Source organism: Callorhinchus milii, unplaced genomic scaffold (assembly GCF_018977255.1).
Source record: "Callorhinchus milii isolate IMCB2004 unplaced genomic scaffold, IMCB_Cmil_1.0 Scaffold5, whole genome shotgun sequence".
Lineage (NCBI taxonomy): Eukaryota > Metazoa > Chordata > Chondrichthyes > Chimaeriformes > Callorhinchidae > Callorhinchus > Callorhinchus milii.
The window spans coordinates 11,441,610-11,513,698 of NW_024704746.1; the positions used below are offsets into that span (position 1 = coordinate 11,441,610).

Below are 72,089 nucleotides of genomic sequence, written 5' to 3' on the forward strand. Positions count from 1 at the left end.
TTATACTCCACATAAGCCTCCATCCTCCTAATCCCCTCTCTCCCACATTCTTCTATTCTTTCCTCCCTGGTATATCCATCAAGTATTTTGATGCTTTCTGCTTCTACCAGTCAACTTGCTCCCTCACCTTCTCATGATTCCAAGCAGCTGAGAGCTGAGGACCAGGAGCACCTGAGCGCAACTTTGCCAGCAGCGTTTTCTGGTTGAAACCAACAGAGAACGTGATATGCTGCACGTGTCCTGAACATGAATCGGAGTGAGGTGAAAGCGGGTTGCCTTTTTTTTAAATAAAAACTAATCTGGTATTAGCTTCTCCTATCTCCCAGATTTAAAGGCAATGATTTGACCTCTTAAACACATTTTATTCAATATCTTATATAATAAATACATTCACGCAAATTGAACGGGTTGGGAGGGGGATGATAAATATACAAATAAAAGTGCAATGGGGAAAAAAGTTCATACAATTTTTTTTGAGCATTGCATCAGACTTCAAAGTCTGGATAGAAATAAACATTTTTACCTTTTTTAAAATGAACACTTAAATACATGCACAGTAAAGCACTGTAATATTTGATCAGATGCATTTTTATAGTTTAGGATATTAAATATGGACCGCAGGGAGGGGGAAGTGGATGGAATCTTGGATGCGTTAAAAATACAACCATCTCAATTGACACAGATAAACCGGGATATGGAAGCCTGGCACAGTCTATCTGGGTAAAGTTTTCATGTCAGTTACTGCATTCTCTGCAATGGATGGAAGCTTAGAGCAACGGAGCACCATAAGGAAAGTTGATCCCAGCCTGACTGCAACAATAAATTACAACAGCAGAGCAAATATTTGTGATGTGGATCCTGCAGACAAGGGGACGTGAAGGGATGGAGCATGTGGTCTGTGCAGCCTGCCTAGCTGAATCTCCTTTGTGACTGGCTGTTGCTCTGGCTTTGGTTTAGCACGTCCAAGTAGACCTTTGATCTCAGGAACCTGGGGTAAGAGTCCCTTTCCATTAGGCTGTAGATTCGTTTCTGTGCGTCATTAAAGCAGCTCGGGGCAGGTTCCAGGACATTCTTCCTGGTCAGTTCTCGTGTCTGAAAATCAATGTTAACCTGTGAAAAGAAAAACATCTTTAAAAAGTTACAATGGGCACTGAGCACTTGTGCCTTTTTTTTAAATAAAAATGCCAAAAAGTTAAAGTATGTTTCTATCTATTCAAGGTTTGGTCCTTATCATGGTGTCTATCAGCAGAAATGTTTCTTGTAACTGAATATACGCTATGTCTTTACTTTGTATTTTTGTGTTCATCCCAAATCATGCAAATATTTAAGGCTCTGAATAAAACCTGGACCAATGGACAGGTTGCAAAAAATAGCCAAATGAAGAGTTACATTAACAAAATGCTTCACCAAAAAAAACCTTGAAATAAATAATACTTCTATATGAATACCAATTAAAAGATTCTTCTACCCTTTTTGTTTTGCTCCGTTTCGACATCATGTTGTATATGACATCATGTTTCCAGCACTTTGGGACATCCTCCCGACATGAAAGGTGCTCTATAAATGTAATTTTTTTTATTGTTGTTGTTGTTGTGTAAGTAGGAGTAAGTAGGAGTGGTTAGAGCACTCGCCTTGCAAGCGAGACACCTGGGTTCAATTCCAGGCAGGACGAAACCTTGGGCAAGTTTCCTTGCTCCACACGCCTAATAATAATCCCTCCAAAAAACAAAAACAATAATAAATTGGTCATTTTCAATCCACGACTGTTTGTGGGACACTGCTGTGAGCAATTGGCTGCCGCGTTTCGCCCACAAATATACAGTCAATTCACTTTACAGCATATTCTGTGAAGCGCTTTGAGATGTCTAGAAGACGTGAAAAGTGCTATATCAAATGCAAGGATTATTATTATAAGTAACAGAGTTACATTAGGTATAATGTAACTGATTGACTTTACTTCTTTCCATAACTTGTCCTACAAGATTGCAGCACAATAAAAACAGTGTCAAAGCCATGGTGCTTGGAAACAGACACTAAATACGCAAGAGATCACAGTAGAAAATAATATTGCAAATTGCATTCACGCTGACTATTCCTGCCAAGTTAATACAAGTGTGCGTTGATATCTCAACAAGATATGATTGTATTAATATGCCATCTCCTATAGAGTCAATGGGATGTTTGCTGCTCTTGATTTTCTTGAAACTTCTATCAACACTTCACACACTGATAAGACTTTAGAATGTACTGCATGATAGGACTATGCATATTTGTATGATAAATGAATGCTGCCTGTGTTTTCTCCTGAGGGAGATGAATGTTGGTGTTTTATATTGCATTTCAATGAGATGCATGCCATCATTGGTAAGCAAACAAGGAAATGATGCTGTTAAGGTGTACTGTGGTCCTTTAATGTACACGTGTGTTTACACTCATCAAACCTCTGGATAATGGACATTTTTATATAGGGGGTACTTTGCCCATTTTGATTTAGAATATGAGTTGAATTTCATCTGCTTTATACTTGTTTCAGAGTCATTCTTTTATTATGGTGTGCCTGTATCAAGGTTGAATTCTAATAGGAACTGTTTTGGTGCACTGTAGTTCTGCATCCAATAATCTTCTGCAGTCTGTCAATATTCTTCTGCTTGTATAGTGTCAGTTGCTATAAAATACTACTATTACTACTTTCATATGGCAAGAAAGGTGATTAGCAACGTGCAAACTCACAAACAGATTAGTGGGCCAGTGAGTTGCTTTTGAAGAGGTTTGTTAAAGTGTAAAATATAAATACGTCAGCATTTGGTACACATGAGTGTTCGCTGAATACCTGCCTCTTTTGGAGCTTGGACATCTATGAATTCAGAGTAGATCTTTTTTGCTTTGGAGGCCAGTTTTGTGGGTGACTTAGTTTTCTTGTAGTCCTCACAGGCCAGCCAGAACTCAATGTTCTCCTCACTGTATTCTGACCGCAGGAAAGCTCTGAAAGCAGCCAGGCCATCTGGAAGTGGAGGGGGAGTTGGAAAAAAGCCAAATGGTTACGCAATTTTTATAAAAAAATCCAAACAATTTCATGCATACGTATCTTAGTGACAGAAGTGTTTCATGTAAACCTCCACTATAATTGCTTATGAAGGGTATTTATTTTTGGTCAACTGAGTATCTGACACACGCGATGCCAAGTTTAAATGTCTCCAAACCAAACTAGTAAGAGCTTTGCATTGAGGGAAGACCTGTTAGAATGCCACTAGCTTCGCCTCCTGTGATCCTTCACGGCGGAAGCGATGTCAGCGGCGCTTCTTGCTCAGAGAGTGCATGCACGGGAAGTGATGCACAAATGACAGCAGGGGTTGTGAGGCTGGCACTGTTTTAATAGTTCCTTGCCTCAAGTGGTCCCTGTGCATGTATAGGAATTTGTTGCTTTTAGAGCAAAATTCCCAGTGTCAATGCCACTTTGGATGCTGGCTTCAAGTTCTGTAATAGGGAACACACAGCAACTATTTAAAATGTATGAGAACATGTATTTGTGGGAAAAGTGATGGAGCACATGACCAGCCTTTTTTCCCATGGCTTTCTCAAACAAAACCTCAGGCTGACCCTGTTTATGAGTCATATTGTGGGATTCTACAGTCCCAGCGAGCAGCACTTCCCATCTCTGCATATCACAAGCTGGCTGGCATGATGTGACTTCCTTCTCTTTACATGATCCAGCTGGTTCAAAATGCCTCGAAGCCAAAGGAGGGATATCCGTGCATACTCTGAAGCATTTGACCTACAGATCCTGCACAGTAATATTCTTTCACTAGTGTTGGTCTATAATTTGCAATTACTAAGCAATTTATTCTGAGATCCGTGCACTGCTAAAAAAAAAATACTTACACTGTCTGTTGCACTGCATATTCTTCACTTTCATTTGCATCTGGATTCAGAATTTCCTCCCGTATTGTAAAATATTGATCAGTATTGTCCCAAATACGCTGAGTATTAAACAGGTGGGCTCTTACCTATTCATATTACGTAATGGATTCCTGTGGATGTTATGTGGACAAGGAATTTATTTGCATGGTCTTGTCTGCTCTTGCAGTGTTTTCAGCCATTTCACAGACTGTATCATTGTATTTTCATGTACTTAATGCATGAAACCCTGACCGAGATTGTCCATCACAATTCTTGCCCGAAGAGAAGTTTGAAGAAAGTGTGAGTGGAAATGGAAAGTGTGTTTCAGCTCATTGACTATTTGGTTCATTTGGCCCAACAGCTTGGTTTGCTGACTCCCCTGATTATTGTAAGCTTTCCTGTAATGTTCACTGGACGCCAGACCCATCGTTTAACAAAAAATGAAACACCCTTTCATACTGTAAGGATCTTTAGCATTCTCATAATTCATTCAGTATTGATAGCTAATTAACTACTGCCATAGGAAAACAGGAGGAGGCCATTCAGGACATCAAACCTGGTCCACTACTTTATTAGATCTTTTAATCCCAATGCTTTGCCCTTTCACCATTTCCCTTAATGTCGTTGATATTTTTAACTGTTTCACAAGAATATCAGAGTCCTGTACTTACATTTGTGAGCCAGCAGAACGTTGAATGATTCAGTCCACTGCACGGCCTCCTCTGTGGACAGCCTTTTGAAGGCAGAAGAAAATATGAATCACCGTCTGATCGAGAGCTCACAGATGAACTTTACAATCCTGAACCCTTCACCCTGAGACAGTTCATAGCATCTGGAGTTATGTAGTCGTTTAAGCTTGTAGAACTGAACTCAGGTCAGTTCAATGTATAATTTGGCAGCAGAATGAGAAGCTCTTTCCTTACCACTAATTATGCCTTGTGACAGAAGTGTAATTAATAATAGACTTGTGGTCCTGTGGCTGCCTTGGCTAGAAGCTAATAATAATCCTTACATTTCTTACAGCTCTTTCACGTCAGGAGGACATCACAAAGTGTTTCACATTATACACTGTAAGGTGGGGTGATTGTATTTTGTGGGCGAAATGCATGGGTACAAATCTGTGCTGTCGCTGGACTTGATATTCTGGTCATTGTCTCTAGTTGCAAATCAGAATAGTCTCCTCACTGAGGATGTATGAACGTATGTCATCCTGTGAGGGTATGCACCCATTTATTTTCTTCTGCTTAATGCTATCTGGTGAGCTATGTCCATTTTAGAAACTTGCAGCAAGTATTCAGCCCATCATGTCTGTGCTGGCTCTATTAAGAGTAAACCTGCTCTTTCTCCATTCCCCATTTTGATCCAGCGAGGGGTAATTGCCACTCCCGATCTAGGCTAGTTACTCAGAGGCTTTTAAAAAAGACTGCGGTGGAGTCTCCAGTGATAATATGATGGAGGTCAGGAATTCAATGGCGTGGGCAACTAAGTTCTCCTACTTCAAGACTCTCTGCGTTAGAGCTCAGTGCACGACCACACTATCCCCAATATTGGTCTCAGCCTTAAGATAATTCTCTTAATGTTTAAATTGTGCAGAAGTTCATTATGCAAACCGCGTTTCTGCAATTCTTACTAGAAATCGTAGAAAGTAAAGCTGAAGTGAAGAATGTTCCAAAATTCGACATGATCTCAAATGTTAAGACTCAAAGCTAAAAACCTATCAGGGATTTTGAAGGAAGAGGAAACTATGTAGCCGTTAACTTTATTTTTAAAAAGAAAAAGTAAAACTTATCCAATCACCTTTCAAGTGGCACCATCGCAGCACATACTGTCTGCCAGGCAGATGGTTCCCACATTCTGTCTGCTGCTGAGAGGACTAATGATTGAATATCTCGTACATTTTCACCATCTGTCCATCTGCTTCTGCTCATGGGAGGGCAAACCAAGGCCTCTGTGTATTTTCCTGCCTTAATGGCTGAAAATAGTACGTTGGCCTCTTCAGCAGAGCAGAGAATCAAACTATTTCTGTTGCTGCATTTATTTAAAATGGTTGCACAGGGTAAGACTAGGTGGAGATTCAGGTCTCGTAGCTGCAGCATGAACTGAAACCCTGCAGGTCCCTTTGAGATGCATCGTGCCATTAACCTGCCTGTGCTGTGCTGATGCAGCACTCTATCTCGGGACTCTCACCTTCTAATAAAAACACCCACATTTGCCAAACAATGCTTTTGTTATGGAGGCCGAGTCCTTCGGATCACCTTTTGTCCTTTCGAGATTCATAACCTGAAAAAGAGTGATTACTCACTTCAGACATCTGATGGCTTTTTCATGTTTATTGGAGAGGAATGCGCTGAAGTCACTGTAGGAATCTGATTTCTGTGACAGGCAGCCTAGTCTGGTCTTCATTGCCCTAGCCCTGTGAAAAGACACAGAAATAACAACAATAATTTGGAGTTATTTATTATTATGGTAAAATTCCTTGCATTTGATATAGGGCCTTATCATGTCTTCGAGACGTCTCAAAGCACTTCACAGAATACACTGTATATTTTGTGGGCGAAACGCGGCAGCCAATTGTGCATACCGGTGTCCCACAAACAGTCATACATTTTTTTAGGGGATTATTACCCACAGAAAAGCAATCCACCAATCAACTAACAACCGGGTTCCTACATACTGCTGGTAAACAGAGGTGCGTGGAGTAAGGAAACTTCCCCAACATTTTGCCCTTCCCTGGAATGAAACCCAGATCCACTCGCTTTCGAGGCGAGTGCTCTAACCACAAAGATAGAGGACTCCACTGTGCTATTTAGCACCTTTCAGTTAGAGCAACATCTTGGAAGTAATTTAGAAAAGGAGGTGGGGTAGGAGGGAGGTGGCTGTAGGCACAGTTCAAGTGGTAGTTGTTTTTCGGTGGCTTTTGAAGATGGCTTAGCATGGAGAGAGAGGTTGGATGGTGGTAGATTCAGGGTTTGGCAGCTTGGGGTTGAGGCTATAGAGGTAAATTCTGGCTACCAGTTGAGCAAGGCTGAGACCTGTAAATTTAAAATATATATTTAGAAAAATCTGCAATACAAATATTCTCACTGTACCTCTCCATAAAACATAAGCGCATTCCATAATAATCCTTTATAATAATAATCCTTGTATTTGATATAACGCTTTATCACATCTTCGAGATGTCTCAAAGTGCTTCACAGAATATACTGTAAAATGAATTGACTGTATTTTGTGGCTGAAATGCAGCAACCAATTGCACACAGCAGTGACATATAACAGCCATGGATTGAGTGACCAAATTATTATTATTTTTTTAAGGGATTATTACCCCTGGAAAAGCTATCCGCTAATCGACTAACAAACGGGTTCCAACTTACTACTGGGGTATGTGGAGTAAGGAAACTTGCCCAAGGTTTCGCCCTGCTGGGAATCGAACTCAGGTTTGCTTGCGAGGCGAGTGCTCCATAGCCAGCATCTCTAGTGCTGCATTAAGGCGGTATCCATATCCTCTTTTTGACATGGTACAAACTAAATTGTGCATTTCAAATGGGGAGAGAGGGAGAAAATCGATCCCCATTGTGATATAGTGTTTGCCTTTTGGTGCGACATGGTGTGGCGATCACAGTAAGATTGGTTGCCTTGAATTCATTCTATCTATTGTGTTTAATAGGTGCAGATCAAATCGTATCAAAAGCGATCTCTCAAAATTTCGTGGGACATCATTTTGGGCTAAGCAATGGCGGTGGGGTGGGGTGGGGGTGGAAATGTAACCCATGTTAATTATCACATCACATATTTCACTCTCCACTTTGCCCCTCTCCCACTGATTTGTGTGACTTCACTGGGGTGTGTGTTGCTACACATAATACATCAATCGATTTAGTTAATCCATGCTCCGTTTTGTTGAGCTCCTCTATTCAGCATTACTATACCCAATGCTGCATTTAGAACCAAGTCTGCACTAGAAAGAATAACCAATTTCCAGGAATGTGCACTGAAGTCAGCAGCACACCAAGGGCCACAGATGACTTTGGTAAATTGATGGAGCTTTTGCTCGTCTTATATTTTACTGAGCTGCCTGGCTGCTCTGATGCACCGTTGCCTTAAATCAAATTTCTATATAACCTGTTATTTATAATGAGAAGATTATCAAACAAAACTTTGAAGAGATGTGCAAGGAAATGCTCTCAGAGATCTTATCTGTAAGATCTATCAGGCACATACTGGATATATTACAGAGCAGATGAAAAATAGCTGGAGGAATGGTCAAACATTGTCCCCGCCTGCACTGCATCATTTTAAGAACCTGATTTCAAATAAAACAAAGGTGCGGCTCCAGTATGTTTGAATTCACTTATCTTTTGTACCATCTCCACATTAATCCTTCAAAACATGCGTGCCTGCTGTCCTCACTCCCTTTCAAGTTGAAGAACAACCAGAAGAGAGGGCAGGAAGTGAGCCTGTTTTGAAGAAAGATTAAGAGGAGTTTTCTTGCATTTCTGGCTAAACACGACCAGGTTTTAGCTAGTATCAGGAGTGAGTGAACCGTCTCCTTTGGGTGAGACGTTAAAGTGAGGCCCTGTTCAGGTGGATGTTAAAGATCATATGACATTGTTCGAAGAGAGTTTCTCTCAAGGTCTTGGCCAACAATCCCCCAGAAAAAAATGGTCATTCCCTTCATGGCTGTTTCTAGGCCATTACTCTGTGCATATTGGTTTCCTTGTTTGCCTACAAATAGACAGTGACAACTCTTTACCGTAAAATACTGTGAAGGGCTCAGACATTTTGACCACGTGGATCAAAATGCAAAGATTGTGTCAAATACAAAGATCAACATTATTACACGCTGAATAATGATTTAATTATAGGCCATGTAGATTCAGAAATGAATTTTGCTGAAATGGAACAAAATAAGTTGACGGTAGAGCAAAATCTGAAGGCAGGAGAATTAAGGAGCTGCATGAGGAACATAATAACTTTGCAAGTTGCAAATTTATAATTTAGATGACAGCAGGCAGTGCTTTTGGGATATAATTTAGGGGAAAATATGACCGCGTGACATCCAAAAAGCGGATTGATTTGTTTTGCCTACGTTAGATTTATATTAAATCACCTCAAAGTACTTTCCAGCCAACAGAATCACAGAACCTGAGAGGCTGAATTGAAAATAAGAATGATGGGTTAAGTTCACCACACAGGCTGATTAAATAATGTAAAATCATTTCTTCTGAGCGCAGCTACAACCTCTGGCTTAAATGGCTCGGTGATAAACCACCTTATTTCTATTACACATCAGATTGAAATCATTGGTTCATTTGGCACCAATTGTTCCAGGTCCAGTCCAGTTCGTGGTTCTTGTTAAACATTTATCCCCTTCAATCCTTTAATCTCTAGGAGTTGCTTGTTTCTAAACATTCATCTCCTGCTTTTTCAAACCAACTACGGTTCTGTTTCTGCCCATGTTGGTAGATGTTGAATACTGGACGTTAGGGTCGGGGAGATATTTTTCCCATTCTATACTTGTTAGTTTAACTATTTTGTTACTTTTTATTGCAGTGAAATTAGCCGTATTTCGTAATCTGTTCAATCGGATAATAATAATCCTTGCATTTGATATAGCGCCTTATCACGTCTGCAAGACGTCTCAAAGTGCTTCACAGAATGTTTTGTGGGCAAAACGCGGCAGCCAACTGCACACATCGGTGTCCCACAAACAGTCGTGAATTGAGTGACCAAATTATTATGTTTTTTAAAAAAAAATTTAAGGGATTATTACCCCTGGAAAAGCGATCCACCAATCCACTAACAACTGGGTTCCTACTGGGTAAACAGAGGTGTGTGGAGTAAGGAAACTTGTCTAAGGTTTTGCCCTGCCTGGGAATCAAACCCAGGTCCTCTCATTTGCGAAGCGAATACTCTAATGAATACATTACAGGACTCCCCTAATTTTTTTTCCCTGTAAAGAGATCACTGCCCTATCAAATCTTTGCAGACAATAAAGTTACCAGTGACCTTTAGATCCAGTTAATTTACACTTAAGCACCGAGGTCCACATTTAGCGGAGCAGGACTGGTGACTTAACTGGGTGCTGCCGGGCAGCATCAATGCAAAACAAATTTGGTCACCAAACTGATATTTGGTAGTATAACAGAGATGTGAATTATAATTGGAACACAATTACGTGGGACCATATTTCCTACCTATCTCTTAGCAACACAATATAAATCGTTTGGTTCAAACATTTACCAGTTGGACCTTGCTAGATAATTTATTTGTATTTTTCAGATCTTCTATTATTGATGCAAAATCAGTGCTGAGACTCACTGAGAGACTGCAATATTTTAGTTAATAAATAAATGAATAATAATAAACCTTGCACTTGATATAGCGCATTATCAGGTCGTTGAGGGACTCAAAGCACTTCACAGAATATACTGTAAAGTGAATTGAGTGTATATTTTGTGGGCTAAACGCGGCAGCTATTTGTGCACATCAGTGTCCCACAAATAGTCATGGATTGAGTGACCAAATTATTATTTTATTTGACGGATTAGAGGCAGAGGCTCATTGACAGACTGCACACAGGGGCAGTGGCTTACTGAAGCAGGTCCCAAAAGTCATTAGAAATGGACACAATCTAATTATGTTGACCGCCCATCAATGAGCTGATAAAGCAGATTGAAAAGAAGCTTCTTATTCCCTACCCACCTTCTCTATGGGTGACCTGCATTTCAACACAAATAATAAACATTTAAAAGCTCTCTCGGAGACAATCTAGCTGTAATTAGACTGAAGAGACACTGGAGGTCATTCTGCTTTCTGAGCTGAGTGTTCTCTCCTTTGATGGTGCTATTGACTAACAAACAGCTGATTCCAGTCAGAGTAGAATGTAGGATCTGGAGTGTGGTTTCACATTCCTGCAGCGCGTCTTCTTCTCTCCCATCCCCCCCACCCACCCATTATTATTATTATTGTCAGAGGTGGCCTGATGACCTCAAATTTAATTTTTAGTCCACCTCCTTATAACAGAAGGTCCGGGTTTATGGATCCAAACCACTGGATTATGGGCTTGACATGTAGTGAGGACAGGTTTCCTCCTGAACTGCCTCATACTCCCGTAAATCCCCCTGGTACACCAGCCATTTCCATTCCCTCAAGGCACAAGTGCAAGCTGCCGAACGCGCCTGGACCAAACCCAAACTAACGGTCCATCAGCAGATTTGGCTTCACCACACCAAGATCTATCGCTGCGCTCTTGCCTCCACCAAATCCTCCTTCTACTCCAAGGTTATCTCGGAGGCAAAGGACAACCCCGGCTGCTCTTTTCCACCACTAACCATCTCCTCCGTCCACCTTCCCATACCTCGCCCATCCTCTCCTCAAACTCCAACTGTGAGGAGATGCTGGACTTCCTCGAATCTAAAATCGAGGGGATCACCTCAGCCCCATCCACAGCCACCCCCACATCACCTCTCCCTCATGACCCACTCCCCACCCATCCACCCCTATACTCCTTCGACCCTATCTCTCACGCTCCTCTCACTCGACTGTGCGCAAACTCAAACCCACCACCTGCTCCCTCAATCCCATCCCCACCTCTCTCCTCATCTCCCAGCTCCACCTTCTTGCCCCCCTCCTGTCCGATGTCATCAACCTCTCTCTGTTCACCGGTTCAGTTCCCACCACCCCTAGAAACGGCCGTCATCTCCCCCATCCTGAAAAAACCTTCCCTGGATCCATCCCTACTCTCCAGATACCGCTCCATCTCTAACCTCCCATTTCCTCTCCAAGGTCCTAGAACGAGTCATCGCGTCCCAACTCCGCTGCTTTCTCTCTCGCCATTTCCTCTTGAACCCCTCTAATCCGGCTTCCGCACTACCCACATCACGGAAACAGCCCTGGTCAAAGTCACTAATGACATTGTGAACATCTGTGATCAAGGCTCCCTCTGCCTCCTTGTTCTCCTTGACCTCTCTGCCGCCTTCGACACTGTCGACTACTCCATCCTCATACACTGCCTCCGCTTTACTCAATCTTCACAGATCTGCCCTTGCCTGGTTCGATTCCTATCTCTCTCACCGTCTCCATTTCGCTGCCTCTAACGGTTTCTCCTCCAGTCACTGCACTGTCACGTCTGGCATCCCCCAGGGCTCTGTCCTTGGCCCTCTCCTCTTTAATATCTACATGCTCCCCCTGGGTGACATCATCCGCAGACATAGGGGTCAACTTCCATATTTATGCAGATGACACCCCACTCTATCTTTCTGCCTCCACCCTCAACTCCAGGACCACTGCTGTCCTGACAGACTGTCTGTCAGACATCAAGTCCTGGATGAGGGCATATTTGCTACAGTTGAATGTGAAAAAGACTGAGGCCCTCCTGATTGGCTCGCGCCAGCGCCTCAGCACCTCAGGCTCTGGCAGCATCAACCTCCTTCATCACCTCCAGGCTCGACTATGCAAACGCCCTGCTTGTCGGCCTTCCCAACTCCTCCCTTCACAGGCTGCAGATAATCCAGAACTCTGCAGCCCGTGTCCTCTCCCGCACCAAACTCCGTGACCCCATCTCCCCCACTGCCCGACTCTATTGGCTTCTTCAGAGGATCCAGTTCAAGATCCTGGTCCTCACATACAAAGCCCTCCATGGCCTCGCCACACTGCCTCTGCGACCTCCTATCCCCTTTGTAATCCGCCCGCTCTGCCGGCTCCGGCCTGCTCCACGTCCCCCGACTCACCTGCCCCACCATTGGTGGGAGAACCTTCAGCCACTCTGCCCCCAACCTCTGGAATTTCATCCCCCAATCATTCCGCCTCACCCCCTCCTTAGCCTCCTTCAAGTCCCACCTCAAGACCCTCCTCTTCGACCATGCCATCGGTCACCCCCCTCCCCTCCCTTACCCCCCCAACTCCAGCTCGGGTCTGAAATGATGTACTCTGTCCAGTTCCTTCTTATCAAATATCAATGTGACACAGAAAGAAATGTCTCATCAATGAATTCTGAGCTTCCTCGTGTGTAAGTGCAGCAATGTGAGATATTAATAAATGCTGAAGCTTTTGCTGGACTGGGGCACATGAACTGGCTCTGCAAATGCCTCAGTTGTTACCTTACGTGAGTAAACAGCAGCTAGACTCAACAATAATTCTAAATTTAGGTCTAGGGATTAAATAAACTCAAACCATGTGAGTCAAGGAAATGCAATTCTGGTACAAAAACAGAGAGAGCTCGCAAAACTCAGCAGGTTAGCCAGCATCTATAGATAAAGGAAAGTGAGTCAACGTTTTGGGTCCATGACCCTTCGTCAGAACACCTTCAATGCACTTTGTCAATGCAATTCTGGTGTTCACTACAATTTAAGGGAAAAGTTCAGCAACGATTCACCAAATCAGACCTGAACCAAGATAGTCCAGCAACAGAAAAGTAGCCTAGAGTAGCTTTGACTCGCTCTTGTTACTCATTCTAATTATCTGGGTCATTTTTCGACAAAAAAAATTCTTAATTCGATAGCTATTTTCCTACAGTTGTTAAAAATTCTGCCCCGTCTTACATGTTACATCTCAAGATGATGAGATGTAAAATATAAGACAGGGGCAGAATTTCAACAACTGTAAAATTCGAGAAATGTAACACAAAAACTCAGAAAACCTTAAAACCCGAATCCACTCTGATTTAGAATTTGCAGAACTTTTCTGAAGAACACAAATGGACTATTGTAATTCGGATTCTAGATTATATAAGTGCTGTTGTTCCACTCAGGCAGCTTCAGAGTGCAGCACACTAAGATTCATTTATAAGAGATCTTATGATTGAAGTTAGAGATACAGACTCTAGCCCACAGTGATTGTATTTCAGATAGATCTACATTTTATTATTTAATTTTATGGTGACGCTATTAAAACCTTTCCCGTGATTACAGAGCTTGGCTGAAAGACCTCCCCTGTTCCTCTGTTCTTGTGATTTCTATAAACTGCACTAGATGCCAAATGCGAAGGGAATCTGTACTTCCTCACATCAAAAATAGACAACATCTGTTTGGCTGCTTCCTCTTTCACCACTCCCTGCCCTCCACTCCTCCACACTTGTCTTCCTGAACTCATATTACCTGTCCGACTGCTGCAACCACTGCTCCCTCTCTCTCTCCACTACTTTGCCCCATTTCTACCTCGTCCCTCAAAGCCCTCAGAAATCAGACGAAACCTACGACCTCCTCCTTCGACCCCCATCCCCATCCGGCTGACGACCTCCCAAATACCACTCCTTCTCCTCCCTACCGGTGGACATTGGCAACCTGTCTGTTTCCTCCAGCACTGAGGAGCTCTTGCCAGGCTCCACTGGCTCCTTGTTGCAGAACGGATCGATTTCGACATCCTCGCTCTCATTTTCAAAACTCTTCACTGCCTGGCACCTCCTTACCACTCCAATCTGCTCACACCCTGCTCCTCTATCTGCCACCTACGGTCAACTGGCACAAGTCTACAGCCTATCCCAGTGTTTGATAATTGGCAGAGGTGCTTACACCCACTTGCTTCAATATCTCGCTTTTCCTCTCTCTATTCAGCTTTAAATCACACCTGGAGACTTTCTCCTTTGACTGTGTCTTTGCTCCCCTCTGCCCTCCTCCACCCAATGCCCCCATTCCGGCTTGGTATTGAGCTGTGCTGTACAGGGCTCTGTGAAGCTACCCACCTGAAGGTTGTTGTTTGACTCAGAGCTATGACAAAATTTCAATTTTAGCACATAGACCTCATGTGACAAATTATTGTGACACCAAACAGCTTGATTCTGTCCAAGATATTGATCGAGTGCCTCCACACAAGTGTTGCAAACGCCCATGGTGCTTTTAAATCAAACCACAGATGACGTAAACAATACCATATAATGAATTGTATGATGTCTTTCTCCCTCACTTTCTTTCTCTCTCTCTCTCTGATACTAACTGGACACGAGTAAACTACTGTTTGTGTGTATTTTGTTCCAGTTGGAAATGCAGAACTGCTTGTAATTCAGTAAAATGTATTCTGTGACAATTTCGCTTCTGCCCACAAATATGCTGTCACTTCACTTTACAGTGAATCCTGTGAAGCGCTTTGAGATGTCCTCCCGACGCGAAAAGTGCTATATCAATAGTAACGATTATTATTTACCACAAAGCCTTACATTTAGTCACTGGCGGGAAAATGGGCCGAGTGAAACGTCTTCTACTGATGCTCGTGCACAGCTCAGCTTGGGTTCCCATTAAATGATCAGACTTTAACTGGATCTACTTTGAAGAGACTTCATTGATTGCAGATCTGTCCGAAACCAGGCTTGGATATTCAGCCATGAAAACGTTTTCGAGAGCTTGATAAATACTCACTGTGTCGGGTTTGCCTTTTTCTCAGCGGGTTTCTCTTTGTGTAGGCTACACTCAGGTAAGCTGTCTGTGTGAAGCTGGGGCAGGCTGAGCTGTGGAGAGAGAGAGAATGAGAGAATGAACAGGCTGTAAGTCAGGTTTTGTCTATGAATTTCCCACCAGTGTCTTTTTATATGTGTATACATTTTTATGCACCTTCCACCGTCCGGTGTGGAGGGCGCTATATAAATCCAGGTTGTTGTTGTTGTTGCTGTTTATCATTTAAAATCTTGTCCTGCCTGCAAAGTACACAAAGCTAGTCCAATTTACTGTAAAAATCCAGTGAAGAACTTTGAGACATCTTCCAGACTTGAAAGGCCCAATAATAAGGGAGGTATTCACCTCCTTCAAGAACACAATAATATTTGTCGTCCACGATAAATCCTTGAAAAGACTAGCGTAATTTCACAACATCACAAGATTGGTCTGAATAAAGAAAGCGTTCCGATCTTATCCTTCCAGAACATCCTTCCTACCATCCTCTCCATCACAGCATCATGCTGCTTTTTAAACGAGTCCAGTGTCCTGGCCTCTACTAATACAATACAATATTACCTTTCCTTGTCCCAGTCATTGATTGGCCTCTGAGTAACAAAAAACAAAAACTTCCTGGTGTCTGTCCTGAAATTACCCTTTACAATTCCAAACCAGTGAACTTGTTCTACTGTTGTCCCACAAACACACCGTCAATCCGCTTTACAATATATTCCGTGAAGCACTTTGAGACGTATCAATTACATGATAAGGCGCTATATCAAATGCAAGGATTATGTTTATTATTATTATTACTGTTTTGCTGGAAGGGACACCAAGGTCACATCATCAATTCTCAAGTGCCATTTATTTTTAAACTAACAAATGTCTATGCCATGGGATTTGTTGATGATAGCTAAGGCAGGAATAATTTGCATTGATAGTGTTTGTTGGATGAATTTAATTGACCTCAGTATTAAATAATTTGTTTTTCTCCACAAGCTTAGGGGATCTGTCTGAATTTGACATTGCCCCCCCCAACAAGTAACTTAATTTCCTAAGTAAGAACATTCTGCGTTTGGGGAGAAAAAACACACACATTTTATCTTTGAAAGCTATTATGCCCTTTGATGGTATTTATATCAGATTCAGATAAAGCACAGATTGGTGAGTTTAATTAGAAAAGCAACAGCAGTGGAAATGAATCTTCATCAGTCAGTTATTTTTCACGATATTGCTTTCTGAAACCACCAGTGGTTTAATAAAGTCACTCAAACGCAGCCCATGTAGCAAGTTCATATTTAGAGAGAGGGTTGTAAATAACATGCATTGGGTTTACGCTTTTACTACACTGTACCAGTCACCAAAATAAAGCATTCACAGTAATGCAGCATTCAGCAAAGCAAAGAGCTTGTAATCCCCATTGAATCCTCATTGACTTTAATTAACTAAAATTTAGAAACAGAAGCTCAGAATTAACGCAACAGCAGAGTCCTAAGCCGCAGGAGTGAAGCAGATCGGAGACCACAGGGAACAGCAAAACACCACAGAACCACAAGCCTAAGAATGACACCCAATGGGGTCTCCAAGCAAATTGTTATTTATTTATCTCGAATGTTTATTTAAAGTGATCTTCATAACAAATGTTGATAGAATTGTAACATTAGATCTATAGAGGTTTAGTAAGCCATAATTTAATTAGTCGAGTCAAATAATTAAACCATGCTGTCTTGTCCTTCGAACAATCTGATTATCCTCACTTAAGACAAGAGACCTGTGATTTCACATAGGCACATAAGGTTGTTAGTCGATTGGCGGATTGTTTTTCCTGGGGTAATGATTCCTTCAAAAAAAAATCTACAACTGTTTGTGGGACACTGCTGCCGCATTTCTCCCACAAAATATATAATAATAATAATAGTCAATTCACTTCACAGTATATTCTGTGAGCCCTTTGAGACGTCTCGAAGACGTGATCAGGCACTATATCAAATGCAAGGATTATTATTATAAGTCTAAACCCAGGAGAAATTTCTCCCTTATTGTATCATGGCCAACAATTCTCTTTGATTCACTCCATGGATGTTTGCAGGACCTTGATGTGCGCAAACAGACTGCAGTATTTACCCACAAATACAGTTCCTACATATGAAGTCATATCCATATGAAGTCTTTTGATACATTTCAATATTATAAACTGTCAAATGTGAGTATTTTTATGATTTGCACACAGCAAAGAAGCAATTGATAGCTATGGAATATTTGACTTGAACACTACTTTTAATGTTCCCATTACCCTTGAATAAAACAAACTTGGTTCATCTGAGAATTGATTGTTTAGCCTTCAGTGAAATGTAACATCCGATGGGCTCCCTTATAATATTTTGAATCCAATATTAGTTGTAACTTGTTACTTCAATGTTGGGTCACTAATAAATCTTGTCTAATCTTGTCCTGTTTTGTGATTCATTTTTCTTCATGATCCAAACCTGTATTATGAAATGTAAATGGTTTTGTGAAGAGCAACTGTTTAGATGGATGCCAGCCAGACCTTACCAGACAATATTTCTTTATAAGGTGGTAATGGACATATGATATAGGAACTTTACAGATTTTGCACTATGGAGTGTATATTCTTGTATAAACTTTGAAATGGCATTGAAACAGTCAATCCAAATCAATAATTTAGGATGCACCAGGATAGCAGAACAACAAGATATAAATTTAGAGTTGTAGTGGATAATTTCAGGACAGGTACCAGAAGGTTTTTCTTTAACTGAGGGTAATTAACAACTGGAACAGGGTTGCCAGGAAGGGCGGTTGAGACCAGGATACTGGACTCATTAAAAAATAGCTTAGTACTGTGATGGGGGATGGTAGGCTGGGTATGTTGGAGGGATAGGACCAAATATAATAATAATAATCCTTGAATTTGATATAGCAACTTTCATGTCAGGAGAATGTCACAGGATATACTGCAGAGTGCAGTGATTGTGTGTTAAGCGCCTTGGGGGCCCTCCTGGCGTGAAAGGCACTGTGAAAATTTGTTTTGTTTTGTAGGCAAACTTAATTCAACCAGCGGTCGCATGTATTTCTGAGCCTGTTGGTATCAGACAAAATAGCATGTTGAAGGCCTTAAAACCGGGATATATTTTACTTGCTCTGTTTCCTTTGATTTATTCTTGTGAGCCTTTAATCACCAAATAAACACACCTTGCTTCTCATTGTTTATATATAAATGAAAGGAAACAAATTCATTTCCCACCCTTGCCCTGTGTTTTAAATAAAATCTGGTTAGTCACTTTGTGTCTACCTATTGTATTTTACAGAGCATAGGATTTATGGGGATATTGCACTGACAGAGGTTCATTACTGGGATTATAATAACAACAAAAACAAAATTACATTTGTATAGCGCCTTTCACGTTGGGAGGACGTCCCAAAGAGCTGGACGTCCAGTGTTTTGGACCCAATCAGTGTTTTGGACCCAAGCTGGGGGTCGGAATCAGTGAGGGTGGAGGGCAGGGGAGGAAAGATTGTGATCGAAGGCATGGTCAAAAAGGAGGGTCTTGAGTTGGAGTCCTGTAGCTCAGTGATTAGAGCACTCGCCTCGCAAGCGAGAGACTCCTGGCACGGCGGAACCTTGGGCAAGTTTCCTTACTCCACATGTCCGATAATAATCCCTCAAGAGAAAAAAACAATAATAAATTGGTCACTTCAATCCACGACTGTTTGCGGGACACTGCTGTGCGCAATTGGTTGCCACGTTTCGCCCACAAATATACAGTCAATTCACTTTGCAGTATATTCTGTGAAGCACTTTGAGATGTCTAGAAGACGTGAAAAGTGTTATATCAAATGCAAGGATTATTATTATTATTCAAGGAGGCAAGGAAGGGGGCGAGACGGAGGGACTGCGGCTGGAGTTCCAGAGGGTGGGGACAGAATGGCTGAAGGGCCATCCGCCAATGGTGGGGCGGGCGAGGCAGGGGACATGAAGCAGGCCAGAGCCCGCTGAGTGGAGGAAGCTGGCAGGATGGCAGGTGGTTAGGAGGTCACAGAGGTAGGGGTGAGCAAGACCATGTGAAAGACTCATTCATAACTCCTGCACAACAGCGGGAATGTTCTATTTATTGTGTATCCGACACAAATGTTCAAAATGAAAATCTCCAGTAGGGTGGTCTTTCAAAGGGCCATGTTATTGAGTTGATCAAGTATTTGTGTAAGATGAATGGTTGCTGAGGCAATGAGTTTAAATAGGGTTAGTATAATATTTTCATTTGATATATTGCCTTTCACATTGGGAGGACATCTCAAAGTGCTTCACAAGATTTTAAAATGGAGCGGTTTGTATTTTTGCAGGCAAACAGTTCAGGAGTTTGTTTATTCAAGTGAGCTATTGGCATCTGCCTGTTTGTATGGCATGAACACATGTAGGGAGTGTGAGCACATGTTGTAACATTATTTGTTTTCACTGTCATGAAGCAGCCCTTGGAAGACAGACACCATGAAGATCGACATATCATGGAATTTATTAGATCATAGCTGATCCTGGCTGTTTCAGAAAGCAACAACTCCATTTTAATGCAAATTGAACAGATTTAAGGCTAATTGGATTATATCTCCACAATACACTGTTGATGTGATAAACCAAAACTACCAGGCTGTACTGTTCAATCTGCTGACCATCTGATAGAAAGAAAGCAGGTCATAGTGGTGAGATCAGTGGGCTTACAAAGTGTATTTGATGTGATCTTCCAAAGGTTTATGAAACACCTCTAATTTCACCTCACAGTGTGAATAGTCTATTTTTATCTCTGCTCATTAGGTGGTCTGTTAGACTCTCTTGGATGATAACATGCAGATTTCCATACTTGGTTAATTACATTTCCCCAAGAGGATTGTAGCACATCTCGCAGATGTACCAAGCTAACAAGCCTATTGGGACCATTAAAATCTGCATCCACTTTAATGCTTGGGGTAGTGTTGACGCTGCTTATCACCACTGAGTCGTGTCACATCTTGTACTAATGTAGCAGCTACGAACAAAGAAGAGGTGCCATGTTACAGCATAAAGCAAACAGATCCCAGAAATGTGCATAAAAGCTTCAGGATCAATGTATTCCTTTACATTGAGTCAAGAGCTGCAGTATTCTTCCAATGGCTTGTATCATATATTATAAATGACTGTCTGTCTGTAAGCATCTCAGCATTTAAATCAGCCCTACTAATGTTGAGCGCACAAAATGCGCAGGCAATCTGTGAGTCAGTCTGAGGCTCTGATGGTTTTATGGTAGTACTGCTGGCACTCTTGCGTAAACTTCTGTTCAAAACGTCTATTCTTAGCCAGACCTCATATTTCCAGAGCGGTTAAGAAATGTGCGATGGAATAAATCATCCCTTTTATCTGAGGCAGAGCTTAGCAGAACCACTCAGGCTGCTTGATTTTTAACAACGCTTGACTAGCAAAGCAGTGGCAATGCTGCTCTTCGAGATTAGCGTTCGAAAGAAACAAAAACACACAAAGTCACAACCTCTTTTGTATGCCAGTCAGAAAGTGAGCTGTCTAAATATTCCTCGCTTTGAGAAAGATGGCAGCTCTGCTTTACGAAGAAGCGAAAATATAATGCCTTTTAAGCTTTTTATTCCGTCTGTTGCTGAATTAATTGCCAGGGGCTGTTTTGAGAATTCCTTTTCATCACAGCTTCCCCCATCCTCCTATCGGTATCATTTTTATTTGTGTATATTTGTTTATTATTTTGGTTATCTGTTTTCTTTTCTCACACATTTCTTCCTATTTTCCAGCCTTTTTCCAGACGACTATAAAGGACTTTAAAATTGTTGTGGTTAGCAACCAAAATTGCCATTCCCTTTGTGATTCCTTTTGTAATACTTTAATGACAAAATATTTCAGCTCTTTCTTTGCCTTCTCTATCTGAAGTGCTGCTTCACAAAGCCTTGTTGTTCTGTCAATTCATAGAATTGAGGCCATTCGGCCCATCGTGTCTTTGCCGGCTATCCAATTTAATCCCACACCCCGTGTTCTCCCCATAGCCCTGCAAACTTGTCCTCCCCAATTGCTAGCAACCCTCCAATGCCCAAGCCAAAATCTTCCTCTGCAATCCCAGAATTTGCCAGCTGTTCAACCGTAGTGGCCAACAGCCTTCCAGATTAATTGGTCGTCCTCGTTTGTCAGGCCTTATTGGCTGCCACATTTGCCTTCAAATGAAGTCTCTATATTTAATAATAATACAACTTTATAGAAGAAGAGAAAGTTGTTTCTCTCCCAGTGTCCTGGCCATCAACACCACACCCCCCCAATAAAATAAATCATTCACTCATTCACAAAGGCTGTTTGTGGGACATCGCTGTGCAACTTGGCTGTTGCATTCGCCTGCAAAACACACAGTCACTGCACTTTACAATATATACTGTGAAGTGCTTTGGGATTTCCTCCCAACATGAAAGACACTGTACCAAATGCAAGGATTATTATTATTATTGTTATCATTATTGTTACTACTTGCATTTGATATTGTGACTTATCACATCATCCAGACATCTCTTCACCCTTGAAGCACTTTGAGACAATTCAACTTGATCAGGTACTGTATCCCGACTGCCTGTTCAGGTGGACGTTAAAGATCCCACGGCACCATTTGAAAAAAGAAGGGAGTTTCTCCCAGTTTCTTGGTCAACAATTTCATGGCTGTTTGTGGAACACTGTTGTGCGCAATTGTGCTGCCATGCTTGCCTATAAATACATAGTAAATCCTGTGAAGCGCTTTGAGATATCATTCTGATATGATAAGGTGTCTTACCAAATTCACGGATTATTGTTATTATTTTATTATTATCATTGTTATTATAAAAATGTGAATTATTTCTATCACTGCCAAGCCAAATCCTACCCTGACTGAGGCCTGACATTTCTCACGATCTTAGCCTTAACGTCATTGTCTTAAAATTTAAAACTGTGCAGAATTTTCTTAAATTCCTAAACTCAGCTATAATATGGAAGTCTGTTTTTGTCAGCACTTTCTAACATTGTGGAAAATGGGTTTCCAAATGTTGAACACTATGTTGAATTCTGAACCCTCCTTAATAAGGCTGACACATTTATGAAACTATTAGTTGATGCAATGGGAAGGAGGTAGTACAGGTAGTCTAGAAGGATGCTATTAAAGAACCAAAAGGCTCTTTTCATCTGACATCTTCATGTCATGCTTGGCTCAGTTGGTGACACGCCCTGCTCTAAATCAGAAAGTTGTGGGTTCAAGCCCCACGTCAAGACTCACAATCAAGGCTGACATTCCAGCACAATGCTGGGGTGGGGGTGGGTTGTCTGCATTATCTGCCTGCTCAAGTGGATGTTAAAAAGTGCTCAGTACTATTCAGATAGAGAAGGGAGTTTCTCTCAGTGTCCTGGCCAATAATCTCCGAGTTGGTCATTTATTTTATGATAATAATAATAATCCTTGCATTTGATATAGCGCTTTTCACGTCTTCCAGACATCTCAAAGCGCTTTGCAGAACACGCTGTAAAGTGAATTGAATGTATATTTTGTGGGTGAAACGCGACAGCCAATTGCGCACAGCAGTGTCTCAAAAACAGTCATGGATTCAAGTGACTACATTATTATTGCTTTTTTCTCTTGAGGGAATATTATCAGGCATGTGAAATAAGGAAACTTACCCAAGGTTTCATCCCGCCGGGAATCGAACCCAGGTCTATGGCTTTTACACTGCGCGCAAATTGGCTGCTCATGTTGACAACAAAATAGAGTCACTACACTTTACAGTAAAAATCTTGTGATCCTCTATGAGATATTTGATGATGTGGTAAGTGTTATTATATTTTAGAATTATTATCATCATCTTTTGATGTATTAAGTTTTATGGGACTAAGATGACTGAAGCATTAGGTTAGCAGCAACTGCTTTAATTTGTCCACTGTGCCAAATCGCACCATAAAACGTAGCAGAGTAGTAATTACAGCCATTAGTCCATGGCTCAGGGTGAGTCAGAAATGCCATAATTTTGAGTAAACTCGTCTGTTATTTCTGTTTTTTTGCGTTCTGTTATTTCTGCTTGACAGCAAAGAATCTGAAGCTTTTAAAAAGTTACGTTTGTGTCCTGGCTTGCTGTTGACTCACTTATAAATCTTTAATCCAGAATTTTAATGGTTGCCAGGAATGAAAGACTGCCAGGCTTAAATTTTTACTAGGTCACATATTATCAGAAGGTTTCTTGTACCCTAAACCATGTGCCAGTAACCCTGGTTCAGCATGTGATGGTTCAGCAAGCCCAACACTAACCAGTGCATCAAATTCAGAGCTCTGCACATTAAAGGACAACGACCTAGTCTATCAAAATGAGAGAGAGAGTTTGACTAGGCAGGAGGGGTTTTGTGAATCATTGTGATTTGTGGAGTCCTGTAGCTCATTGGTTAGAGCACTTGCCTCGCAAGCAAGAGAGCTGGGTTCAATTCCCGGCCGGGTGAAACGCTGGGCAAGTTTCCTTACTCCACATGCCTCAAAAATAAAATCAAGAATTGGTCACTCAATCCACGACTGTTTGTGGGACGCTGCTGTGCACAATTGGCTGCCCCATTTCGCCCACAAAATATACAGTCAATTTATTTTACAGTATATTTTGTGAAGTGCTTTGGTACGTCTCGAAAATGTGATAGGCGCTATATCATGCTAAGAATTATTATCATTATTTGTGTGGAGTTTCTGCCCTGAATCCTATCTGTTGGTGCAGCTGCAGCAGATGTTTGGTTCGTGCCTATGGTCCTAGCATCAACCTGGAGATCTGGCTTAAGTTCAAGCAACTGTGGAAGAGTTGTAGCTACGTAGGGGAGTGACTGACAGCTCCTCCATATCTTACTGAAGCTGACGAGGGGTGGCCCACTCTATAACAATAATAATAATCCTTGCATTTGTTATAGAGCCTTATCCCATCGTTGAGACGTCTCAAAGCGCTTCACAGAATATATTGTAAAGTAAATTGATTGTGAATTTTGTGAGCGAAACGTGGCAGGCAATTGCACACAGCAGTTGTTTCACAAACAGTCGTGGATTGAATAACAATTTGTTTTTACACTTTAAGCCAGCTCCGCTTCTTTGAATAAATTTAAACTGTAATGAGACTAGAAAGAGGAGATGGATTTTCTCCTCAGGCTTTCAAACACAGGCTATGATATTCCATCACTGAGTGAAGGTAAACTTTGCACAATGTTAATGTTGCCAATGGTAACAAGTGGGGCCAGCTTTTTCTTGGATGATTCCATTCTATAACAGCTTTTCCAAACACTTTTAACTTGTTTGCTGTGGTGTCAATCAGAGATGTGGTTACAAACCTAGAGTTGTGAGTAAAGGAACTGAAAGCCGCACAGACCTGACCATTTGCAGCACTGGCTCCAGCCTTCTGCATGTCCCCCGTGCCCTCCATTCCACCATTAGTGGTCGTGCTTTCAGCCACTACACCCCGAAACTCTGGAACACTCTTCCTCTATCCCTCCACCTTGTCCCTAACTTCCCCATTTTCAGATCGCACCTGAAGACCTAACTATTCAACTGTGCCAATGATCATCTCCCCCTCCCATCGGCTTGGTGTTGTTCTCCGCCTACTGTCAAGCACTCTGGGATGCTACTTTGCGTGAGGGGCACTATATAAATGCAAGTTGTTGTTGTTGTTTGTCCACTGCTGAGTAAGTTGATCTCAGTCTGGGCACCATTTAGGATGCTACTGTTTCCTTAGCAGGCTTTGAGGTGCAAATCAAACAAATCAGCCAAGATTTCAAGCCCTGATTTGTCTCCCAGAAATGATACAGGAGGTGAAGAATTGCACATGTATCAATTTCAGGTGCCCACTACTGCCCCTCTCCCCCCACCATCCCCACCCCCCAGAGGAGTTTATAAAGGAGCACGGACGAATAACAACAACAACGTGTATTGATCTAGCGTCCCTCACGCAGGGCAGCATCTCAGAGCGCTTGACAGTGGCGGATAAGTGGTAGGATGTCTATCTCTCATCCTGAGATAGACATCCTCACCCTCACCTACAAGGCCATTCACGGCCTTGCTCCCTCCTACCTCTCCGACCTACTATCCCCTTCCTACCTGCCCGTACCCTCCGTTCCTCTGGCTCCGGTCTGCTCCACATCCTCCGCCCCAACCGCCCTACCATCGGTGGCCGGGTCTTCAGCCTCTCAGCCCCTAGGCTGTGGAACTCCATCCTCCAGTGCCTTCGCCTTGTTTCCTCCCTTTCCTCCTTCAAGGCCGGTCTCAAAACCTTTCTCTTTGACCGTGCCTTCAGCTCCCCTCTCGACTCTCTACCCCTTCCTCGCTCCCTCCCTTCCCTCCTCTCACCCTGACCATTTCCCCCCTGCTCGGGTCCTGATCCAACTGTCCAGCGCCTTGGGACGTCCTCCCGACGTGAAAGGTGTTCTATAAATGGAATCTTGTTGTTGTTGTTGTTGTTGTTAAGCAGGGTTGACAGGTGTGTGTATATGTGTGGGGGTATTGGGGGGGTGGGGGTGGGGATTAAATAATAGAAAAAGAAAACTAGCAACAATTGAGGAGATACATTGCCATTCTACACCATTTCTCAATTTCAGCTTTGTAGAAATCAGCAGAAATGACTTGAAGTTTAGCATTTCCATGTATTCACTAAAACAGAAAAGAACGAATATTTATAAAGGCAGGAGTATAGATTATGGGCTAAGAGCAACCGTTACCCACCATGGCCAACAAAGCTTGAAAGAGCAATCTTAACCCCTCTTAACATTAGCCTCTTAACATGATCTGATCAGAGCTTTCCTTTTCCTCAGAACCTCCACACAGCGCAGGCAGGCACTGCTTTGTAATAAGTGGGATCGAAGGCTGGTTTGAAAAAGTCAGTAAATACTAGTGGAAGAATGGTGGGCAGATGTGTCAGCAATGATACACTCCATCACTCAGAAACGTCAGTCATTTATTCTCCTTTTGACACCGCTGGAACCAAAAATCGTTCAGAAGCCATAGACTGCAGCTCGAGGATTTATTCTAATCTACTCTGCCAAAGCAGAACCTTCAAAATATGGTCCAGTTTTGCATAATGACAAGACCTAGCTGTGAAGCATTCCCCACTCTCCCCCCTTGCTACTTCTCTTTGTGAATAAAAATAAAAAGTCTGTGTCAATCCATAAGCATTGTTTTTCTTTTGCAGGTATTCCTATTGATGCAGGAGCACAATTTGTCAATCTTTTCTCTCCAACGAACCCTAGTTACACAGGTGATTCTTTTATTTTGAAAAGTGACGACAAGTGGGCCTGTAACCTTTTTGAGGGATTCAGGGGCAAACCTAACCGAGGTTTACATTCCATCAACATTGAAGGCTGAAGTGTTGGGAAAAGCCCTCTGAAATGCAGGCCTGCATGATGGGTGCTGAATAAATCCAAGTTGTTGTTATTGTTGTTGTTAATCAGGCATGTGGGTGAACTCAACTAGTACTAAAAAGACAAAGCAGATGCTTACAGGACAGCATTTGTTGTACATGTTTGTAGATACGTTCAGCTCCTTAGACCCTGTGATATATGGTCCCTTTTAGGAACTCTAACAAGGTTTTACATTGAAGTAGTCTGTCCCTGGCTAGTTTATAATGTAATATAATAATACTAATAATGATAATCCTTGCCTTTGATACACGCCTTTCATTTCGGGAGGATGTCTTAAAGTGCTTCACACTTTTTACTGTAAAGTGAAGTGACTGTGCATTTTGCGGCCAAATATAGTTATGAAGAAGGGTGGAGATCATTTCCACAAGATACACTCACATTTGTTGATTTTACCTCTGGTGGGTACTGAGACGGGCAGCTGCTCTACTTAAAATATCTGTCATTGAGTAACAAAAATTGTACGCTTACACCACGTTTCGCCCCTTGCCAGCGAGCAAACCGCATGACGGAACACTCCTTGATTCCACTGAGTTCCACGGTTCTATGTTTGTAACATTTTCTTTTAAGCTGGTAGCCATTTAATTTGCCCCCGCACTGTATTTGGTAGCCCGCCACACGATCAAGCGCAGGTGGGTTGCTTTGGTTCTTGCTTTCCATCGCATCTGTCTAGTGCACGTCAATAATAATCCCTGCCAACAACAACAACAACTTTATATAGCGCCCTTCATGTTGGACGGCGTCTCGGAGAGCTTAGGTAAGAGCTGCCATGTACGACTGTGAGCTATTTCAACATGAATGCAAGTACAGGTGAGCATCTCTCTGTAGGGGGTTTTGCCCACAAAATATACAGTAAATCCACTTTACAATAAAGTCTGTGAAATTCTTTGAGACGTGATAAGGCAATAAATCAAATGCAAGCATTATTATTATACTATTATAATTATTATTTGTGTTTCTTTAGAAAAGCAAGTAGCCAAACATGCCACTGAAATTTGATAGCAAAAATCCTAATTTAATAGCCTGCTGTCTTTGAACTCCAGAGAATTGAAGTTTCACGTGACCAAAATCCGTGCATTCGAAGAAATGCCCTGTAACTCTGAAAGCTTTATTTTGTTTTTCATTTTTTGGGGTATAAATCAAACCTTTTTTTGGTTCATTAAAAAAAATGACACCACAACCCGTTCAATTTACTCGAGAATTCCCCCCAGACAAGTCTCATGTACTTGCAAAAAAAAAATTCACATTGATCCATTTGGTTTCTGCACAGAAACCCCAAGGACACAGAAGATGAACAACATTCAACATTCATCCACGTCACCTCAAAAGGTAACTGCTCTCAAGACGAACCGGCAGTTTTACAGGTTTGTTTAATGTCTGTGGATTGTATTACACAAACACAAAGAGGATACTTCTGCTGCTTGTATGTTAACACTTCAACGCATAGTCATGTAATGCAGCTCGTCCGTAATTTTCAGGAGTCTTACCTTTTTGCCACTTGTGAAGAGCGTAAATGAGCTTTTAAAATGGTTCTTCCTGTAGTTGGTAGTCTGCGCTGGAGCAGGAATGCTTTCTATAAAATCGTGGGCTATATCTTGGTGCATCAGCTTCTGTGAAGCCAGGGTTGCCTGCTTTGCCTTTTAGCCTCACAAGGGAACTGTCCGTATGCCAGCCTCACATCCTCACAAACCAAATCTATTGTTGGCTCGTGCAGTCTCTGAGGGCACAGGCTGTACCAAGCTCCTCCTGTGTCCTTGCTCAAGACGCTAATACATTCACAGCCACACAGCTCTTGCTTTTCATATAGAATTCATACAAAATTCATCTGGCACCGACTGGAGGGGGGAGAAGAGGAAGGGAGAGTTTTTTTTGCTTGTGTTAAGGTGGTTTGCCTTGCAGCTGAGAGATAAGAGAGACTGAATTGAAAAAGGTTTATGCTGAAAGCCATTTTTAGCATTTTGATTCTTAAGATAAAAGCAAAGTCTCACACTGATGAATGCATTAAGGGTCCTTTCATGTGAATATCCACATTCTTCAAGTTTTGGCAGGCAGCTTTAGATTTCTGAGGCATTATCTTGGATAGTATTTTAAACAATTTGATGGAAGATGTCTTAAAGCGACAGGCAATTGGATTGGAACATGCAGCAAAACCTGTTTCTTTTTAGCATTGCTCTCCCTATCTTATCATTAAATCTGAAAGCATTAAGCCATTTCTTTCTGTTCTTATTTCGGGGTGGGTTGACAGTTTTTTGCTCCTGTCCCAAAGGGGTTGACTTAAGTCAGGATTTCGGTTCAATGGGTGTCAGACAAGCTAAGACTAGGTAGAATTTCACGTTGTTCCTACACAAATGGAATCTGGGAGACTCGAGAAGCAAACTCCTAAACTTGTGGGCATTGCACCCCCAAATTGCAACTTAAAATATACCCCTGATTTGCACCCTTATAATGCACCTCATCAATAATAACAATAATAATAACAATCCTTGCATTTGACATAGCACTTTTAATGTTGGGAGGATGTTTCTGGATATACTGTAAAGTGTGGTGACTATTTTGTAAGCAAATACAACAGCCAGCTTGTGCACAGCAATGTTTCACAAATAGCCATGAAGTGAACGACCAATTCAATCCAATCCACTGAGTATTGGGCATGGATGCCACTGAGTTGAAATCTTCTGCCTCGACTGTTGTGCTGGGGTTGCAGTTATTTCTCAGCGCCTTATCTCCTACAATCCACAGTTAGACTGGACGCTTCACGAAATCTATCATAACATTCAATACTGGGCTCTTTTCCTGTTCCTGATCCTTCTTAGCAATCGGTGTACTTTCGCAAATTCTCAGACAATCCAGTCTCACTTTGCTTATTTATGCCCACCAATTTATAATAATAATCCTTGCATTTGATATCATGTCTTTGAGACGTCTCAAAGCGTTTCACAGAGTATACAGTAAAGTGAATCGACTGTATATATTGTGGCCAAAATATGGCAGCCAATTGCGTACTGCAGTGTCCCACAAACAGTTGTGGATTGAAGTGACCAATTTTTTTTTGAAGAAATTATTACCCCTGCCAATTGACTAACAACCAGGTTCCTATTTACTGCTAGGTAAACAGAGGTATGTGGAGTAAGGAAACTTGCCAAACATTTCGACCTGCTGGGAATCGAACCCAGATCTCTCGCTTGCAAAGTGAGTGCTCTAACGATTGAGCTACACCTGAGACACAAACCTGCTGCTAGATAGCAATTGCCTGTCCCAAAACCATGGAACTGGATCAAGACAAAAATCTCCTACAAATCAAAACTAAGAAAACATCCCATTGAAGGCTTGTATTTAAAAACTTGGGTCTCAAACACGACAAAGAGCCTTTCACCGGGAATACACACATGATTTCACAGATATTGCCAAGGACACAAATACCTAAGAATTACAATAAACAAAACTATCACAGGCACACAATTTCATAAACCATTACATAAAAGCAGACTTATGTAGCTGTGTGCATTGGAAATCATTTTCCCATCCTGGCTAAAAATTGTTAACCTAAATGTTATGCCCCAAAGGAAAGCAATAAGGCTCGCATGTGATGCCTGCCATTCCCTGAAACTGGAGTTGCTGAAAGCACAACAGGATCTTACAGAACCTGTTCTGTCAACTCGCACCCAAATTAGAATGTAATATTTTACTGCTGAATAGAATATCCAACTGCTTCAGACATAGAAATGATTTTTTGGGGGTATTTTCAACAGCTGTCAATGTTGCTAGTGTCAGTCTGGCTCAGTTGGTAGCATTCTTGCCTCTGAGTCAGAAGGTTGTGGGTTCATATCCCATGTCAGCAATTGGCAACCTGTTGTAGTCTAGACTAATACTCCAATGCAGTATTGGGGGAGTGCTGCATTGCTGGAGGTGCCATCCTTTGGATGAGACTTTAAATCGAGATCGCGTCTGCCTGTTTAGGGAGACGTTAAAGATTCCACATTAATCGAAAAGAAAGGGGAGTTTCTCCTGTTGCCTTGGAACAACAACACCCCAAATAAAATGAATCACTTTCTAACTGTTTGTGTACAAATTGGCTGCCCTATCTGCCTATAAAATACACAGTCATGTAGAGTATCCTGTGAAACACACTACATCTTTTGCGAGGATTAGTATTATTATTTGCTGGTGAATTTGATCCATCTGACATGTATATAAAAATAGAGAAGTGAGAGTCTGACATCTCTGTGTCTGGGGAGAATGGAGTCCAAGTGCATTCAGCCAAAACATCAGGCAGGTCCATGTTTATCTTCCCAAGCTAAAATAGTTATCTTTGCTTTCTGTATTAAGACATATCTATCTTTAGTAGAGAACAGATTCCTTAGACAAAAACAACAGTTCAGCTCTTAAAGAACTACAGCAATGTTGCTCCACATGATCTTGTGTTTCAATATGTTTTAATGATGGTTAATTTGAGACACTTTGATAGTCCACCTTATGCTACATTAAATGCACGGAATTCAATTACATTTTTGAGCCTGATAGAATATTTGGGGGTGGGGGGAGTATGATCCATGACTTACGTGTAGTGCGAACAGAAATCACAGCAACAACTTGCATTTAAATAGCTCGCTTCACGCATGATGGCATGTCTGTTCATTTAACAGTAGTGTAGTTTGATGAAGGAAGGTCTACAGGTGCGATCTGAAGATGGGCAAAGAGGTTTTGAGGCGGGATTGAAGCAGGGAGATCTGTAATAAGAGCACCGCAATAAAGAACCCAATTTAGCAGAGTGGCTACTCTACAGAAGCCCCCTTCCACCGCCCCACCACTGTCCCATCTCGTCCCATCCCTGTCTAGAACAGATTCTATTGCTCTTAAAAAAAGATTTACCCCCCACTCCCTTCATGAAAACAGTTCCCCATCCATTTTCAAACACATTTAAACAATGAAAGGAAAACTTTAGAATAAGACATAAATTGGCTTGATTCTCATGTGTTCAAGGACTTTGTTTAAAACAGCATTGTTTATAAGTGATTCTTTCATTTTCCTGATAGCGGCCAGTCTTTATGTTTGCAGAAGAGGCGTAGAAATCATAGTCTTTCATCAGCTAACCTTGGCTCACAGCAGAAGGGGCAGGGACATTTAGAGCAACAGCACAAGTTTCCTTGTGTATTTCTGGAAATGTGAACAAAGGGCCTTTGAACAGGATCCCCGACCCAGAAACTGATTTGTTTTTGATTGCTATTGGTTGCTTTAACACCATGGCATGACTTGCTAATTCTATTTAGTAAAGTACACATGCACCAACAGATCACAAGGAGATACAGATGAGGAATATATTGAAGCCCCATTTGATCTCTTCCTTCCAAAATACCCATCCTACTATCTTCCCATTATAGCATCAAACTGTTTCTTAAATGAGTCAAGTGGCCTGGCCCCTCAACTCCATCCACCCTTCATGGCAATCCACTCCAGCAGTTAATTGCTCTTTGTATACGGAAATACTTCCCGGTGCCTATTCTAAACTCATTCAAAGCCCATGAAATTAAATGAATAAAAATAATAATAATCATAAATTGGTCACTCAATGCACTTTTTGTGGGACACTCCTGTGCGCAATTGACTGCCGTGTTTCGCCCACAAAATATACAGTTAATTCACTCAACAGTATATTCTGTGAAGTGCTTTGAGAGACATCTCGAAGACGTGATAAGGCACTATATCAAATGCAAGGATTATTATTATATTATGTGATGCTAATAGCCACGCTGAACAACTTTAGAAAAACAGCAGTAAAATATGACTGCTGCACTGTTAGGTATTTCGAACTTCGGTTTTTTGGCCACTAAATCTCTGGAGCAAGACTGAATGGAGACCATCAATAAAAAGCTAAACAAGATAATGACCTTTACTGCCGTGACTGCTAAACGCATCATTCAAGTCTACTTCAGCCATGACATTAAAGCCTCTGTTGACATTGCTTCTTGGTATCATCCAGGGTTGAAAGTTTGAGCCTTTAGACCTTCTCATGCAGATATAATTTATCTGTATGTCCTAACCTCTTGTTCATACAATTCTATAGTACCACAGAAGGAAATATTCCAAATATGGGCCTCAGTTTATTCGATACTTTTCATGGCAAATTGCCTTCACTCTTTAGCACAGACAATGTTTTAGAAATTTGGTATTTGCACATTTTCTATCAAGAAATCTGTAAAGACATACTGCAAGTTAGTCACCACAATGGCAAATTGATCCTTTGCCATCACTTACAGTTCTGGAATAGGATGACTTATGTTATGCAAACCAAACTTGACTTATATCACTCTGGCACTGTAGTGTTACTGCGCATTTCCCATTGCACCATGGTGGCATTTCCAATTCCCACACTCCCTCTTTCATGAGCATTGTGAACTGCTGCTAGTTAGCATTGAATATGCAAACAGCTTTGTGCAGTACTTATGTTCACAGTGAAATTAAACTGACTGTAATCAAAACCAATTTCCCTTTGCCCCTTACCAACTGTCCAAGAGCAAGAGAAGACCAGCGTTTATACCAACAGAATACACAGTCACACTTTACAGTAAAACTAGGTAAAACTGGTCAGTCACTTTGTGGCTGTTTGTGAGATTTTGCTGTGGGATGCTATTCTGCATGAGGGGCACTATATACATGCAAGTTATTGTTGTTGCTGTGCACAAATTGGCTGCCACCTACAAAAACAGTCACTATACTTTACAGTAAAATCCTGTAAAGCGCTATGAAACTTCCTCCTGCTGATGGGAACGGCATTATATCAAATGCAAAGATTATTCTTGTACTATTATTGTACTTAGTATAAAACATTTAGATAGTACTTGAATACTTAACTACCATTTTCATCCTAGCTGTATGTTATGGCTTGGAGGCAGTGAAAGGTGAAAAGGCCAATCCTGTAGTTTCCTACATTTACACGTTGTGGGAAGGGGGGGGGAGAGGAGGAGGGGAGCTGACAGCTGATGCACTAATAATCCGATGCAGCTCTTAATCACAGCGAAGAGGGATTTTTTCGTTAGCAGCAGCATTGAACCCTTTGTGTGCTGCACAAAGACTGCTCTCAAATCAAAACAGGAAGCTCAGTCACTGGTTCGGTTTTCTTTGCAACTTTTCAGCATATGACAATAATTATCTTAGACAATCGGCTGAAACTTTCTTTGAAAAGTACGGTGCTGCATTAAGCAAGTTATTGCCACAAATTTGAAATTATATATAATGCATTATAAACGAATATGGTATTTCATTGAGTTCACAGACTACATTTAATAGTGAAAACCTATTCCACAAAATGTCCGCAGGATGTTTTTTAATTGAACTTTTTATTGATAAACCTGTTCGTAATGCAGTCAGTGTAACCATACAAGGAAACCGTCTAACTGTGCAATAACTACAGTATTAATAGGTGGGAAAACACAGTTTTTTAAAAGTCCCCTGAGTCACAGACAAATGTGTAATGAACTAACTCTCCTTTCCTGCTACATGAAGTGTTCCCCTGTCTACTTGTAGGTTAGGAAAGCCAGCAAGTTTGTAAATGACTTGATGCCTCCAAAATACCCAGCCACTATACTTTACAGAGAATCCTGCAAACCTTATTAATAATAATAATAGTAATAAGATTGGGTCTAAAGGGTGAGATTCACAAAATGATCAATAAAGAGATGTTTCTAGATGTGTGGATGTTCTGGAACTCTGTTCTGACATCAATAACAGCCCCAACAACTGTGGAGCTCTAAAGGTTGGACACATCTGGAATTTGCTACTTATTAATCCTTGTGTGAATCCTGCACTTTAGAGCTCACTACAGGAAGGGATTTGGGCGAACCCAGCACTGACATGGATTTAATGAGGTCTGAGAGGGCTACTCATTGTCAAATAGTAAAGAGCACTGGCTGGTAATGTCATCTCATGTGAACAGCAGGAATGATGAAGAATTACACAGCAGTCTATCAAAAATTGCCTGAAGAGCATAGAAATCAAAATAATAGCCAATATGGTTTGATTGGCAATGGTCTCACACATCTACTGGAATTTTTTTTGTTGATGAGGAGGGTAAGCAAATTTGCGCAATATATCTGAATGTTGGAATATAAGAAAATAAAGTAGTCAATGTATAATTTAATGCAATCCACTGCCTTAGTTTTTTTTTCCCTACAGGGGAAGTAGATGTGATTAATATTTAGTTGACATCATTGATTTCGATTTTTTCCACAATGTGTTGATAAACTGGTAAATCTTAAAAAGCTTTTTTTTAAAAAAAATGAAGGCACATGTTGTTGAAGAATTCAACGCTGACAGGCAATGATAAGTGGACACGGTGCCTTGTCTACATCTGATGTGAAATTCTTCTTGTTCCATATGCTCTGAGTTGTGTTTATCGTGAACTAGTGGGGAATGTGATCTTCGTCTGTCACTGATTTTAATTATTCGCTTGTTCCTGCAACGTGAGCTTGCTGCTCAGAGACTCTGGGTAGAATTGTGCTTGTGCAGAATTCCCCTCCTTTCACCTTCGTAGCAAGTGTTGCTCTCAAACCAATGTTCTTAGTTACGGTGGCACCACATTCCGTTATTTTATGTATAAACAAAGGCTATTCCTAAGTCGGTCTGGCCAGCAATTTTAATACATACAACAAGCAGTGATTAATGAGTTACTAGTAAAATAATAGCCTTTATAATATTTGGTATCAAAATGGCAGTTCGATTGATTGCAGTCATCTGAGCATTATTATCCTCCTATGTGGGGAGGTAAACGGGGTCTCAGGGGATTGAATTTTTAAAAATGTTTGCATCTGATATGATACCTTTCATGTTGGGAGAACATCTCAAAGTGCCACAGGATTTGCTCTAAATTGTAGTGACTGCATATTTGATGAAAAATCAGAATCCAGTCGACCTTCTCCAGTAGTCTCAGTCGTGCAATATCTGAACCAGGCTAAGACTGCATTACTCCAAGATACTGTTGGTAATAGGTTAGCCAGCTTGGCTGATTGTAAGGACTTGGGGCTGGGAGCCTTCCCACTCACCTGCTGTTAGCCTTGCCCCTAAAAGGTAGAGTAGCCCTAGTGAGGTAAGCTATGAGAAACCTGCCAGATTGTTAAACTCCAGCAGCACCCCAAGGAACACACTGAGGTCCCCAAGCCTTGCTTCTTGCCAACCTGTGCTTTGCAATTTCCAGGATTAGTTGAGCAGGGTGCAACCCTCTTGGGAGAATCAAACTCCATTTCCAGACAAACGGAAATTTCCATGGATTTTTCAGTGCTTTGATTTAGAGACTCTCTTGAGCAAGGTGCTTGGTTCCTATGATTCCCTGTGTATCAGATCCCCTGCTGACCAAGGAATACTGATCGCAACGCTCCTTTAAGTCTGTGAAATTTTCTGTTAAATCCCCCGCTTGGTTCTTCCCAACCTACAGCCAACTCAATGTCACTACTATATTTATGGTCACAGGGGAGCCTTTGTTTACAAAGTCGTTTTGGATGAGAAAATTTGCTGTTATTATCACTGAAATCTGTACAGAATTCCAAGAGAATAAATACTAGTTATAGCAAGCAGTCGTATCATTGGTATCTCGTAGAGAGGTTGAAGGACACATGTGTGTAGCATTTACCATTCGTGTAAAGGGTTGTGAGTCAGAATATCTGCTTGTGTTAATGGGAGCGTACATATTGTTTTACCCTCCTGGGGCTTGATATCTAATAATACTTAGCAGTTTATCGGCTGGTGTAGAATTACACCGGCCGATAAGCATGTGCTGGATGAGATTTGCGGACAGAAGGAAGACAAACATTCATTGCAGTCAGGGGCCCCTAGTGTATTATTCTGTGCTGCCTTATTTTACTGATTGTTGTCGAGCTGATCTCACTTGGCTGAATCTTAATGGAATGGAGCTAAATCACAAGCTCCCTGTTTATTCAAGCTCTGAATCCACGCATCCTTGAGAAATCACTAATTTAATGCTGTTCGCAGGCTCCTGTTTGAGACGTCCTTGAGGTGCAATGGATGATCCCAGGCTATTTAGTCCCGCGCTTTATTTGCTACGTTGGGAGTCTGGTTTGCTCTGGCATCAGCAAACACTGTTACCTTAACTCACAATTGTTCCAAACGCCTCCCCACCCAAATTGCTAGTGTTGAACCAAGGCGTGATGTTAGAAGGGGAAAGCTCCATCACAGGGGAGCTGCAGGCAGATGTGAGTCAGGCACCAAGGCCATCCACTTTCATCATGTTAGCCGAGAGAAGGCAAGATGACAAACCTACTAACCTCAGGAAGAACGATTGCAATGGAGCTGACCTTGCCAGTGATGAACATAAACTCTCTGTTATTCACTTCCACCTCCAATCTGAGCTCCTTAAAAGGCATTGGGATCCTGCTTTTGTAACTGTTGTTGCCGTCACTTGGCTTATTGAGCAACTTTGTGAGGGTAAATCCATGATACATGACTGAAAATCCTGTGGGATTTTCAGTCTGATGTCATGGGTTTATCCCCACTCACCCCCTGCGATGATGGGATATGAGGGAACGGTGTGGGTTCAATGAGTTCACAGAACTCCTAGTTTCTGCGAAATATAAGTAAAAGGTTTTTGCTACAAAATTCGAATGGAAGTCAGAGAACAAAGCCTGCCTTAAAATTAAGAATACAATACTCTACAAATTACAATTACACACCGCGTTCGACTTTTATGTCAGGAGGAAGTCTCAAAATGTTTAACCATACCAGACGGGCACCTGAGCTGAAGGGGGGAGCTGAGTGGGGTGGGGACGGGAGGGGAAAGATGACTAAAAGACGGTCAAAGAGGTACGCCTTGAGATGGTATTGCAGAATTCTTCTAAAAAAAATTTAAATTTGGTCTTAATTTGGAAGCGATCTTATTAAGAACTGCAGGGATATCGCTTCTAAATTTGAACTGAATTTAAAAATGATCCACAAATCTGCACTTTGAAACAAAACAAGATTATTTGAATTTTCAGGCCTCAGGAGCGGAGAGGAGAGGAGAAAATTGATAGGGAGAGCAACAAAAAGAGGGTGAAAGTCTGAATGCATCAAACTTTATTACGAAGCAGTTCTTCACCTCAAAATGCCTATAAATGGGCTCACAGTTACTGTATTTAATGTTCCACTTGGAAATTTAAAATCCCCTGTGCATTTGCATGAGGTTATGCCAATAATAATAATAATTTTGTCACTCAATCCCCGACTGTTTGTGGGACACTGCTGTGCACAATCGCGTTTTGCCCACAAAATGGGCAGTCAATTCACATTACAGTATATTCTGTGGAGTGCTTTGAGACGTTTCGAAGCCCTGAAAAGGCGCTATTTCAAACGCAAGGATTATTATTATATGCTGCTATAAGCATGGCTAATTATTTATTAATAGTCAGGAACCTAGGTGTCTGGTTCGACCCTCAACTGTCTCTTCTCCCCCATATTCAAGCCATGAGCCGCTCTGCCTTCCCTCACCTCCGTAATATCGCCCGACTCTACTACTACCTCACCCCTCAGGCCGCTGAAACTCTTGTTCATGCCTTCATCACCTCCAGGCTCGATTATGCAAACGCGCTGCTTGTCGGCCTTCTCAACTCCTCCCTCCACAGGCTGCAGATAATCCAGAACTCTGCAGCCCGTGTCCTCTCCCGCACCAAACACTGTGACCCCATCTCCCCCACTCTCACCCGACTCCATTGGCTTCCTATCCTTCAGAGGATCCAGTTCAAGATCCTGGTCCTCACATACAATGCCCTCCATGGCCTCGCCCCACCCTATCTCTGCAACCTCCTAACCCCCTACCATCCTGCCCGTTCCCTCTGCTCAGCCCGCTCTGGCCTGCTCCACGTCCCCCAATCCACCCGCCCCATCATTGGCGGGAGAGCCTTCAGCCACTCTGCCCCCAACCTCTGGAATTCTATCCCCCAGTCACTCCGCCTCGCCCCCTCCTTAGCCTCCTTCAAGTCCCACCTCAAGACCCTCCTCTTCGACCATGCTATCAGCCACAAGCCTTCCCCTCCCCTCTCTTACCCCTCCAACCTCAGTTCGGGTCTGAAATGCTGTACTCTGTCCAGCGCCTTGGGACGTTCTCCCGACGTGAAAAGCGCTATACAAATGTAATGTTGTTGTTGTTGTTGATAACCTCACTCTTAAGAGTTGCTCAATATTTACAGCTCCGACTCCAGAGAACTATCTCACTATCTCATGGAATAATGGAGCTGTAACACTGTAACCAAGCACAGACAAACATTTAACCCAACAATCTTTCAATCGCAATCTCCAGTCCCTACTTATACTTTTGTACTGTCATCTAAGACGGACACAACCTGCTACAACGTGACCCTTTGAAAAGATCGTTCTGCTTCTTTTTGTTCCCTTTAACACAAAGAATGTTCTGGCCCAAGTGTGTTCACTGCGTGTTCTCATCCATTCACATATGAACTGAGTTTAGCTGCTTATCTGGTACCAGTGGTCTCCGAGTAGTGAATGAAATATCAGTGAGGAGAGTGCTGGACATTCAGATCTAAGGCAGATCACGTTAGCCTAGGTTAATCCACACAAACAGGCCTTGATTGAGATTGGGAGTTGAGCTTACAGGAGAGAAGTAAACCCTAGCATTGGCTCCGAGAGACCAATGACCTCCTTTAATGCTGTTCTTCACTTGATTTTATGCTGAAGGCTTTGCTTGCTAGCCACAGTGCAATCAATGTAATCTGAATCAGCAGTCAGCTCACGGCCTCATAGTCTTCAATACAACATGCATTGCCGAAGGCTCCCTCTCTGATGGAGAAGCCAAACAAAATGCACACTGTATAACATGCTCTTTGCTTAACTCCCTAGAGAGATGATCTAACCTCTTTATTCACTTCGCTTCACAGATCAGATCTACCTCAACACTTCATACACATGGTGTTGACCTCTTCTCCCCCCCCGCCCAAACAGTACTGATGTTTGCTCCCCACCGGCTATCTGTCTCCTTTCTGCCTCTCTGTCTTAAATCCTCATGCTCATGTTTGCCAAGAAATATTCTGCTTGAATTAGATTTCTATAAGTTACTTATATAAAGTCTGTATCTTGACCCATTTAATCAGTCGTTCTTCAACTGAATTCAACTAAATTAATTCATGCAAAATCCTAGCGTTGTGAGAACAATGTCCAGTAAAGTAGGACAGACAGGATATGCTGAAGTTAGGAGGGCTGAATAATGAAAACGTGAATAACTCTAGGACATCTGATGCTTAGACTACAATTACATATTGAAACATGTCTGAATCAGAATTCTGTTCTGAAGTCCCATCACAGAGGATACAGTTCAAGATCCTGGTCCTCACCTTCAAAGCCCTCTGTGGCCTTGTTCCCTCCTACCTCTGCGACCTCCTAACCGCCTACCATCCTGCCCGCTCCCTCTGCTCAGCAGGTTCCGGCTTGCTTTATGTGTCCCACCTCGCCTGCCTCACCATTGACGGGCAGGCCTTCTGCCGCTCTGCCCCCACCTTCTAGAACTCCATCCCACATTCCCCTCCGCCTCGCCCCCTCCCTTACCTCATTCAAGATCCATCTCAAGACCCTCCTCTTCACCCGTGCTTTTGATCACCCTGCTTCCCCCCCTGCCCTTCACCCTCCCCAATCCCAACCCCCAGCTCAGGTCTGAAACACTGACTGTCCAGTGCCTTGGGCATGTCCTCCTGACATGTCAAATAGAGAAGGCAACTTTGCCCCAGTGTCCTGGCTAGCAACCTCTCAGATAAAAATTGGTCATTCACTTTGAGGCTGCTTGTAGGACGATTGGTTGCTGCGTTCACCTACATAAACACCAGTCACTACACTTTGCAGTAAATCCTGTGAAGTGCATTGAGACGTCCTCCAATGTGAAAGCTGCTGTATCTAATGGAAGGTTAATATTATTTATTATTATAGACATTGCTGTCGCTCTCTGTCTGTGGCTCTAATTCTGTTTTGTTCCTCTATCCTCATCTCTCCCTTTTCTTCCTCCTACTTTACCCTTCTCATTCATTCCCAATTGTGTGACCTCTCTCTGTTTTCATGCAAACTAGTAAACAACAACAAACAATTAAAGGAAAAGAGGAAGTCACATAGGAAGCTATGCAAAGGAAGTGAGCAACAAAACAGCAGAGATTAGAGTCTCTGAATTCCCAATGAATTAGCTTTCATGAGGACTTGGGAACAAAATATACTGTACTCAATTCACCCACCCCAACATGGCTAGATCAACTTGACTTGAAATGGGGACTTGCCCACATTAAGCCCTCTGATCGAAGCACACTGGTTTGTATTATTAAAATTCAGTAGAAAGACCTTTGTCATCACCTCTGCTAAAAGCCAATTATGTTTGATTGTGAGTGAAAATAGGAATTAAAGAAAACTAATTATAATCTGAGCATAATAGGTGTTCACACTGTTAAACCCATTGCCCTCTCACAGCCCGGTGGATTTCAGCTTTCTCCTGTTATCACAAGTACTTTGGGATGAATTTCAAGGTAAAATGAATGCGTAACATAACATGTAGAAGCAGGAGTAGGCCATTCGGCCCTTCGAGCCTGCCCCGCCATTCAATCATGGCTGATCTTCTAATCTAACTCCAGCTAATAACCTAACCCTGCCTTATCCCCATATCCCTTAATTCCTTTTGCAATAAGATGCATAATAATAATCCTTGCATTTGGTAAATCGCCTTTCACATAAGGAGGATGCCTCAAAGCGCTTCACAGGATATACTAGAAAGTGTAGTGGTTGTGTATTTGTAGGTGAATGCAATAGTCCATTTGTGCACAGCAGTGTTTTACAAACAGCCAATGACAAATGTCCAATATTAATTCGGGGGATTGTTCGATATGACACCAAGAGAAACTCCCTCGTCCCGTGGCACTGCTTGAAAAGACAACCAACAATACCCCAGATAAATGTGGGGCATCGCTCTGCGCATATTAGATGCCGTGATCGACTGCAAACTACACGGTCACTACACTTACAGTAAATAATGTGAAGCGCTTCAGGATGTCCTCTTGATGTGAAAGAATGCAAGGATGCAAATGCGAGGATTATAATTATTATACGGCAATTACTATTTCAGGTCTGCCACATACAGAATGTGGGACACACCTCCACCTAGTGGTCAGGAACCTGGCATGAGGTACCACTGCATTTAGAAAACAGAAGAGTGTTCAACTGCAGGGCGAAACGCTGCACAAGTTTCCTTACTCCACATGCCTCTGCTTTCTTAGCAGTAAGTAGGAACACAGTTGTTAGTCGATCGGCAGATTACTTTTCCGGGGGTAATAATTCCTTCAAAGTAAATGTTAAAAATAAATTTGGTCAGTCAATCCACGACTGTTTGTGGGACACTGCTGTGCGCATTTGGCTGCCGTGTTTTGCCCACAAAATACACAGTCACCACACTTTGCGGTGTATTCTGTGAAGTGCTTTGAGACGTCTTGAAGACGTGATAGGGCACTGTATCAAAATGCAAGGATCATTATTCATCCTTCCTAAATTGAAGAGTCAAAGTGTTTGGAGACTGGGCATTAAGGAATGATGATCATTGCCTGTGGAACTATAACCTGAGTCTGAGCCACTGTTGCCAGGGAGGAGGTTAAGGGCAGAACATTGAGTTGGGAAGAATCCAAACCTTCTGTCCTGTTTCCCCACCGAATTGTTTTGCCTTCACATTTCAGTAGCTTTATAAATGAGTCAAATGCAAGCGTTCACATTCTCCTCTGTTTGGGGAATGTGAATGTGAATTCTGGAGCAATCAATGAGGAACATGGTTGCAAAATGCTTTCTCTCCAATGCTTTGAAGGGAGACAAATTACATCAATGCTGGCTGATCTTTGTCCCTTTTCTGTTTATCTCTGTGTTCAAGGCTGGGAAGGCAAACGTAAATATCTAGGCGAGAGGAGGGGAGTTAACGGGTCTCCATTCAATGCCAAACAATATCCTTAAAATAAAAGCTTCACATTTTCCAATAAGAAAAAGATAAAATCTCCAGCTGGGAAATGACGTAAAAACAACAGTGTTGAAATCCAGCTACTCTGCTGTCATCCCATGTCATCACCTCACATGTGCCTCTGTAACTTTCTGATTCAAAAGAAAACGAAAGATTCAGGGGTAAGTTTATAGAAAACTCTCCCCCGCGCGCATGGAAATACGACAAAATGAATCACCACTAATTTCAATGCCAAATGACACGCTTCAAAAACCAGGAGGGAAATCTAAGCACAAATTTTTTTTTTTTTACAAGGTGTTCTCAGAGGAATGTGCGTCTACGCCCGCTTTGCCTCTTCGATCAATGTGCCTTTTCATCTGTCCTTTGCCTAAAGCCGGTAGCTACTCTTTTTTGTGTTGCGCTGCCACACATTTTCACCACCCCCAAGAAATCTAACTGAAATAATGGACAGAAGCAGGCAATCAATAAGGTGGCTCATAAATCCCTGCAATGCGTTTCCAGATCAAGGAGCACGTCATAGCTCCTGAGTGACAAAGAATAATGTGTCTTGAGAAGGGTTTTGTTGTGGATAAAAGCAGCTGGGTGCTAGTTGGGTGTTTCTGTTACTTATCTCGTATTCGATTTATACTATAATACATAATAATAAACCTTGTATTTGAAATAGCGCCATATTATGTATGAATGTATTGTAAAGTGAATTGACTGTATTTTGTGGGCAAAATACGGTAGCCAAACATTTGTGGATTGAGTGACCCAATTTTTTTGAATGGATTATTACCCGCCAAAAAGCAATCCGCCAATTGATTAACAAGCAGGTTCCTACTTATTGCTAGGTAAACAGAGGGAGTAAGAAAACTTTTTCACCCTGCCCAGCAATCAAACCTGGGTCCTCTTACTTGCGAGGTGAATGGCCCAATCAACACACTATAGGACTCCACAATACTGGAAGGTTGTACTTAGAAAATTGTAAACAATTGTTGTGTTGGTAATATAGGGGCTTGTTGACATCACATAGTTCGCACCAACTATATCATGCTAACTATATCAACTGCTTAAAGCAACCCTGTGTCACATCTCCCTATACCACATGCAATATATCACACTGCCTCCAGCACACAGTCTACATTTCATCAGCCTATAACCACATGGATTATATTGCACCTCCCATAGTTGAACCAGTATGACAACAGGTGAAAAGTTAACATTCTTAGAGTATTGACTATAGTCCATGAAACTCACAAATGTTGCTGCAGAGTTTATGTTCATGTTACCGCTGTTGTGTGCGAAGCTCAGGGACTTTTAACTGCCTGCTGAACTCCTGATTCCTGACTTGCTGCCAACCATCGATCATTCTATATATAAAACTGAATAAACGTGCCATGATTTGAAACACATCAAAGTTCACTGCGTTCACAAAGTTTAAAGGTCTCTATGGATTACTGCTGCCCTGTGACCATGTGTAGGGCTTAATCTGCTAAAGTAGAATGTTGGAGCGGAGACACCAATAACTCGGTGCCTCATCTTAAACAATTACCAGACAAGACTCCACATTTAACCTCCTTCTATAATCTCATTGATTTATTGATCAAACACAGCAGACCTCACATGAAGCCGCTGCTCAGAGGTTAAGTTTGTTGATACAATTGGAGAGGAAACTTGCTGTCAATTCAGGCTCTGTATGTGACTGACGTGATCCATCACTAATAATAATAATCCTTGAATTTTTATTTAGCGCCTGATCACGTCGTCGAGATGTCTCAAAGCGCTTCACAGGATATACTGGACAGTATTTGACAGTATATTTTGTGGGTGAAATGTGGTAGCCAGTTTGCACACAAACAGGCATAAAGTAAGTGAACGATTTGGGGGAGAGGGCGGGATTATTGGCCAGGACACCGGGAGAGAGAAAGTCCCTTCTTTTTAAATAGCATCGCAGGATCTTTAATGTCCACCTAAACAGCAGATAGGACCTCAGTTTAATGTCTCATCCAAGAGCTCAGTGGTTAGAGAACTAGCCTCGCAAGCGAGAGACCTGGGTTCAATTCCCAGCAGGGCAAAACATTGGGCAAGTTTCCTTACTCCACACGCCTCTGTTTACCTACCAGTAAGTAGGAACCCAGTTGTTAGTTGATTGGTAGATCGCTTTTTCCGGGGGTAATAATTCCTAATAATAATAGTAATAATAAATTGGTCACTTCAATCCATGACTGTTTGTGGGACACTGCTGAACGCAATTGGTTGCCACTTTTCGCCCACAAAATATACAGTCAATTCACTTTACAGTATATTCTGTGAGACGCTTTGAGACATCTTGAAGACGTGATAAGACACTATATCAAATGCAAGTATTATTATTATATCCAACAATGCAACGCATTCCCAGCACTACAATGGAATGACAGTTTAGTCTATGTGATTCTAAGTCCCTAAATGGGGCTTGAACCCACAACCTTCTGACTCAGACATAAGAGTGCTACCATTGAGCCAGCCTGATACTAATGTTATCCAAATGGTCAAAGCGAAATATGGGTGAATGCTCTATTTGAAAGCTTTTTTCAAATGCTGAGAATCAATGTGCGAAGCTCGGAGTGTACAGAATATATTAGAAAGTATTTCTAATTTTTTTTGTGGGCAAAACTTGTCCCAGCATCAATCAGTCAGTGCTTTAGGAAAAAGGAAACAACAAAATACATTGAATTCAAAGTAATTTGAAATTATACAGGCCTTTCATCACATTACCCACCCCTATGTTGAATTATACAATTGTAATTTTCGTACCTGTGGGATAGATGCACAATTCAAAGCTGTATTTTGTTTGATTCAGAATAGGTCTAAGTGTGTTATCATCAACCTTAAATAACACAGCCTTATAAACTATCATCTAATGAACTTATTGTTACTAATGAATTCATTGTAGTATTTATGGCGATAACAAAAAATGTGCTTACCACCATCTGGTGGGTATGTGGGAAATGACAGTCTTCAATGCCCTTTAATTGAGTTTATTATAATAATAATAATCCTTGCATTTGATATAGGGTGTGAACACCAAAATATCAATAGTCCTCACAAGTAATTACTGTTAAGTACATTGACCGTGTATTTGTAGGCGAATGCAGTGGCCAATTTGCGCAATGCAGGTCCCACAAACAGCCATGGAGGATAGCTGACAAGGACACAGGGAACAACACTCCATTCTCTTTCTAACAGTGTCATCTTCAATATCTGCCAAAACACTTGGGGGATCACTTTTCCGGGGGTAATAATTACTTCAAAAAAAAAATTTTTTCTTGACAATCAACGGTTTCTGGGACACTGTTGTGTGCAATTGGCTGCCGTGTTTCGCCCACAACATATATATTAAATTCACTTTAAAGTATATTATGTGAAGCACTTTGAGATGTCTCGAAGACGTGATAAGATGCTGTATCAAATGCAAGGATTATTATTATTATTATTATTATTATTAAAATAGGCCCATCAAACACGTATCAGGTTGAATTAGGGTGTCAGTAAACAGACAAAAAACAGCCCAAGAGCCCCTGAACCTTCGACCGCATTGCTATGGAAATCTCAAAAGCTGCTGAATCAGATTTACAGCAAAACTTAAGCGTGACTCAACACCATTGATATTGTCAGGTGTCAGTTTCAATTTCTTGACTTGTGGAGAAACTTCCTTTTTTTTACGAGAAGTTGCTGCCAACTCAATTAAAGACTGGGTTACCTGAGGGCGAATGTTCCACTCTGACACATTTACGTGCCAGTTCACTGTTCATCTCCCTGCTGGAAACTGTCCTTTATTTCTGTTTCAAAATTAATACCAGAAATGTTCTCGTAACAACAATTTACCGTGAGATCTCAGTCCGGATGTTCTTTCACAGCCATTATTCTAACTCGCTCTAAGGCCCACTGTTCAATTCTAAACTGTTTCGGTGCTTTTATCTTTATTGCAATTTGCAGTGTTTGTAGGGAACTTCCACCAGAGATGGAGGAATGATTATTCCTCCAGTACCCACGCATGCTAATTTACAATCATACAATGCAGGAAGAGGCCATTCAGCCCATCAAGCTTACACTGGTGCTGGTTCCCCCAATGGAACCATTTACTTGAATCACAATTGCCTGTTTTTTTCATGTGGACTATTACATTGTTCCTCTACACCCATCTATTCAATTGCCTTTTAAGTTTGCTGTTGGAGGTGATGCACGACCCTTCCCCAATGGGATAGGGATGATCACAGGGTTACCCCTCCACCCCCACGTTGCTCATTTGCACCTTCTAGTGGAAGATTCCGGAAACAACGTTGACGGAAACGTCAACTAAACTGATCACCCACTCAGACACAGAATAGTACAGGGTTGTGCGGGGGAAAACCTGAGTGTGATTTCTGCAAACTCATCTGCGGGTTGCGGTCAATAAATAAATATTATTTTGCTTAATTAAGAACCCAATCTTCATGAGTCACTTCCAGTGGTTCTGACAAAAGCAAATTCTGTCATCTCAGCAGGCAGTGTGAGTGCAATCAGATATTGAAAATTAAAAGCAAGGTTACTGCCATAGTCAGTGTCATTTTATGATATGCCAACAGAGTAGAACAGTACAGTTATGGTCACCGTGACATAAGGCATTACCCGCGCCATAGAGCAAAGAAATGAGCATGAGTCCCAGTTATTAGAGGAATGAGCTATGAGCAATAGTTAGGCAAGCTAGGGCTCTTCAGTCTTGAAAGGGTGACAAAAGACTGGACTCACTTAAGCAATGGCTGGGTGTCATGAATGGGTAGGGCTAATATTCATGGAATCCTACAGCAAGGAATGAGGCCATTCGACCAATCGTGCCTGTACCGGCTCTTTGAAAGAGCTATCCAATTAGTCCCACTCCCCCACTCTTTCCCCGTAGCCTTGCAATTTTTTTCCTTTTCAAGTAAATATCCAATTCTGGTTTAAAAGTTATTATTGAGTCTGCTTCCACCACCCTTTCAGGCAGTGCATTCCAGATCGTAACAACTCGCTGCGTAAAAACGTGTCTCTTGATCTCCCCTCTGGTTCTTTTGCTACATCCTGCAAGGATGAGGTTAAATGGGTGGAAGGAAATTTCTGCCAACTCTGTCACCTCTCGAGCTGCAATAGTTTATTTAAAATCAACGCAAAGGTGTGTCATACATGGGTGTGACTGGTACTGTGATGCGTTACAGCTAATTTCTACGTCAATCCTATCTATACTTTGCTTTCCCTTCACTGCGTACGAGGGTGACATCAGAAAATGCGAGTGCCTTCGTTGGTCGGCAATGTGACGAGAATCAACCGCAGTAAATTCTAATATAATGAACCCGTTCCAGAATGTATTGAAAACTTTAAAATGAATTACCCCCAAAGGAAATACAAAGCACAACGTCCATGATGTGTGTGTTTACTGGTGTTGCTTTGATTCATAAATCACTCCTTTTTTTTTAATGTTCTTTACATTTGTAACCAAAACTCGGTCACAGTGGCTGGTTTCTTAGAGTTAAAGGAGTATTTTGCAGGTTTGAGAGTCTTTTCTTATAAACCACCCACGGACCATCTTAGATGTTATTTATTTTACCTTGCTTTGATCAAGACAGGTTTAGTGGAGTCAGGTAGAACTCTAGCCTTTGGATCAGAGGGTTGTGGGTTCAAGCCCCAGAATGGAATTTCAGATTCACACTTTTTGGTGAGGTGCTGTCCCTCAGATAAGATGTTAAACAGTGGTGCTGTTTGCTTATTCAGGTGGAACCTAAAGATTCCATAACACTATTTGAAGAGAGAAGGGAGTTTCCTCCCATATCCTAGCCAGGAACCAGTGGCTGCATGGCTACTTATAGGACTTTGCTATGCACAAAGTGATTCCAGCATTTACCTACAAATACAGTCACTACACTTCATGGAACCTTTATGAAGCACTCTGAGACGTTCTACGTGTGATATCAACTACAAGCTTTATAATTAAGATATTCAGCATTTTTTTTGGCTGACTATTCATTAGCAACTACCCTGGAGTATTCTGTATACACTAATCTAATTGCATTTAATAGACTTGGGATGGAAGAACTTGCCCCAGTTCAGATACTGGAATTGTTACAAATTGTATCCAGGCTGGAAAGTGGGTGCTGAAGAGGTGAAGGTACCGCGGGAAAGAAGAAAGAGCATCTTGATATCTAACAAAATGTTTTGAGTGAAAAACAGATTTAGATTGATCTGGAAAGCAGCCAAAGTGCAACCCTTGTTTTCCTCTAGAAACTGGAAGAATTCTGAATCTTTATTTACCTGATTTACCTAGGAGAATTTATGCTCCTGGCTTTTTAGATTTACAGACACATAATAATAATAATAATAATAATAATAATAATAATAATAATAATAATAATAATAATAATAATAATAATAATAATAATAATAATAATAATAATAATAATAATAATAATAATAATCCTTACATTTGTTATAGTGCCTTTCACATTGGGATGAAGTGAGTGGTGAGATTACAGCTCTCATCAGCTTCTGCTGGTTAGCTCTGTAAAGTGAATCTGTAATGGAGAGCAGTAGGGAGGAAGGAGATGCTGGAGAAATGATCATATAAGAGAGAGAGAAGCTGGGAGAAATAATGTGATTAACCACTATCACATTGGCAGGCCCAGTAGGGGAATGACCACATGTGCAGCTGAACTTCACACAGCTCTATCAGAGCCCCAGAAAAATTGAGTTTTACTACTGTAAATCCGACTGTCTGGTATAAACCACAGTCTACTGACCATAATGTTAAGTTGTCCCAACCCTTGTGAGCAATTTTAGTGATGGGACTGTGCAAAGCTTTGACAGGCATTTCTCCCATTCAAAACTCTTCAACACACATTATTTGAGGAATGCCACAGAAGTGGAAGTCTATTGACATCTTTGATTTTCTCGAATTGGCTTCTAGTTTCCTCCCAGGCCATGCCTGGGTGGGGTGCTTTTTTTGTGTGGAGAAATTGCCTTGAAATTTGCATTGGGAACATGAATTTACAATTTATACCACTGTTTTGAATCAGCAGACGTTACGCGATTTTAAACTGACAAATATTTCTTCCATCTCACTCCAAAAAGCTGTGCAAACTGATTTGTAGCAATGGAAAGTAGCACTTTGGAAATGAGTGCAGCAAAAGAAAGGAGTGGCTTGAGATCCTGCTGCCAAAGGTTAGTACAACCTGTGTTTTTGTATAAAGCATTCTATTAATCAGACAAGCCTACTTGATCACATATTAACCAAAACCATATACTTGCCAAGTATTGCAGCCTGGGATGGGGGGTGGGGGGTAGAAACTAGGAACTTATTAAAGATGGAGAAGTTTCAATTATCTGCCTGCTCACTCATACAATGTACATTACTGACCAAAGCCTAAGCCTTTGCTCTGTGCCTAACAATGCCCAATGTGAACTCTTGTGACTTCATTGCAGAAGAACAAACTACTTGTTTTAAGAACCAAGCACCAGAAAACCAGGAATCAATAATCTATCAAATTGAGCTGATAATAATCCTTGCATTTGATATAGTGCCTTTCATATTGGGATGACATCCCGAAGCGCTTCACAGGTTATACTGTAAAGTGCAGTGACTGTGGTTTTTTTATGTGCGCGAATGTGACAGTATTGCTACTGAACCGAACTTGCAAGTCTGGTAAAGTTTTATTTCACAAAACCAGTTGGCAAACAATCACATATCGGCCCTGTCTGGCTTCCACCAGCTGAATGATAGCGTTAGCTCCTGCTGCAACTCCTTAGCTATCCGCACCCCAGGTAAAATGATCACTGAGATGATTCTTTGAGAGAAGATAGCAATAATTTTGACAGAGGCCGGTTACATTATTTTAATGTTCATTATTATACCGTTCGCAGGTTCTTTCTTTCATCTGGGTCATCAGCAGGAAGCATGGAATGATATACTGCAATGTTAACCCACCAGCTAACAGACAGACAAAGGATTAAGACACTATGTAATAGATAGTGATGGAGCTGAATTAAGAAATGTCTGAGTTACCACATGCTGTTTAGACTTTCACGCAAAACATTTGTTAATATAGGTACAAATGCTCTGTAATAGCTGTTTAACTTGCTTAAGATCTTAGATCGGGTTCAGGTTGTTGTCTTATGTTAATTAGCCAAGGATTTAATGGGTACAAAGTCACCACACGGCTGCAGGCTCACAAATCCCTCCTTCGTCACAAAGGTGCGTCACATGGATAAGTCAACTCAAATTGGGACAAATTAAGCAGGAGAGTAACCCTTTGTGGTGAAATATCTTTTTTTAAATGATGAGAACCTCAGAACATTCATCTCTTATGTGCCATTTTATCAAAGGTGCAGTACTCCAAGATGCTATCCTGCCTAAAGGACGCTGTATAAATGCAAGTAATTGTTATATCAAAGGCTTTGCTAAAATCGAAATCTACAGTAGTTCCTTTTATCCGCCTGTTCTGTAACTTCCTCAAATTGGCCACTACTTAAATTCCAAATTTAAATGCAATCAGCTATAGGATTTATCTAAGTTCTTAAAAACTTTGCTGATTCAATATTTTTTTCAAAAATCTACAATCTATTTTTCAGTCACTTGGACGTTTGTCTGTTGGGAACACAGCGCTGTACTTGAATGATGTTGTGGTAGCACAGGCCAGAACTGAAAATTCATGTAAATTGCAAATGTAGCCCAAGCCCTGCATTCACTGGAGAGCAGACAGTTAAGCACTGGTGTGTCGTATATGCATCATTTGCTATCTTATCCCATCTCATTGTAGTGCACAATTCTATGGAAAGCTCATGGAGTACACAATGTACAAACCCAAACAGAAGTCCTCAGGGCTCATTGTAACATTTGGTAAAGTGGCCAAATATATTAATGAAATAACATTACCAACTCTGAGGTATTGATAAGACCTGGATTGCCTGATGTTTCCCAGCACTTTTCATAGCTGCACTCAATCACTCCACTCAATCAATGTTAACCATCGACAGAGATAGAAGGGGTGCAGACTTCCTGCTCAGCCTTGTATTTTACCTGTATTCTATTTTGTTTGTATTGCTACCTGCTCAGTAATGAGAGCTGTGTGAAGCTTTTTTTTTATTTGTGTTCAAAATATTACATTCACATTCATCAAACTGTTTCTAAATGAATCCGCAGTATTCCAGGCCACTGCTGGTGACAGCATAGCCAGTCTGGCTCATTAGCAGGACCTGGAAGAGTAAACCAGTCACTGGGAACCCTCAAGTCAAAGCTAAAAAGGGTAGAATGCTCTTAGCTGGACAAGCAGTGGGAAAGATTGCCAGAATAGTAATATTAATGGCAAGCTATGCTGTTTTAGCTGGTTAGGCTCCAGCAGTACCGCAATGCACACTCTAGGGTCCCCAAGCTTTGACTCTTGCCAACTTGCGCCTAATACTTTTCAGAATTAGGGAAGCAGGATGGGTCCCTTCAGGGAGAGAGTGTGCATTCCATTCCAACAATCTATCTCTGGGATTTCCATGTCTAAGTGGGATGCATAGAAATCTCAGCTTGGTTTGGATACTCTTAAGCACGATGATGGGTTTTCATATGTGTCAGACACCCGGCTGAATAAAAAAAATTGCTGGAAGGTCCTGGCGATAAAGTGTCTCATTGGCACTCGAGATCTTAGCCCAGATGATAATTCCCCACATGGGGAATTGCAGCTGCAAAGCCAGGTCTCGCCACTCAGCAGTGACACCAGGTCCTGGGCTGACTCCTGTTGCTCCTTTTGTATTGCCCCACAGTTGGACTATCTGCTTCATTCAAGTGTGAGCCCATACACTTCTTCACCATGTTTGTCAATGCTCATTATCTGGCATGCAGGAGGCCTGCTGTTAAATATTAGTAACTATTTCTAAAAGTTTTTTGACTGCTTTAATGTATTCTCTCCCCTCCCATCAGAGGCAACTTCAAAATGTTGCTTCGCTGAATATAGCTAAAGCAGTAATAGAAACAAATAACTGCTCCAGTCCTGAATATTTTTGCTGGTTACAGTCTTTCAAGTGAGTGAAATGAAACAGCCAGGATGTGAACCACCAATTTTATCTGGGGAAACTGTTGGCAAGGACACCGTGTGAAACTCCCTTCTCTTTTACCATAGTGACATGGTATCTTTAAATATCCACATGTAGATGCAGATAGGACTTCAGTTTAGCATCTCATCTGAAGATAATCTGGTACCTCCAACAATGCGGCACATCCCCAGCCAGCACTGGACTAGAATGTCAGGAAAGACTATATGAGTTCGAAGTCATGATGTAGGGCTTGGAACTACAACCTTCTGACTCAGAGGTGAGAGTGCTACCAATTGAGCCAGAATGACGCAAGAGATAGGAAAATCAGATAGGACTTCCACTCTTGATCATTAGCCAGAGTACTGCTGGAAGGTGCAAACATGAGCAATGGGTAAAAACAGCATCAGACTCACCTGTGATGGCCTCTGTTGTCAGATACTCACTACAAAGGTTCACACATAAATAATGGCCTCTTGGCTGTGGATCTCCCAGTGTCCTGGCCAACAATCCCCCGAATACAATCGGTCACTCACTCCATGGCTGTTTGTGGGTCATTGCTGTGCGCAAATTGGCTGCCGTGTTCGCCTAGAAAATGCACACAACCACAACACTTTACAGTATGTCCTATGAAATGCTTTGAAACATCTCGACAACGTGCTAAGGCACTATAACAAATGCAAGGATTATTAAGGATTATCATTATTTCTCCAGTAGAAGGAAAAAGGAGTCAAATCCCTGAGACGGGAGAGGATGGGACAAGAAAAATTGATAGAGGGGATAAAAAACTGTATTTTGTGTGAGGTTACAACAGCGTTTTCTTATTTTCAATTAAATTGCAGGTCAGTTATTTGGAAGTTATTTAATAATCACGTAATGACATGTCTTTATTAGCACACTCGTTATCTGATCACTTCTGTGACAGAGTCACAGATACCCCGAATAGATGCCGAATGATCCATTCCGATGTTAATTAATTTCAGCAGTTTTTCAGTTCCTTTTGAGAATCCCCCAGCAGATAGCTCTCTCAGCAGAAAAGTATGAGCAGAGCTGGGGAAAGAGTAAGAATGCACCAGATGCGATAAGCTGGGAGCTTTGCTCCAAATTGCTGTTGTGTTGAAGTTACATCCTGTCATGAGTCATCTCCGAGCCCTGGAAATTGTTAATAAATGCGCAGGAGTATGGTATCTGATAAGAGTTTAGCTGTGAGATATGTGCCCTTTTGCTTTGGAAGAATGTTCACTTTAATGAAGCATGAGGTGATAGGTGTTTTAATGCTCAGTAAATCACAGATTAGTCAGTGGAAATCTTATAACAGATAAAGTCTGGCAGCAAATGCCGTCAAACACACAGTAAGACACGCAGGTAAACATTAGAAAATCAGATGGTATCGATCCCTGAAGGAGAATTATTATACTAGTTAAGACAATAATGAACAGTAATCCCCTGTACGTAGGAATTTGTACGATTTAATTTAAAGATATTAAAGATATTTAATCAGGGTAAATTATTGAGAGTGTACAACCATACTGGGAGAGAACTGTCTAAAGTTATAAGTGGGATTCTTCCCACCCAGGTCTTGCAAGCCAAAATCCCTAATGAATTGGCTCATCCTAGCAGCAGGAACCTTGCCAAACAGTGCTTTCAATGGCAAGCGTGTGATTTTAATGCCTTTGGATGTTCTCCTAAAAGGTCTATATAAATGCAATTTGTTGTTGTTGTTTTAGCTGGTTAAGCCCCAGCAGTAGCCCAATACACACTCTGTGGTCCCCAAGCCTTGTCTCTTGCCAGCTTGTACCTAATACTCACCAGAATTAGATAAGCTGGGTGCGTGCCTCCATGGAGAGAATGCACATTCCATTACAGACACGGGGAAATTTCCATGAGTTGCTGGCGTACATAGTCTGGTTTGGAGACTCAAGTCTGGTGATGAATTTCCACATGTGTAGTGCGACCAAAAAAAAAGCTTCTAGGCGCTCCGAAATGGAGTGAATTTAGATTTGGGTGCAATTTTTCCCATTTGTTTCGAAAAGTGATTGAGAATGATACGAGGTGATAATTATGTGACTTTCATTATCGGCCAGAGATTGACAGGGACGGAATTTCCACCATGCGGTAATAATGCTGCATCAAATTAATAATATTACAGATCACAATAAAGCTTTCCACTTACAACAGGAATCTCTAATAACTCTTTACCGGCACAATGTAAAAGGCTCGTTGACAGTTCATCAGTCAGGAGGCAATAACACCCATATACCCAGTATAATAACATTTTTCAGTTCCGTCCGAAGCTCTCTTTAAGATTACTGACATTTTGGGTTATGTCTAAGTACTGTTGCCGTTTACAATTAGCGTAAATTTACCTGAAACACAAAGAAATGAACAGGGTAAAGTACATAGGGTTTCCCCCACGCCATTCACCCAAGAGTTAAAGTTCATCAAGATTTGGTGCCAATATATATATTAAAAAAAAACTCCTGTAGAATAGATTTCTATCAGTGAGTAATGTAAAAGAAAACTCAATGGGGTGTAAGTGAAAGCAAAATAATTTAGATTGAATTCTGAAAACCAATGAATGTTTGGCTATGAATATCACAAATACCTATTTTACTATCTGGTAAGAAATACCACAAGTTAGACCCCAGTAATTTGGCACCTAAATTAGTTCCCTTTGTATGGGTTCCTTCTGAACCTATTCCAGACTCTGTTCACATATTGTCTTTTTCTATCTATTTCACATCCCGTTTCTCTGAAACAGAATAATAAATGACCTATTGGTTGCTTATGTGTCATCTAATGACGAATCCCAACAAAACACAGGCTTAACATTTCTTACACAGAAAATTAAAAGGGAAAGTTAGCGACGGAGAGATAGGTATACATAACCTAGGCTTCCTGTAGTGCTTATCTTTCTATCTGTTCCATGATGGTGGGATGGGGTAGGAGGTTTTAGGTTATCAGTCTTGCATCTTCATGCCATTTTCCCCACCCACGACTCTCTGCTATAGACTCACTTACAATTGCTATTCATTTCATTTATATTTCCCCAGATTTCTTTCACTAACCAGGGCTGTAGCCTACACACAGCCTCCTTTAGCTAGAGGGCTGAGCAATTGAATATGGGCCTTGCCTTGTCAATCCAAACTCCAAATCAGTCTTACATATACACACTACCCACTGAAATGTGCGTAGGTAAGACTGTCCTGTCTGTTTGTCTGACACACATCAGGACTGACTGGGATGAGCGCAAACTTCTTGCAACTAAATGTCGATAAGATGAAAGCCATATTCCTTGGATCCCGTCAACATCTTCTCTCCTGAAGCTCTGACTTCCTTAACCTCCCTGGCCTATCCCTCAGACTCATCGAACCGTTGTGGATCCTAGGCATCAGGTTTGACCCACAACTATTTTTCCTTCCCCACATCCATTTCGCCTGCAAAATATACAGTCAATCCACTTTAGAGTATATTTCTGTGAAGTGCTTTGAGACATCTCGAAGACGTGATAAGGCGCTATATCAAATGCAAAGATTATTATTATTATCATTCAGTCCCTGACCAGGACCGCCTTCCTCCATCTCCGCCACATTTCCTGCCTCCGACCATACCTTACCCCAGATGCTGCCGAAACACTCGTCCACGCGTTCATCCACCTCCTGATTTGACTTTTCAAATGCCCTCTTCACCAGCCTCCCCAGCTCCACCATCCACAAGATCCAGCTGATCCCAACCTCTGCCAGCCGCATACTTACATTAGAATAATTAGAATATACAGCACAGAAACAGGCCATTCGGCCCAACTAGTCTATGCTGGAGTTTATGCTCCACATGAGCCTCCTCCTGCCCTTCCTGAACTAAGCCTTCTAGCATACCTGCACTAAACTCTGCATCCCCATCACACCAGTTCTAGCCAGGCTCCATTTGCTCCCTATCACCGAACAGATTGATTTCAAGATCCTCACACTTGTTTTCAAATTCCTTCATACCCTGGCACCTCCCTACCTTTCCGATCTGCTTACCCACACCTACTACCCACTGACTCTGCTCAACTGACTCCGGCCTCCTGCGTAACCCTCATGCCCTCCATTATTTTACCAAGCTTCTTCATACTTTCCTTTATTAAGCATTGGGTGAAACATTTGCTTAGTATGTTTTGCACCAATGAAAACAATAAAATACAATGTAATGTGAGTCAACATGGATCAGTAGAATACAATACAATTATGTCAGGAGGACATCTCAAAAAGAGTATAGACTTTTCAAAATGAACTGGTTGTAATAATCTTTGCATTCGACATAGTACCTTATCATGTTGTCAAGAAGTCAAAATGCATTTCACAGGATTTTATTGTAATGTATAGTAATTGTGTATTGGTAGGCAAACACGGCAGCCAATTTGTGCAAAGCAATGTTCCACCAACAGCCATGTATCAAAAGTCACATGACACTATTTGAAAAGAGAAGGGAACTTCTCCAGGTGTCCTGACCAACAATCCCCCAGATCAAATAGGTCACTCACTTCATATTTGTGGGAGATTGCTATGCACATGTTGGCTGCTGTATAGTGAACCCTTTAAGGCACCCTCGTGGGAGTATCTGAGCACCTGAAATAGCTTTATCTGAATCTGATCAATCTGCAGCTGCACTCTTGATGTGACAGGCTAGTTATATCAACTGCCAGGATTATAATCATATAATAAACCTTGCATAGTACCTTATCGCTACATTGAGACATCTCAAAGTGCTTCACAGAATATATAACAATCAGGTTCCTACTTATTGCGAGATAAACAGAGGCGTGTGGAGTAAGGAAACTTGACTCACTACGCTACGAGATTATTATTGTTCCCAACAGAAATCAAAGAGATTCCTTTCAGTTATTTTGTCCCATTTAATGGAGTTTGATTCAAAGTTTCACAATGCTTTATTCTTGGCTGTTCCAGGAATTGGACATGGCTCCCGTACATATAACTGTAGGGGAATTCTCACTTTGCCAATGATTCAGTAAGTACCTGTGGTCAAAGGTAAAAACTGTTACTTCTTTTTTGATTACTATAGTTCTGTGTTTTCTGAAACACCACAACATTTTTTTACTTGCAACGTCAAGCAAAGGTAGCTCTTCTGGTGAAATTGTGGTTTGATTGAATAGTGGTAACTAACAGTAAAGCAGCTCAGGGGAAGTTTAAGAGGAAGTTTATCGCTTTGATGGGCCAAGAGGCCAAACATGCAAAAGCCTGATTTTGGCATCTGATACGGCAGAATTAGCACTTCTGTTTCATTAGAGTTGGTAATAAAATAATGAATCAAAATGGTCTCTAGTTTTAGGTTTTATGTCATGGTCTTCCCAGGGTCTAATTTGCAAGTCTTTCAACTGAACCCCTTTTAACACAATATACAACAGTAGTGAAGACAGATTCCTTCTTATTTATCTAGAAATGTAAAAGACATGAACTCACTTCCTGTAGACCATGGTTTCCGTACTGATAACTTAGTTCTCTTTTACTTGAATGTTATTTTACGTCCTTGTATTTTCTCAGAATAAATTTAAATCCAGCTCAGCCAGGGGAGCAAACCAAAATGAACAACAACAACAACTTTCACTGATTTAGCGCCCTCCACTCAGGGTAGCGTCTCAGAGCGCTAAACATTGGCATGGTCTGACTCCGAGCCAGGACGGTGGGGGAGGTGGCTGTAAGCACGGTCGAAGAGGAAGATTTTCAGGCGGGATTTGATAACGGTGAGAGAGTGGGAAAGGTGGAGGGATTGAAGGCGAGTATTTCAGAGTTTCAGGGCATAGTGGATGAAAGCAGGAGCTCTGATGCTGGGGCCTAGGGTGCGAGGGATGAGCAGGAGGCTGGTGCCAGTCGAGTGGAGGCACTGGGTGGTGTATTGGGGAGTGAGGAGGTCAGAGAGTTAGGGAGGTGAAGGGATTTGAACACAAGTGTGAGGATCTTGAAGTTGATCCGTTCGGTGATGGGAGCCAGTGGATCCTGACCTGAACTGGTGAGATGTGGGTACAGAGTTTGGTCAGGGTAAAGTAAAACCCCAATGTCTAAGTGATGTATTGGAGCTGCAGTTAGTGTGTTACACATCCATCCATTCATTGTTCAAACTATAACTATTCGTGAGACATTGATGCGTGTAAATTGACTGCCGTGTTTGATTACAGACATACATTTGTAATTTGTAGACGAACTGCTTAGATAGAAATGGGTCAAGCACACTGATGTAAGAACAAATATCACTAACCAGTCCGTTCTTCTGTTCATACTCCACACGAGTCTTCACCCATTTGTTTCTCTGTCCCATACCCTTCTATTCCTCTCTCCCTCATATCAAGGTCTAGCTTCCTCTTGGATGCATCTACGTTATCTGATTCAACTTCTAATTCAGGCAGCGAGTTCCAAAATCTCACTACCTTTTGCATTAAGTAGGTAAACCAGTTGTTGGCAGACTGAGACAGGACTATTTCTGAGCATTATGAAGACAGAAGCCAATAGATATTTATAGAGACAAACTGGATTAGTATGAGGACACACAGGAAGAGATAAATGTAGAGTGGAAAGAAAGGATGTGCAGTTGTGCAGTGGTACAACAGAAGCTTCAACATCTCCAACAGTTGTGGTTTCGAATCCAGCAGAGTCAGCTAAAAATGGACAAAACAAATTGGTGGGTGTTCAAAACAATAGCTTACTATCTGGACACCCATAGGAACTCAGGACATATTCCTTTGCAGCTTCGTAACGTGATGCAGGATCCACATCCCAAATGTTGTGGAGAACTTTCGTTATCACTTATTATTATTATCATTATGTGGGTGTATTTGAGCACCTGAAATAGCTTTATCTGAATGTGGTCAATCTGCAACTGCACGAAACAACAAATAGCAGCTCTCAGTGCAGGTCTATAATGAACAACAAGTTGACTGAACCACATACAGGCTGTGTTAAACCAACGTCCTATCTATGTATTCAGCTGGTCAACAACAACAACAACAAAAACAAAATTACATTTATAGAGCGCCTTTCACATCAGGAGGACGTCCCAAAGCCTGAACAATCAGGGGTCGGGGCCCGAGATTGGGGGAGGGGTGGTGTAGGTGTGAGGGAAGGCAGAGAGGTGGGAGGGTGACCAAAGGCACGATTGAAGAGTAGGGTCTTGAGACCGACTTTGAAGGAGACAAGGGAGGAAGCAAGGCAAAGGGACTGTGGGATGGAGTTCCAGAGTGTGGAGGCAGAGAGGATGAAAGACCGGCCACTGATGGTAGGGTGGGTCAGACGAGAGGCATGGAGCAGGCCGGAGCCGCTGAACGGAGGGAGCGGGCGGATTGGTAGGGAGTCAGCAGGTCAGAGAGGTAAGAGGGGGAAAGGCCCTAAAGGTGAGGACGAGGATCTTGAACACTAAAGATCCTAGGGATAAGATTTGAAATGCTTTGTGAATAGAGTAAACCTAGACCTAGGCAGAATTCCTTTGAGATGAGATGAGACACTGAGAATCCATTTGCCGGTTCAAGTGGATGTTTACTACTGTTACTATTCAAGAAGAGTAGGGATTTCTCCCAGAATCAACAATCTTCCAAATAAAAAAATGGTCATTCACGTCATGGCTATTTGTGGGATATTGCTGTGGGCAAATTGGCTCCCGCACTCTCCCAGAAATACAAAGCCACTACACTTTGCGGAAAACTTTGTGAAGCTCTTGAAAATGTCTTGACCTGATGAGGCATCATATTAAATGCAAGGATTATTTTATTATTGTTAAAATTGGTTGTTCACTTCGGGGCTGTTTGTGGGAAATTGCGGTGTGCAAATACGGCTACAAATATATACTCAGCTCACCTAATAGCAATTTATCTGTGAAGCACTTTGATACGTTTTAACATTCATATATCAAATGCAATGATTATTGTTAAAACATTACATGAAAAGCGATCTATCCAAACTGCAATTGGGAAAATATCAGACAACGGATATAAGTGGCCCATGTTAATAAACTATACTCAGAAAATAGCAATTTCACAGCTAGCATACGTCAACAAAATGCGAGACACTGTCTTGTTTGAAACACATTGCGATATCAAAATGAACCACAATGAAAGTACCCTTCCCCCCCACAGTCTCCTTCCTGTCTCCTCCAGTTCTGCAAAACGAGCTCATGAAATGCCAAACCCTTTCTTTTCTTCATCACATATAAACACAGGAGGCTAATTGGCAAAAGAAAAAGTTTGGAAAGCCTTCTTCCCAGTAAAGGCAGATGGTACGCAATCCTGATAACGTTCAGGAGATTTGTCAATTGAGGGAAGGTGTAACAATTAATGCACAGTACTCAATTTTTTAAAAAAATAATGTAGACGATGAGTGAAAAGTAGCTCATGTATTTTTAACTTGAGCTCTTGACGTCAGATGTGAAGTGTCCAATATCCTTTGTGTGTGTGTGTGGGGGGGGTCTTTCAGCTTTTGCAAAACTGATAGTTTCCTGCAATTTGCTGCATTTTATCGCAACCTGTGACCAGAAATGAAAATATCTGTGGTTTTCCTCCCTTTAAGTCATTGAAATTAAGGGTGGGCCCAACACCTAACACCCAATAGGCTTTTAAGAAGTAAAACGAGTTTCAACCCAACCTTTTTAAAGCGAATATTACCAATACCTTAAACTGTGCATTTGCTTTTGACAGACCGTGTGATATTTTCAGGATATAGTAGTTTGCTGAACAGTCAGAGAGCGACAGAGAGAGCTATGCAAACAGTACTTTTCCTCTTTCCACAGCTAAACCTGTCAGCTCCTAAAGAAGAACCTTACTGTAGGATAATGCAACCTGACGTGAATCAAGTGGAGAGGAGAGAGATCAAAACCAGGTAAGTGTCCTGGAAAGATGCTTTTTGATGCCCAATAACTAGGAGAAGCTAAGATTTTTAAAAACTCGTTGCTCACTAGAAGCTTGAGTTAAATAGACTGTCTCAAATGCAACAAAAAACACTGTTAAATATAATTGTGTGTTTAAACTGAAAGTCAATCGTGCCTGGTTTTAGAACAGTAGTTAGTTGCTTTTTATCGTTAAATACAATAAAAAGCAATAAATTGACAGTGAGATGATGTTTTAATATTCATTCAGAAAGGATAAAGTGCAATTGCTATATTAAAAGCTGTCGTTTTTTCTATGTTTAAAGAGGATGTTTTTGTTAGTTATCCTCATAACTGAAGCTGGGCTCGAAATCTCTGCTGTTCTAGCCTCTGAATCCAACTTGTCAGTCAGGGCAATTTGTGCAAAAATGGGTTTGACAGTCAAGTGTAAAGTGGACAATTAGACCATCACTTCAGGGCAAATATTAGTCACCATAGATCCAAATCCGTATTCAATCTTAGATAATTGCACATGTCTCTTTCGTATCCTTTTTATAGTGCTGGGATCTTTATTGTTGATTTTTGAAAGCAGCACTTTTTTTTTAACATGATAATCCCTTCTGTATCTTACTCTGGAGGAGGAAACCTTCCTATTGTGTAAAAGACTGGCTAAAAATACATGTAGGTGACAATGTTCTCAAAGACTTTATTTCATGGCTGTTTGTGGGACATTCTGTGAAGCGCTTTGAGACATCTCGAAGATAAGGCACTATATCAAATGCAAGAATTATTATTATTGCTGTGCACAAATTGGCTGCTGCATCCCCACACAAAATACACAGTATTATATCTTGCAAAGGACTTTGAGATGTCCTCCTGTGAAAAGTGATGTATCAAATGTGAAGATTATAATTATTTTTATAGATTGTGAGATGCCACGTTCTGCATGAACAGTATATTTTCTAACACGTTTATGAACTTTGCAATCTGCAGACTGAAGAATAAAAGGAATCGGCTAAGCCTCCTGTTGCAGAAAGCGGAATCCAATGAAATCTTCAGTCCATTCCCCAGCAAATCAGAAAAGCCAAAGTATGTGTCACGGATACATTGCATTTATGAAAAATAATGGGGGATAAGATTGTCATTTGAATTGAAATGCAGTGGATGAGGGAGGGAAAGGGATGGATACACGAGGGAGAAGGGAATAGAGGGGTAAGGGAAAGGGGTTTAGTACGGTCGGAAGTTCACGTGGAATATAAACACTGGCATGGACTTGTTGGGCCGATGGCCTGTTTCCGTGCTGTGAAGCAATATGTAATTCACTAATATTTGGAATGTTTTAAAAAAAATTACTGATCAACAGTGAAAATAGCCAACTTGTTGTTATTATTATTATGAAGTGTGCAAGAAGATGAGGATGTCCTGTGCTTGTAGTTGCTTTAAAAGGGCTGACATTTTGCTCTTGTGCATTGAGAACCAAAATCTTTGTATCATTCATCTTTGTATATAAGACAGATTCAGATTTCTGGTTAAAAAAAATAAAAAAGTTATGAGACTATCTTTTCTTGGAACTTGTCAAATAGTCCACAATTGCTTTTTTTCAGTTTTGTACATTCCAATCCTCTTCTAAGAATCTTGGAATGCATTTGAGTCAGATACTTCTGTTCTGTTATATAATTTAGTACCCAGCCACAGTTGATCAATGCCACTAGCGTGTGTGGTTTTTTTGCTGTTTCAAGAAAACGTTTCTACTGGCACGCTAAGCATACAGCCTGTTTCCGTGTGGTGTCAGTCAGATTTGAATACAAGAGGTTCAATAGTAGAAAATACAATGAAAAGGTCTTTATCGTTTTTTACAGAAAGATAGCTAAAATATCTTAATGTTTACTGGCTCCCTGTTCCACTGTGAGGCATATGTGATGGCAGCTAGAGTGATTAAATAGTCTTGCCCTCAAATTTGTGTGCTGTAAACAAAACAAGTGCAGAAAACAAATGTCCGGGCATCTGATATGTTCTTGTGCAAAATGACTTACTGTGGTTGCAGTGGCCAGAAGCATACTGGTGTGAGTTAGCATTGCGGTTTGTAAAACTCTTATGAATTTTCCATTGAATCAATAAGTCAAACAAAAGTAATGCTCAGCGTAACAATAGAATACATTTCATTTATATGTATATATGAATTACAATACTATTTAAAAATGTCATTGATCTCTTAATGTGATTCGGAGTTATAAAGAAGCTACAATTTTTTTTCCCCCAGTTCATCCTATGACGAGCCTATAAAATGGACCGAATCTCTAGACAAGCTACTAGGATATAAAAGTAAGTGGCCCTTCAAGTGCTTTATTTTAATTAAATATTTCTGGTGAGAAAAGAAATCAGCAAACTGTTTCCCCAGTGACAGACATTTCTACAGCTACCAGTTTGATGATTACAGTTCAGATCTTTCAAATTCTCCATCAATGTGTAGTTCAGCTCTCTGAGACTCTACTCTGTGAGAAATTGTTATATAATTGCAAACTGTTGTTGGTGTAATTCTCAGATTATTGTTGTGTTTACAGTATGTTGTATATAATAATCTTACATAAAAGTACAGTGGCATGCAGTCATAATTGTATTGTGGTGTGTGTAGACATACAGTTTGTATGTTTGTATTGCCATTGTGGTAAACTTATTGAGTTAATCCTCTCTTTTTCTCCTAAAGATGGCTTGAATATCTTCAGAGCTTTCCTGCAGTCAGAGTACAGTGACGAGAACCTCGAGTTCTGGCTGGCCTGTGAGGATTACAAGAAAACTAAGTCGCCTGCAAAACGTGCCTCCAAAGCCAAGAAGATCTACTCTGAATTCATAGAAACAGATGCCGCTAAAGAGGTATGAGCTTGAATACTCTTTGAGCTAGTCCAAAATCTTTCTTGCAATAAATACTAACCAAATTTATTTTATTTTATATATATAATATATGTTGGTATGTGTGTGTGTGAATATTCAAATAGCCATTCCGAAGCTGGCCATTCAATAAACCCCCTGTTATATTAGCATGTCCTGTTGGTCTCAGGTGCATTGCTATGGCCAGTTGCTAGGAACTAGCCCATAGGGAGCTAATGACCATTATATCTTCATGTACCTCAGGTTTCAGAGCAGGATTGGCGTGGCCTCAAGTGGTTCGGTCACTTCGCCTATGGTGTAGAGATCCTCCCCCCACCAAAAAAATCTCGCTCCAACTTTTGTACGGAACAAAATGACCTTGTAATGACTCCCGACAGGCCAACAAGTTAATCCAGGGAGAAGCTGAGTCATACAGACTTGGAGATCTTGCGTTTATCTGTAGTTTGTGCAGTTAGCTGAGCTCAGTTTAATCAATACTTGCGGCAACATTTAGCCTTAGCTAGATGGGTAGTGACAACCTTAGATAGTTGGGTAGGAGAAAATCTGTCAAGGGTTCTGCCTCTGGTTGCCTGACATCTACTGCCTGCTGGGAGTAAGGCCTCAGGATAAGGACTTGTTTGACTTTGTTAGCACTAGTTGCCTGCTGACAATTGGGGAAACTGACGAGGTGCACAAATGCGGAACGGCAACTTGAATGAGGTACCAGAGGATGATTTTACTTGAAGGAGAAAGGAGATGTGGAGGAAAAGAGCAGAAATTGAGGTTTGAGAAAGGCAGTTTTAGGTTAAACCTGGCTTGGAGCGGTGAGACATTCGTTGAAAAACAGAAGTTGCAAACAACAGGAAATTGTAGCATGTTGTGGTGAAGACTGCGTCTGAGTCTGATGAAGGAAGGTTTCATGCAGTTCTTGTAACTTGGCATTATTTCTATTGTTTTAAGCAGAATCATTCTGTACGCCTGATCTATAACTGGTTATAAATGTAAACTTGACCAGGTTTTTAAGTGCTCTGAGATGCTATCCTACATGGTGAGCGCTATATAAGTGCAAGCTGTAGTTGTTTTAGTAAACGGTAGCATTTTGACATGTGGAATGGGGGTAGAGTATTTGAATCCAGGTCAGGAGTGTGCAATCTGTTACGTCTATTGGAATGATTCAAATAAGTAAGTTTTTTTTTCTCTTTTCCAAACAGGTGAATGTTGATTTTCATACCAAAGAGGTGACTAAGAAGAGTATTTCGCAACCCACGCTCTCCTGTTTCGACTCTGCACAGAAAACAGTGTACAACCTGATGGAGAAGGACTCTTATCCCAGATTCCTTAGATCTGAGCTATACCTGAAGTTGTTAAAGCAGGTGCAATTTGGCAGCCTCGCTCCCAGACAGCGATCCCAATCCTTCACATCATCAACAAGTCTCCTCGAGACCCAGACAGACTTCACCATCTGGCTTTAAAAGAATGGAAATATAAGAACGGACCTTATTTATGGCTGTGTCCCTGTGGACTCTTTTAGTGTTGAGCACAGTTTCCCAAATAAAGTATTTTTCACTTGCAGATGAACGTTCAGGAGCTGAGTTATATGCTGGATCGAAAAGACATTTTTAAGCCTACAATCAAATCTGTATGATATATAAACTTTAAATTAACCTAGTTGATGAGGCTTTGCCGTTTTAACCTGTTGTAAATGAAAACCTCTGTATGTATAAGTTATTGTGTTTTGTCATATTTAATATTGATGTACTTGTACCGCTTCATATTTGTGGATCCAGTTTTTTTCATGATACAAGTCTAACTTGCATTGCCCTCAGGAGAGAATCAATACTTTAGTTTCATTTATTTTTCAATAAACAGCAAGAACATTTTTGATAACCTCTGTGTCCTGCGAGTCAATTCTGGAAATGTCCTTTGTGCCATTATTGATATGCCAGTGACTCCAATTAAAGTGCGTGTGTGCAGGTGTATGTTGGGGTGGGGGGTGCTCATTGATCGAAGGCAGAATTGGTACTTGGTAGCAACAACCTCTATGAGCAAGACACTCATTGTGTAGGCTTATGATTGCAGAGTGGCCACTTGGGTGAAGTGCCGGATGCTTACTATCACCCATGGAAGTGCAGTGCTTGGAAAAGAGGAGAGTAGGAATCATGCGGAGGGGAGGTTTGGGGAGGAAGTAGAAATAGAAGAACAGGGACCTTGCACTTCTAACCAGTTGAAAATGTTCTGAACACATTCTCATGAAGATGATATCAATTTCACGTCCTGCCTGTCGTCCTGCCTCAAAGGCCAGCATGTTTGAATCTCCACCGGAGCACTATCAATTTGAGATAACAAATCTGTGCCCCTGTGACTTCAAACGCAACAATTTTGAAAGTTAAATCATTTCAGGACTTTTTGAACAGTGCTTTACTGAAACCTGGGATGCATTGTTGCCAACCATAAAGATTGACAAGATTTTAAGCATAAATAGCATTTTTTATTTTCCATTCAAATGATTAAATAGCTGTCAGCAATAAGAAATTCTATTTAAGGAGCAGCCAGATTAATGAGGTATAATTGTGTGTGACAACCTGCTTTGCCTGCGTCTCCAGAAAATGTGGCTTTTTTTAAATTGAATTGTGCGTGAAGTTCCATGTGAACTTGATATCAAAAAGAAAAATAGGCCTGAGGATAGGAAACTGTCCTGCAATTTGTCCGCCACAGTGGAGCGCGATGTTGGCATCAATTTCTTTCCTATGGCATTGTGTTTGTTTCTATTGCTTCTGACAACTGATTGACCTACAATTAACATGCCACAGACCTAGCTAGTGCTGAAAGAATGGCATGTTCCAAATCTACCAGCCCTCGATCTGTTAAATCAGAGGTCAAGTCGATTTTTAGTATATCGTTTTGTTCCTGTGATGTGATTTATTTAAGGTGCGGAGTGATAGATTAGTTTAATATCCAAAAATTGTAAATAGTTCCAAACTATTAATTGGGTTTACAAAGAGTCCGCTACAGAGCTTAATAGTGCAAGTCACCAGTATTGCTAAGGAATCTATTGTTCTAAGCACACAAATGTCAGAAAGAACTGATGGGCTCTTATTTCCATTGCATTCCGAGCACCCAATCTCCCACCCGATTGCCCTGAAACTTCATCCTTTCAAAAAGTAGTGGAGAACAGTATTGGGTGGGACTGAACCCATAGTTTGGTGTCCAGTAGGACAATTTACCGAGAAGAAACAGATATAGAGGAAGCGATTTCATAGCGAGGAGATAGTCCAGAATTGCTGAACAATTTTTAAATTCTCCTCTACAGATATCGTTGTCATAAGATGTTGAATATTGAAGGAAATCAGTTTGAAGGAAAATTATAGCATTTCGATTTTCTTTTGAGAATAGTATGAATTTACAAAGTCTTGATGGTTTTGTAACATTGAATTGCAGGTTTTCGAATGTAATTATATAAGGAATGGATTGAAGATAGATAACTCCAAATGGGCACATGCAAGATGTCTCCTTCTGCGCTACAAACTTCTATGATACTAAGTAAAGGATACCTCTCTGAATCATCGATCAAACGTGTGAAAAGTTCTGGTAGGAGTCCTTAATAAGGAAGTGTGACCTCACTTTCAGGTAAGGATTTTTGGACACGACCTGTGTGGCACTATTTATTTTTTGTGTCTGGAGAATGCAACAGGTAGCAGTGAGACAACCTGACACCAACCATCTAAGCCATGCAGCAATGTTGGAGCAACAGCCACTGCAGGACACAGTTTGGAAGCTGCAATGGACCTAGCAGATAAGAGATGTAATAAATAATGTTCTGAAAACCTACTGACCTTTTCGTGTTTTGCTTCACTCTGCAAGCCACAATGCGAGTTTGGAATCATCGCCTTAGGTTGTGTGGGAGGAGAGCCGAGCTCAAGCTAGGCCGCCCAACTGAAACTCAAGACCACAACCAAATCTTTCAACTGAGCTGCATGGCCTCAGTTTCAACCTCAAGTTTATGATCATCAGTATTTTCCTTTCAGTAGAAAACCATGCACATTTCACTGTGCTCATTGTAATCCTTATTAGTGAAGCAAATGTTACATGGCAATTTATACATCAACATCCACATATGCCTCTCCGTCAAATGTCACTCTGTGTCCAATGCCAGCTCTTGACAGGATCGGTTTGTGATCGTATTTTGAATTAACTAAGGGATCCTGCAGAAGGACCCCAGTGGCTTTTCTGCTGCCATAGATTCCAATCATAGATCATAGAATTATACAGCACAGAAGGAGGCCATTCAGCCTATTGTATCTGTAGCAGCTCTTTTAAAAGAGCTATCCAAATCAATCCCACTTCCTCACTCTCTCCCCATAGCCCTGCAAACTTGTCCTCCCCAAATAATTATCCAATGTTCCTGTTCGTTTGAAACATTTTAATTGCAATGCAATTTCATAGGTCATGGAGGCTTATCCATTTGAGGCATTCTGACCATACAAGTGTTTCATGACCGTGGGTTACAGTTTAGTCCCTACGAAAAAAGCAAATTCTTCCATAAAAATCTACAAGTTAAAGTAGAATTCTAGCATCCAGCTAACATCAAATTTGAGTCATGCAGAGGAACAGGGTGAAAGGAGAGATGTGGGTCAGTGCCAAAAGCCACGTTTTAAATGACCAACCAGAGACATACATGAATAAAGTTTACGTCCATGTTGAATTTGATCTTACATCAGCTCCAGTGAACGATCTCCAGGGCCAGAGAAAAGCTTTTTCAACTGAATCATTTAACATTTAACCAGGATTATGCTTATTTCAAATGCATGCTTCTCACCCTGATCTTGTTTTCAGATTACAAGCAGGGTTTACCCAGTGCATAACGGCACTGAGAGAGTTGTATACCTGAAGATTAGCTTTCAGAAATGTCATCAGCTCAAAATATTCACATCACAGCACATTTTCACAATGCTCTGAGAGATGTGCATCTCTTATCCTCTTTAAATGATCAGCTTGAAAATCCAATCTGGTTAAATTATTAACTGCAGACTTGCATTGATGGTTGCTGTTTTGAGTCTATAATATGATGCCACCTTGTGGAACAGCCAAAGCATCTATAAAACCGACTGCATAATAAGTCTGAGGCATTGCCCCCACCATTGTTTAGCTGCTTTGAACAGAATAAGTCAGATTTTACCGCAAAAAATTAACAAAATTTCCTGAAACCCAGAAAGTGAACTAAAATTACATAGAATGCTACAGCACAGAAAAAGTGCCATTCCACCCAACAGGTCCGTGTCGGTGATTATATTCTACATGAGTCTTTTGAAGATTAAGGTTTTTATAAATGTAATATTTAAATTTATAAAATTTGCTCCCGAGATGCTGTCCCGAGATGTGACGAGCGCAATATAAATGCAAGTTGTTTTTTTTTAATACAACATCGAATGTCTTGCTCACAAAATGGCTATTCAGTCTGAAACCATAGCAACATTTAAAAGAGAATGGAATAAATATTTGAAGAAGAATATGACGTTGGAATGGAATGAAGTTAGCTCCAGCGGAAGAGCTACTGTTTTATATTATTAATATTAATAATCATAATAATCCTTGCATTTGATACAGACGTTTCACCTCGGGAGGATGTCTCAAAATGCTTCGCTGGATCTATTGTGAAGTGTAAGGACTGTGTATGTTTTCGGCAAATGTGGCAACCAACTTGCGGACATCAGCAACAACAACAACAAGATTCCATTTATTGAGCACCTTTCACGTCGGGAGGACGTCCCAAGGCTCTGTACAGTTGGGTCAGGACCCGAGCAGGGGGGAAATGGTCAGGGTGAGGGGAGGGAAGGGAGGGAGCGAGGAGGGGGTAGAGAGTCGAGATGGGAGCTGAAGGCACGGTCAAAGAGAAAGGTCTTGAGACCGGCCTTGAAGGAGGAAAGGGAGGAAGCGGCGAAGGCACTGGGGGATAGAGTTCCAGAGCCTCGGGGCTGAGAGGCTGAAGGCCCGGCCACCGATAGTAGGGCAGTTGGGGCGGGGGATGTGGAGCAGACCGGAGCCAGAGGAACGGAGGGTACGGGGGGGTAGGTAGGGGGATAGTAGGTCAGAGAGGTAGGAGGGAGCAAGGCCGTGAATGGCCTTGTAGGTGAGGGTGAGGATCTTGAATTCGATCCTCTGGGGATGGGGAGCCAGTGGAGGCGAGCGAGGGTGGGAGTGATGTGGTCACGAAGCCTGGTGCGGGATAGTACACGAGCTGCAGAGTTCTGAATGATCTGCAGCTTGTGGAGGGAGGTGGCGGGAAGGCCGGCGAGGAGAGAGTTCCCATAGTCCAGCCTTGAGGTGATAAACGCATGGACCAGAGTTTCAGCAGCGTGAGGGGTGAGGTAGTGCCGTAGTCTGGTGACATTCCGGAGGTGATGGAAGGCGGTGCCAGTTGTGGTGCGGATATGGGGGAGAAAGGACAGCTCAGGGTCGAACAGAACCCCGAGGTTCCTGACCGGCTTTGAGAGGTGGAGAGTGCAGCCTTGGATGCTGATGCTGTCAGCGCGAGGTGCGGAGGCGCTGACGCGAGCCAATCAGGAGGGCCTCAGTTTTGCGTACGTTGAGCTGGAGAAAGTTATCTCTCGTTCAGGACTCGATGTCGGACAGGCAGGCTGTCAGGACATCGGTGGACATCAATGTCCTGCAAACAGCCATGAAGTGAAATCAAAGAATAAGGTCTTATAATACATTCTTACAAAAAGCAAACTTCAGGTGGTGTGCAAAAATAAAATGACACAAAATGGATTATCAGAAAAGGAACTGACTGACAGATTGCAGATGTTCTGTAAAAGAAAGAGTCTTGATTGCTTGAATGGTCCTTCCTCATCACATACCTTCTTGTATAGAAGTGAAATGTTTCAACTACACATTATTTTACATTCAGTATAAACACAATCAGTCTTATACTACTACTACTAATAATAATCCTTGCATTTGATATAGCACCTTTGGCATTGGGAGGACTTACTGTAAAGCTTTGCAGGATTTACTGTAAAATGTTTTGACTCTGTGCTTGGAGAGTTAGCAGCCATAGCATCATAAAAGTTTGAACCTTAAGTATCTGCTTAGTTATATAAACTGGAATAATACTGTGAGTTCTCCTGACTGATTCTATTGAGTTTCAGCCACACACTTGCTGCCTAATTACCCTCTGTGTTAGCAACTCTGCGTGGGCAGAAGAAACAAAGCATAAACTGTGTTAGTAAATTAGTACACCCACACTGCAAGCACTGGGGAGCTAATTCCAAAACAACCTTGACATCAAAATTAGGTTAAACAATTTTCTATTTGTTCTAAGAAGATCATGCTCTATTTTATCAGGTGGCTATTTCTCAGAGCAGTGTGGGGGCTTAGCTATTAAAGGCTTATACAATCCTGGGGTTCGTGAGAATGAAACAAGCTGAGCAATCATTCATTCTGGAAAGGCTAACGATTCATTGAATGTTTCATGGAAATTTACAAAATTCATTGCGTCAGTCATTCAACGCGACTTGATGTGAAGTTGTCCACTTGTTGATGAACCCAGAGGCAGAAATAAATTAGCAGTAGATCTAAAAGGAGTTGGGAAAGGGGAACTTCTTTAGGCAGAGGGTGGTGACAGTGTGGAACTCACTGCGGAAGTTGTGCTTGAAGCAGAAGACATCAATATGTTTAATAG

The 72,089-nt window shown here is 41.4% G+C and overlaps 2 protein-coding genes across 3 annotated transcripts; one reads left to right on the forward strand and one right to left on the reverse strand.

The window, feature by feature from the left end:
* Nucleotides 1-345: 345 nt before the first annotated feature.
* LOC103180045 (regulator of G-protein signaling 8-like) lies at nt 346-28,487 on the reverse strand. Of its 2 annotated transcripts, XM_007895662.2 has the most exons (6): nt 28,185-28,487; nt 15,249-15,337; nt 6,200-6,310; nt 4,569-4,630; nt 2,835-3,001; nt 346-1,110 (listed from the first exon to the last, which is right to left on the reverse strand). In XM_007895662.2, exons 1-6 carry the CDS (start codon nt 28,299-28,301, stop codon nt 910-912), a joined length of 747 nt encoding a protein of 248 aa, XP_007893853.1. In that variant the 5' UTR covers nt 28,302-28,487; the 3' UTR covers nt 346-909. The 2 variants fall into 2 exon arrangements, with proteins under 2 accessions (XP_007893853.1, XP_007893854.1); XM_007895663.2 differs by lacking the exon at nt 28,185-28,487 and having other exon boundaries at nt 15,050-15,315.
* A 32,862-nt stretch (nt 28,488-61,349) lies between these two features.
* On the forward strand, nt 61,350-66,291 carry rgs18 (regulator of G protein signaling 18). Its single transcript, NM_001292153.1, is given in 5 exon segments — nt 61,350-61,557; nt 62,537-62,632; nt 63,804-63,865; nt 64,248-64,414; nt 65,620-66,291. Coding segments are annotated over 5 exon segments (705 nt in total). The 5' UTR covers nt 61,350-61,438; the 3' UTR covers nt 65,881-66,291.
* Nucleotides 66,292-72,089: the final 5,798 nt, after the last annotated feature.

Bases quoted from the DNA above. Each gene is read 5' to 3' on its own strand.
- LOC103180045 (XM_007895662.2), bottom strand. From the start codon at position 28,301: ATGCACCAAGATATAGCCCACGATTTTATAGAAAGCATTCCTGCTCCA. The intron at 15,338-28,184 runs GTAAGACTCCTG...CTCTCTCCACAG, and splicing joins TCTTCACAAGTGGCAAAAAG to CTCAGCCTGCCCCAGCTTCA. The intron at 1,111-2,834 runs GCAGGTATTCAG...TTCTTTTCACAG, and splicing joins ATGTCCAAGCTCCAAAAGAG to GTTAACATTGATTTTCAGAC.